General features: G+C 42.5%; 3 protein-coding genes and 1 long non-coding RNA gene across 10 annotated transcripts in view; 3 read left to right on the top strand and 1 right to left on the bottom strand.

The window, feature by feature from the left end:
* The window catches only part of TPK1 (thiamin pyrophosphokinase 1), a 512,817-nt gene extending 506,899 nt beyond the window's left edge, over positions 1 to 5,918 (top strand). For 3 of the 4 annotated variants that reach the window (XM_075062601.1, XM_075062602.1, XM_075062599.1), the window contains one exon: positions 3,691 to 5,023. In XM_075062601.1, the coding sequence (XP_074918702.1) occupies positions 3,691 to 3,821 (131 nt within the window). In that variant the 3' untranslated portion in view covers positions 3,822 to 5,023. Of the gene's footprint in view, positions 1 to 3,690 lie in introns of all 4 variants that reach the window. The other variant, XM_075062600.1, reaches the window with a different exon arrangement.
* Positions 5,245 to 10,307, bottom strand: SEC61G (SEC61 translocon subunit gamma). Its single transcript, XM_032793486.2, has 4 exons — positions 10,212 to 10,307; positions 7,701 to 7,800; positions 7,043 to 7,145; positions 5,245 to 5,397 (listed from the first exon to the last, which is right to left on the bottom strand). Exons 2-4 carry the CDS (start codon positions 7,792 to 7,794, stop codon positions 5,388 to 5,390), a joined length of 207 nt encoding a protein of 68 aa, XP_032649377.1. The 5' UTR covers positions 7,795 to 7,800; positions 10,212 to 10,307; the 3' UTR covers positions 5,245 to 5,387.
* Positions 10,308 to 10,389: 82 nt separating this feature from the next.
* LOC116832638 (uncharacterized) lies at positions 10,390 to 22,843 on the top strand. Of its 4 annotated transcripts, XR_012655253.1 has the most exons (5): positions 11,196 to 11,380; positions 13,461 to 13,592; positions 14,555 to 14,615; positions 20,171 to 20,575; positions 22,207 to 22,843. It is a non-coding gene; the product is annotated as an uncharacterized LOC116832638 (long non-coding RNA). The 4 variants fall into 4 exon arrangements; XR_004375501.2 differs by lacking the exons at positions 11,196 to 11,380; positions 22,207 to 22,843 and adding an exon at positions 10,390 to 10,474 and having other exon boundaries at positions 20,171 to 21,566; XR_012655251.1 differs by lacking the exon at positions 22,207 to 22,843 and having other exon boundaries at positions 20,171 to 21,566.
* Positions 22,844 to 40,197: 17,354 nt separating this feature from the next.
* LOC116832644 (uncharacterized) lies at positions 40,198 to 44,589 on the top strand. The gene is made up of 4 exons (XM_032793490.1): positions 40,198 to 40,471; positions 40,643 to 42,792; positions 43,720 to 43,944; positions 44,101 to 44,589. The coding sequence occupies exons 1-4, from the start codon at positions 40,198 to 40,200 to the stop codon at positions 44,587 to 44,589; spliced, it is 3,138 nt and encodes a 1,045-aa protein (XP_032649381.1).
* The last annotated feature ends 26,919 nt before the right edge of the window (positions 44,590 to 71,508 follow it).

Below are 71,508 nucleotides of genomic sequence, written 5' to 3'. Positions count from 1 at the left end.
CTAGAATGGAATCGACATGAGCAAGCACTTGAAGAAAAAATGGTTACCTACCTTTCATACCTGTTCTTCAAGATGTGTTGCTTATGTCCATTCTATTACACACCCTTCTGCCCCTCTGTCGGAGTTGCCAGCAAGAAGGAACCGAGGCTGTAGGGTCAGTGGCGCTTGATATACCGGCACATGAGTGCGGCACTCCAAGGGGCACCACTGCCAACCCTACGGATACTGCTAAGGCAAAAATCTCAGGTGACCACACATGTCGACACATGCACACCTAGAACGGAATGGACTTGAGCAACACATCTCGAAGAACAACAGGAAAGGTAGGTAACCAGTTTTAGGTGAGTATGATCTTCACCCAACACAGTAGCTGTTTCCTGTTGAATTAATGTATTCTTGCCTGGCAGGGTGGGAGAGTAAAAAACGCAGACCCCTCTGTGATCCAAAAGGTTTCCAAGACCTTTAGCGACTTAGGAAAGAATTTTGAAGGGGCTATGTGAATTGAACACTACCATAATGAATGCTGACAGAGGAGAGAAGCCTCTCAACAGTCCCAGGTCAGCAACTAAAGTGAGGGTAGGGCCTATAGAAGCAGCAACTGAAGGTTTGACCTGAGGAAAGATTACTTTAAAATAAGTATATTATAAAGTTAGGCCTAGTTCTTGTCTGTCCTACTTCTTGAGGCTATGCAGAGAGATTGCTTTGCCCGAGATTATGGCAACTCCTCTAGTTTGTGATTTAAGATGAGAGAGAGAGTCCCACATAGTGACTTGTGGGAGGCAAGGAGCCCGTCAATACACGTCAACGGCCCAGCCCCCATTCATGTCTGCAACAGGAATTTCTTTGGGCCTGGGGCTGCAGATAAAGCAGCCCACTACTTAGTTGATTGATGTAACTTTCAATGCTTTGTGCTCCCAGAAAGCAAAGACTTTTTCATTTACATTGGGCCACTTAATTGCAAATCCAGAGGGATCCAGCTTCAGATCCACCAGAACTGATGCATTTTTGCTGCATAAATTGACGGGATGTAGAGACCACAGACAGGGTCTTGCTGGTCTCTACACACCCCTGAGCTCTGTTTCCGAAGGTCTCCCTATACCCTGTCATGTAGATCCTGCTATCATATTGTGGATTATGTGCTTATTTTACCCATCAGCTAGTAATAATGTAACTGATGGCTAAAATAAGCACATCTTGTAAATATTTTCCTCTAATGTGGCCTGCAAAGGCCTTACCCTAGTGATACTGCTTAGCAGAAATTGGGGATAATTTTGGAGTTCGTGCTTTTGCTAAGCAGAAATTGGTACAGGACTTACTGATCTTAAAATACACACATGGATGGATATTATAATCTTTATATATAGAACCCTGCAAATCTGTGGACCATTTTTGAGGATAGTGCAGTGGATGCAGATACAACAGCACAGGGCTCTATGGATCTGGAGTGGAGACAGAGATGCATTCACACGGGGCCAAGCCAAGCCCCAAACCACTTTGGAGGCACTTTGCCTCTTCCCAGCGCCCGCTGGGCGGCTTATAAAGCGCAGCCGATTCCCCAGCCTCCATTTGCAGCAGCCGCAGCCACTTCCCCTCTGCTGGGGCTATGAAGCCAGGCAACATGTCAAGGAAAAGGAAATCCAATTTCTGACAGAGCCCAGAGTGCTTTAAATAGGATAAAAAGTCTGCCAACCAGGCTGGGAGCAGCAAGAAGGGAAGGGGGAGAAAGGAGGAAAGTCAATAGCTGTCAGGAGATGGAGAGTCCATGAAGTGCCAAGGAGCCAGGCTGACGGCTTGGGAAGCGGAGGGATGAAGGTCAGTGAGCCCGGGGAGTAGGAAGCAGGAATGGGTGAGAAGTTCTGGGAGTCCATCCCTATCCTCTCAGGCCAGGTACCTGCAGGGAGGGCAGGCCCATGTGTGCGGTGGGGGCTCTGAGCCTGGGCCCCATCCTGTCCCCTGAGGGAGCAGGCCCAGTACCTGGCAGGTACCTGTTGAGCAGCAGCAGCTGGGCTCCAGTGCCATGTCTCATGGCAGTGCCTGTCCCATGGTGTCTGGCTTGGGCAGCCTGGGGGGTGCAGTGTGCTCGGGTCTGGCGGCCAGCAGCTAGAGCTGGGCATCAGGTCAGAATTGGGGCTGTCCAGCAGCTTATCCCCCTCCTCCACACCACCTCTTCCCCCCAGTCCCTGCCCTTATGTTGCCTCTTCCTGGCAAGGCACCCACCCTCCCCCCCACCACACTACCTTCTGCCCCTCTAGATGGCTTGCTGCCGCAGGTGCGGATAGAGGTAAAAGCTAGCAGATCGCGGGTTGATCCTGGCAGATGTGAACCCACATTTATATAATGTAAGAAGTCGCTTCTCTCCCTGGAAAACTGCTGCCAGTTTGGCAGTGGAAGGTGACCTAGAACAAAAATGGCCCATAGCCTTTGCCCCTCCTTCATCGGTCTGTGCATGGAACAAGCTCACTTCCTGAGCACCTCAGCTACAAGAGAAATTGCTTAGAATAGTGGTTCCCAAACTTTGGTATGTGGAGCCTTGCTGATGTATCTCAGTTCCAGCTGTAGTTACATTAAAATAATCATTCTAATAGAAACAAGCTTTAATGACTAGGGATCCAACATATGTGGTGTACATCATCTTGCATGGGAAATATGTGGCAAGGGTACAAGTACACTTTTTCTAATTGGAGATATACCTATCTCCCCCCTTGAACTGGAAGGGACCTTGAAAGGTCAATTCCAGCCTCCTGCTTTCACTAGCAGGACCAAGTACTGATTTTTGCCCCAGATCCCTAAGTGGCCCCTTCAAGGATTGAACTCACAACCCTGGGTTTAACAGGCTAATGCTGAAACCACTGAGCTATCCCTCCCCCCACTCCAACCTTTAAATTGGTGCAAAGGAATATGATGATTTTCTCCTCTTTTAATCATTCTGGCCTTTAAAGATCCCATGGTACTTCATGCAAGTGTAAAGGAATCAACCCTGCTATCTTGGCCAAATTCCAACTTGAGTGAGTAATTACGATTTGCAGGAATTTCAGGTGGCTGCTACATTCAGTTCCCTTCCTAAACTATTGCTGTGCATTGTTAAACAGCTGCTTTCTTCTACCTCTGGGTTTTCTTCATTCCAAAAGGAGATGTGCCTATATTTTGTTTATGAATCACTCTGGGCCAAAGAAGTACTTGATTCATGTAAGTTGTTTCCTTCAGCTGCCTTTCAAAAGCACCAGTATTTTTAAAAATGTGAACTGATAACTGAGCCAGAGCTGAACTCTTAACTTAACCTACAGTGGAAAATGAAGGATTCTCTCTCACCTATTATTATTTTCAATTAGTTTATGCAGAAAAAATAAATTTCAAACACATACATGCTACTGTCAGTTGCTGGCCTGTGCTTTAAAGTTGGTTGTATTTTATTTTGTTATTCTGTAGTAGAGATGATGGATTTAGTTTTTAAATTTATGCAGAATTACCTTTGAGATGGCACATATTGATTCAAGAATGGTTTGGATATAAACATTTAGGGGACAGAGGGATATATAAAATATATTGTCCTCACTGCAGTCAACATGAAATTTAAACCACCTTAACCAGAAATAAATGTCACTTTATTTGCTTATTTGGCAGTTTGCTTTTTAAATGCCTTTGTAAAGAGATTTCCCTGGTTTTTACTTAAATTATTTTTATTGTTTACAGCTAACCATGTCCTAAAGTTTGGAAAGCTTGTCAGCACTTCAAATACCTATGACGACTCTGGAGTTGTGACCATAGAAACAGATAAACCGCTGCTGTGGACAATGGGTATCAAAAATAAGCAAAATGCTTAAGATGATAACTGCCTTTCTTTCAGCTGACCAAAGATTTCAACATATTGGAAAATTTCACTCATTAACAGAAACAGAATTACCGTGCCAGCAGTAAAAAAAATAAAAAATTTTTTGCAGGAGCAGAGGGAAGGGAAAGATAATAGAGATCAATTGGTCAAGTGAAAAATCTTTAAGAAGATAGCAACAAAACAGAATACCGCTGCAGTGAAGTTTAGAATAGAAGACTGAGGCCACGTCTAGACTACGCGCCATATCGGCACGTTAAAATCGATTGCTCGGGGATCGATATATCGCGTCTAATCTAGACGGGATATATCGATCCCTGAGCGCGCTTATATCGATTCCGGAACTCCACCAACCCCAACGGAGTTCCAGAATCAACATGGCGAGCCGCGGACATCGATCCCGCGCAGTGAGGATGGGTGAGTAAATCGATTTTAGATATTCGACTTCAGCTACGTTATTCAAGTAGCTGAAATTGCGTATCTAAAATCGATTTTATCCCGTAGTGTAGACCAGCCCTGAGTATTTCTTTTAGTGCTGCTCTCTGTGCTGCCATTTTACTTCTACTTTCCAGCATCAAGTACTGTTTACAAACTTCTAATTAACAGAAGATAAGCAGCATTAAACTAATACAGTGATAGTGTGCAAGCTTTTATAGATTAAGTTTAGATTTGTCACAACTGTATGAGCTTTGTACACAGAAGTTCATGCAAGTTCTTTAAACAACTGGATAAAGTTGCATTTTAATTAGTTATCACAACAGTCTGTTCAAATTTTACAAAACTGCTATATTTTCTTGTAAAGAGCTTATTAGCGTAAGGTGGTACAGAATGCATACGTCATTGAACAGATGCTAAACACAATGATATATAACAAATTTAGTGCTAATGTTGGTGTCAAGGTGCACCATCTTGAAAAGCACTGTAGACACATCAGTGGAATCCAAAACTGTTTGGTAAGAAAGGACAAGGGCCCGCAGCTGATAGTGTGATCTGTAAGTATGTATTTCAGTTGTTGCCTCTTAAAGAGATGATGTTTAGAACAAGATCTGGGAAAACTACCCTACTTTTTGTAAGTAAAACCAAAGGTTACTTCAGCTTGCTTTATGCTTCTGACAGCACTTTATATAGGCACATTCCTTTTTGTAAGGGTCTCCCCTACCCCAGTTACAAGACACAATATAGGCAAATGGCAGTAGGTTAGTGTTTAATATGAATGGATTTAGAATTAGGTTTTAGTACCACCTAATGCTGGGCCAAAATATGTAAAGAATTATTCTACTGCTGAAAGCAACAAAGAAAGAAAGGCAGTTCATTCACTTTACCTCATCTCATACAATAAGCAGCACACAGTGACAAGTTATTTACTGAACCTAGAGAGTTCAACGAGTCAGTAAAACAAAATGAGACTAACTCAGATGTCAAGTTTGTTTTAAATCTTAACCTGGTTTATAGCAGTAGGTAAACAAGATACAGATTTATGAAACATTAGTAAACAAACCCCCATCCCACGCCCACTGTCCATCACTCCAAACTTCAGGTAACAGATCTTCTTGGTGAGTGTTCAACCACCACTGTAGAACAAGAGAGTTTGATCAGTTTCAAGTAAGACTACTATCTTAAATTACATCATCCCATTCTAACTGGAACTAAATCCCCACTATGCCTTAAAAACAGCAGACATTACACAGTTCCTTAGTCTCATTTTTGCTCTGAGAGAGTTTTCTTAATTTGAGGATTATAACACTTATTCCCAAAGGGGCAGGAAACATGTCAGAGGATTACAGTCACCTCTTTTCTTTGATTAGATGGGAGAGGGGTCCTGGAACTTTTGTTGTAATATGCATCCCTACTAGGGAAATGGTTGAGAATAACTTTGCCAAAATGACTGCTTTTTTAACCAATTAAGAAGTCTTAATTGAAGTGTTTGGAACCTTCACTATCCGTGATATTTGTAGTGCTACTTACCAGACTGATTTAAGCTTCAATGTTCATATGCAAAAGCTTACTACATAAATTGTGGTATCTTGTACAAAAGTTATGTAATATTGGAAACACTGCTTTATGTTAATAAACGTATTTTTAGTACTATTATTTATTAGCTTTGTTGGGTGATTTCTTCCAATACAATCGCAAAACATTAACTTCTCAAAACTATATGCCTCATTTATACTACATTCTCTGCAAGTGTTCAAGTCACTTGGTGAAATTTCTAATTAAAAATTAAGTGGAAAGTTGAGAATGCAAAATCCAAACAAACTACTGTACTGCCTAAACCTGCAGCAAGTAATTACTCCTGGGGCAATTGTGCACCAAAAAAATTCTGCGTATTGATACTGTTTTATTTGACAAATAAAGCACTCCAGTTTCAATTATTTTGGTAATTTATTTCAAAAAACCTGTCGATAATACATACAACTAAAAAGGATTCTCCCAGGAGTTAAAGAAACCCTCTAATGACCCAGTTCCCACTGAGAAGTGTTGGAGTGGGTTGTGTGGGGTCCCCATATCCCAGACACCTGCGCTCCCCTCCGGAACACATACACCCCTCCTCCCACCTGCATGCACCACCAATTTCTTTACTGTCCCGCCAGGGGACATGGTGTGGTGCGACCCTGCTCTTCCTCACCCTATGCCAGAGCTGAGTTTCCCAGGCCCTCTCCTGTCCCCAGGAGAATGAGGCTCAAGCTGGGCAGCCACAATGTGCAGCCTCTATCCCCACTGGGCTGGGCACACCACTCACTGTAAACTGTGCTCTGCTAAGTCCAGCAGCCCCTAGTGGCGGCCAGCACCTTTGTGGCCCAATTCCACAGGGGAAATATGGAATTCTGCACAAATTCTGCATTGCAAAGTGGTACAGAATTCCCCCAGGAGTATTTAAACATTGTGGGCCACCTTCTCTCATCTACAAGTGCAATGAATAGCAGTAAAATTTTGCAGTATATTATTTAGTAAACAAAAGATGAAGCGCTAATATCTGAAAGCAAAACTGATTTACTGAAAACTCCTGAACGTTTGCAAGATATAGATGAAGTTGCTGAAGTGCTCACTATACTGTACTATAGTGATGGGGGCCCCATAAGTACTTGGATAAATGAATACCAAAGCGGCCTTATGATTGTGTTCATTGAAATACTAAGCTTAGTTATCAATACAACTCTGAACACTTTGTTATTCATGTTCTGATACTGGCATTACCATTTTATCAGATTTACTTACACAATGATGTTGTTGATAGGGATATGGATCAATTTCACAAAGAAACCAATAAATCCCATTATCGCAAAACCTATTGCTGTTGCCATGGCAATCTTCTGGAATTCTGCAATTTAAGAAGTTACAGGTTTTAGTCCTATAAATTTAAATCTACCACTTAAAATGCAATAGATTAGGTTACTACAATGACCATGGAGAGATTTGTGCCTTTGAATGTTAAGATAAAAGGCACTTTAGAAGGGTCCATAGAAACCATTATCAAAAGGATTCTAAAATTAAGCAATTTACATTTGAGAACACTTCAGCTGTGTAGATTGCTTCAGAAACTCACTACCATACTGCTATCACAAGTTTGACTTCAGCCAGATGTATACCAGAAAAAAGAAAAAAACCCAACCTTTCAAATTGGTTGTTATACACAGAATTAAGTGCATCTCATGATTTTTCAGACAAAACTGTGCAAAACAGGTTGTTTGCTACACAAGTGCAAAATTGAGAATCAGTCAACATGAAAAATGAATAGACATCAGTATGCCTATAAACACATGAACTTCCTGTTTTTTGTGTTTCAGACAATATCATAAGACAGAAAATTAAAGTGAAATAAGCATTATGGCCCTAGGATATTTTTCCCTTTAATCTTCCTTCTTGCATACTTTACCTTTTCTGTCTGGCTTAGTGCATCTTTTAACAAGCCTGATGGAATCTTTTACAAATTGACGGCTGGGCTCAACAAATTGCATTACTTGATCCATGACTGCCTGCAAGAGTAAGTGTCAATTTTAAATACACAGATTGTTTCAAGAATCATTTTGAAAAATCATTTCACATCTTACATAAAGAGGCAAATCCTCCCTTTGCCCTTCTGCTGGTCTTATTTAATGTACATTAAAGTGTTAACATTTTCACATTCAGTATTTAATCACACACAATGTCAGGATTCTAGGTTTTTTTAAGTCTACAAAAATGTTAAAAATCCATATTTTGTTGCAATGTATTTTGTACCCAGGAGATGGAGCCACACCCCTTAGCACAGTCAAGTAATCAATTCAAAGAACCATGAACTCTGACTTCCAATTTTTACATCCTTTGAGTCTTACTGATGTTCCCATTCTCCTGGATAGTGTTCCTCTATTTTTGTCTTCTATATTTACCATTTTATACATTCTGAATCTAACTGGCGTACTGATATACTATCACATTATAGTTTTCATCTATAAGTTGCCTGAACAGTCTTCCAGGAGGTGTGTTTTTGTTTTAACTACAACCAGAACAACAAATAGTAAACATTTGAGTGTGTCATGATCTAAATTAGGGCTGTCACATGATTAAAAAACAGCAGAGAATCCTGTGGCACCTTATAGACTAACAGACGTTTTGGAGCGTGAGCTTTCGTGGGTGAATACCCACTTCGTCAGATGCAGGTAGTGGAAATTTCCAGGGGTAGGTATATATATGCTAGCAAGCAAGCTAGAGATAACGAGGTTAGTCACAAATTTTAATTAATGCATTTTTTTTAAAAGAGCATCAGCAGCATAGAAGCATGTCCTCTGAAATGGTGGCCAAAGCATGAAGGAGCATATGAATGTTTAGCATACATGACAGGTAAATACCTTGCAATGCCGGCTCCAAAAGTGCCATGCAAATGCCTGTTCTCACTTTCAGGTGACATAAATAAGAAGCAGGAGGCAGTATCCCCGTAAATGTAAACAAACTTATTTGTCTTAACAATTGACTGAACAAGAAGTAGGACTGAAGGGATTTGTAGGTTCTAAAGTTTTACATTGTTTGGTTTTTGAATGAGTTATGTAACACAAAAATCTACATTTGTAAGTTACACTTTCACGATAAATAGATTGCACTAAATACTTGTATGAGATGAATTGAAAAATACTATTTCTTTTTATCTTTTACAGTACAAATATTTAATAAAAATATAAAGTGAGCACTGTAACACTTTGTATTCTGTGTTGTATTAGAAAAATATATTTAAAAAATAGAAAAACACTGAAATTTATTAAATATTTGGATTTGTATTGTTTAACAGTGTTATTAATTGCAATTAATTTCTGAGTTAATTGCATGCGTTAACTGCAATTAATCAAAATCTTAGATAGCAAAGGAGGTTTTAGTACCTACAAAGGGCAAGATCCAACTGCCATGTGATACCTTTCAAATATCTTGAAGCAGTGAAGAGTCCTGTGGCACCTTATAGACTAAGGAACAGACATATTGGAGCATGAGCTTTCCTGGGTGAATACCCACTTCGTCAGATGCATTCACCCACGAAAGCTGATGCTCCAATACATCTGTTGGTCTATAAGATGCCACAGGATTCTCTGCTGCTTTTACAGATCCAGACTAACACGGCTACCCCCTGATACTAACTATCTTCAAGTTATCAGTTAAAACCTATTCCTTTGCAAAATTTTAACTTGCTAGATGGGTGTAATGAGTTACAAATCTACTACGTTTTACAGCTTTGTTTGCACATCTGCTTGAATGAAATACAAATCAGACGTTTCTTTAGTAAGGCAAACCATCCTACAATAGCAGGGGGCAGGCAGGCAGTTCGGCGACACACTGCTGTCAGCTGCAATTATTAAGCATGCAGGGATGTGAAACTAGTGCCCTTTTCCTCGTGGAATCAGATCGCCCAACATTTGATCTATTCACACTAGCTTTTCTGATTTGCATTACCACACCCCCTAGGAGCCGTGGTCAGGGAGCAGGACCCTGCTGTGATTCACTGCTGGCTTGTCCCTGAAGAAGAGGAATGACTCGTCAAGCTCCCTCCATGGGGAGGGGATCCTAGTGGAGCTGGCAGAGGGAATGGGGGAGGGGCTGGTTTATAGCCGGGATTTCGCGGACCAGCCGTAGCCGAAGCTTTCGCCGGACTCACGTTCTCGTTTCCTTTGACACCCACTCCACGTACGGGGCGGAGCGGCCTCGGGCCCGGGAGGGGAGACGGGCTGGCTGTGCGCGGGCTCCAGGCCGGCCCCAGCCCTCGGACACGAGCTCAGCGAGCCCCGGGCCCGCCAGCCCGTTACAGCCCCAGGGGCGCACCCCGGGCCTGGGGGAATTGACGGCGCCCCCCGCTCACCACCCCCCTCAGAACTACCGGCGGCCAGAGCCCAGCGCGCTGCTCCGGGGGCCCCGCTACCGCTCTCACCTGAGGCTCCGGGGCCGAACAAACCGCTCGCGCTAAGGACACGTAGCAACTGCACAAGCCGCGCCGAGGAACCGGAACGAGAAACTGCGCTGGAACTTCCGACGCGACGCCCCCGCCCCCCCGGCCGTCGTCGCCTGCTCCCGGCCGGGATGTTGACAGGCCCGGCCCCTCTGTGACGCATGCGCTCTGAGGCGATGCGGCAGGCCACGCCCATTCCCTGGCGGGTGGGGAGAGGATGGGTGTTGCAAGCCGCGCGTGCGCAGGTGCAGAGAGTTAGGTGTTTAAGAAGGGCAAGGTGGGGGTGGAATGCTGGGGTGGACACGTCACGTACGTTTGTCGTTGCTGTGTGCAGGTTCCAGTGCGCTGCAGGGCCCCGGCGCTCTGTGGTGCCCCGCTCCCCAATGGGTCCCTATCGTGGGAGGGGCTTAGGGGTAGTAACAGCCCCCGCGCTTGTTTCTACTCAGCGGTTGCGTTGCCATAATGCTGCGTCCCATAGTAGTAGCAACACTGTGGTGAGCCACTATGTTAATTGTATTGCAGGAGGGACTGAGCCCCGTGCAGATATGACGCTCCATCCACCATGCAAGGTGCTGTACAACTGCAAAACAAAATGATGGGCTCTGCTTCCTTCTCTGCATAGGAACCCAATGCACTCGTGCAGGCATTACCCAGCTGGGGAGCCCCTGGGCTGGAGTTTCCCATGGTGGGCTCTTCCCAACAGACAATACAGTGAGGGGGGAGTTATATAGACAGCTCAGCATTGTGGAGGTGGGGGAATGGGCAGGCAGCCAGTGGGACAATGGCTGTTATTTTCCTTGTTTTGATGTGTAAGGGATTTCTGCTATTTTCAGATAACATGCAAACCCAGGGGCAATTTTTTTTTTTTTATTATTTGTTGGCAACAGAAAATCGCATGCCCCAATAGAGCTCAAATGTTCACATCCGGGTACCTGAACTTAGGCTTCAAAATTTGTATTAGGCACCTTCACAGAAATGGACAGAATTTTCAAAAGTGCTGCGCATCCCTGGCTTCCATTGGCTTCAGTGTGATTTTGGGGGAGAAGGTGGGGGAGGGCTCAGCACTGCTAAAATGAGACCTCTTTTATTCGGCTGTCCAAATATGTATTCAGGAGCCTGACTTCAGACACCTAGGAGACAAAAGCCCACAGGTAAGTCAAACACATGGCAACCTGAGAGAAGGGTTAGACTGGGGGGTGGTGGGGCTGGAGAAAGAATGGGCACTTATAGCAGGGACAGAGGGGAGACAAGAGGAAACACAATGGGGAAATGAAATCATCTTATGTGTGTATACTGAAGCAAGAAATATGGGGAATAAACAGGAAGAACTAGAAGTGCTAGTGAATAAACACAACTATGACATAGTTGGCATCACAGAGGTCATCCAGATCTAGCTCAGTTTGAGCATTGGCCTACTAAACCCACGGCTGTGAGTTCAGTTCTTGAGAGGGCCATTTAGGGAACTGGGGTAAAAATCTGGGGATTAGTCCCCCTTTGAGGAGGGGGTTGGGCTAGATGATCTCCTGAGGTCCCTTCCAACCCTGATATTCCCTAACCTCTGTTCATTGGTGGATGACAGGAGAGAGATCACTTAGAGACTTGATGGGATAATACCCAACTGGAATATTGGTTTAGAAAGGTACAGCTTGCTGAGGAAGTACAGACAGGGAAGAGTTGATGCCTTGAATATCAAAGATGTATACACACTAGGACTGAGGTTGAGATGGAAATGGGATACAAACTTGTTGAAAGTCTCTGGGCAAAAAACAACAGTGATATCCTGCAAGTTCTTGGAATGCATTAAAGACCATTTTTTATTTCAGAAAGTGGAGAAAGCTACTAGGAGAGAGGCTGTTTTAGATTTGATTTTGACAAATAGGGAGGAACTGGATGAGCATTTAAAAGTGGAAGGCAGCTGAGGTGAAAGTTAGCATGAGATGACAAGAGTTCATGACTCTTAAGGAATAGTAGGAGGGAAAACAGCAGCATAAAGATAACGGATTGCAAGAAGACAGATTTTAGCAAAATCAGGGGGTTGGTAGGTACAATCCCATGGGAAGCAAGACTGAGGGGAAAAACAGTTCAAGAGAAGGTTTTTCAAAGAGACATTATTAAAGGCACAAGACCAAACTATCCCATTGCATGAAAGAGAGGAAGTACTGTATAGCAAAAGGTCATCTTGGCTTAACCAGGAGATCTTCAATGATCTGAAACTCAAGAGTCCTACAAAAAGTGGAAACTAGGTCAAATTATGAAGGATGAATACAAACATCCTGGAATATAAACAGCACAGGCATGTAGGGACAAAATTAGAAGGGCCAAAGCACAAAATGAAATTAAACTAGCTAGAGACAAAGGGGAGCAAGAAAACATCCTACAAATACATTAGAAGCAGGAGGAAGGACAGGGAAGTCCCATTACTCAATGATGGGGGAAAGACAATAACAGAAAATGTGGAAATGGAAGAAGTGCTAAATAACTTTTTTGTTTCAGTTTTCACCAAGGAATTTAGTAGTAATTGGACATGTAACATACTGAATGCCAGTAAAAATGTGTAGGATCTGAGATTAAAATAGGGAAAGAACAAGTTAAAAATTATGTTAGACAAATTGGATGTCTTCAAGTTCGCAGCGCCTGATGAAATACATCCTAGAATACTCAAGGCGCTGTCTGAGGAGATATGAGCCACTAGCGATAATCGTTGAAAACTCATGGAAGACGGGAGAGATTCCAGAAGACTTGAAGAGGGCAAATATAGTGCCAATCTATAAAAAATGGGAATAAAGGCAACCCGAGGAATTACAGATCAGTCAGCTTAATTTCAGTGCCTGGAAAGATAATGGAACAAATAATCAATTTGCAAATACCTAGAAGATAATAAGGTGATAAGTAACAGTCAACATGTCAGGCCAACCTGTTACTGGATGTTGTGTAGTAACAGATTAGATGGGCTCATAACAGTTCTAATTTAGTTGCTTAGCAGGACTGCACCCGCCCTCCCGCCCGCCCCTATAGACAGAAGCTTGAGGGATAAAAGATCCTATCATCTGGTGTTGTTTAAAATAGGGACATAATGATAAGGGTGCAAAGCAGGTAAGTAATTTATTGAAGGGTAAGATACAGTAATGGGAGAGAGGGAAGCAATGTATATAAAACAGAACAAACTGAATATATAACACAATTACCTTAACAGACTACAGGCCTATTAATAACAATTAATGTTACTTTCAGATGGATGACACCGAGACACAAAACAGACGGCTTGCCAACTCAGTCTGCCTCAGCTTCAGCGGGATGGATCTGGAGCTTCTACTGTGATGTTGGAATCTCACAGGAGGAACTCAGATCAGACATGATACTCAGGTAAACTCTGACACCTTGGAGATGTTGATCTTGCCTCTCGAAGACCGCACAGATAGAATGGACACGGGCTGCACTGGGTTTCTATGTATCCTTCTTCTCTGGGCAGATTAGTTAGGGTCAGGTAGTACTTTTTCACCTTTTGGGTTGCTAGGTAGATTAAGTCTGTGCTGCAACCAATCAGGCAATTACGCCTCAGAAAGGGTGCCAAACTAACTGGGAAAGAATGACGCAAATATGGAGTTCCAACTACAACTTACGAAATTCAAGATGGCCGATTTCAGTAAAATCACAAAATAACATATACAAACAGTTCTAATAGTACATGAAACAAATACAGCTTACAATCCTAATAGCTTTCTTTGACAGGGTAACAAGACTTGTGGATAGCAGGGAAGCGGTAGATGTGGTATATATTGACTTTAGTAAGACATTTGCCCTCTGAGGATTGGACAAGAAGCAATAGGCTTAAATTGCAGCAACGGAGGTTTAGGTTGGACATTAGGAAAAACATCCTAACTGTCAAGGTAGTTAAGCACTGGAATAATTTCCTAAGGTGGTCATGGATCTCCATCCTTTGAGATTTTTTAAAAACAAGTTAGACAAATGCCTATCAGGAATGGGCTAGTAACTAGACTCTAGTTATTACTTAGTCCTGCCTGAAATGCAAGGGACTGGACTAGATGTCCTGTCAAGGTCCCTTCCAGTCTTAAACTTCTATGATTCATAAGTATTGCCAACCCCAGACATTCAAAATTCAGTAATTGGGACTACCAAAATCATAGCTAAAAATTCATGAGATTTTAAGAAAACTATATGGAACCTTTTCTTATTGCCTTCTGGTTTTTGAGCTTTAGAGAACTGTGCTCACTTTTCTACTTTCCATCCTTTTCCTTCCTTCCCCTTCATTGCACAAAAACATGCTCCCTCCACCGCTCTTCCTAACCTCCTGTGCTTTCCTACAGTCTTGTTTCACCACTGCACTGATGCAAAGGAGATGGAAGAAGTACAGAGGACAGCAGACAGGTTGGTAGCTAGATGCATGTGGTGATGGTGTGGCTAAGTTGTCTATAAGCTTGCCCCTCAGAACACTGCCCGGAGTCAGACGGGGTCTAGTGTCTGACTCCCTATGGGCAAAGATGGGTGACTCAAAGTCTCATCTGGATGATGGAGATCACAGAGAGCTTTGGGGAGAAATTGTCCTTGAGGTGCATATTTCTTCAGTCTTTATGCTGGAAATTTGCACCGAAAAAATTGTCTAGAGTTGTGGAGGATTTGGGGGGCGTTTGTAAACTTAGATAAAATACTGGGTTTTTAAAACCAGTCAGGCCCTGGGAAGTGGGTCATTCTTGATTTTCAGGGACATGTAGCTACACTACTCAAGAATCCATTTAGTTTCAGAGTAGGAGTGGATGGCATGCTTGTAGCAGAGGAACAAAATGTCGTCTGCAGTGATATGTTTGCAGTCCATGTTCATGCCATAAATAAATCTGTTTTCGAAGTCTTTGATTTTACCCTTGAACATCTGAAATCATTATGTGCAATTATGGGTTATACCATGTCCCCTTCTAAAATCAAGGTCCTAAGTTCTTACAGGGCAGAATAGATGAACAGTGATTTGCTGCAAGTCACTTAACTTCTTTAATTTCTGTAAAATGGAAATGGTAAAACCGATGATAGTGATGTATGGATGGAAAGCACATAAAGCTGTTAAGGGTTCTGAATACTTATTATCTTTGTTTCTGCACTCTCAGCTTTGTAGAATACTATCTCTTTGGTATTGAGAAGTTCCATAAATTCAGACCTGGATCCTGCAATGTGTTCAGTGCATTCTCTTGGAACTGCATTCACCTCCCATTGATTCAGTGTTGTGGGTTCTCTGCACCTCAAAATGGGAGGTCTCAGGTTTTGTATTACAAAGACCATTTTGGTTTGGAAAACATTTTTGGACTGGCACAATAATTTAGTTTTATTTTATGAGGACTTGTCTTGTGAGATTTTATCTGCTTAGCTCACTGATTCACTCTTTTATAGGTTTGATTCTGCTGTTGTTTCACAGCCTGGAAACATTGTAAAATGAAATGTATTATTGGCCACCTATATTTCTTTTTCTTTGTTCAACTTACCTGTACAGACAGAAAAAACAAAAATCTTAATATACCTCATCCCAGTTACCTAGGTCTCCAGGCTGAATTTCTATACCATGTCTTACTTGGAGCAAGAGCTATTGAGGTGCTGATCAGGAAAGCAGCTTGTATTTAGGAAGGGCACACAAGCACCTGCTTAAGGCTCCTTTAAATTAATGAGGCTTATGCATGTACATAACTTTAAGCACATGCTTAAATGCCCTTCATGAACAGAGATTCTCTCCTGAATCAGGACCCTTGTGTGGAATGCAGCAATCTGCCTTTTGAATGGGGTAGATCTCTGTCAGCTTGCATTGGCTATCTATTCAGGTCCAGGTCAGGGGAAGCAATGCGGTCCAGTGGACAGAGCACTAGATTTGGAGTTAGAAAGTCTGGATTCTCTATGTGTGCACCAAGTGCTTTCTCTCTTCCTTCCATCCACTTTCATGAATATTTCCAGTGACAGTCCCTTATCCTTGACCAGTCCATGAATTAAGCTTTAAGGTCTTCAGGGCAATGATCTTATCTGTTTATATATTTATAAAGAGCCAGCTGCAAATCTTACAGCAAGTTTGAAAAATTCTACAGGCCTTGGACAAGCACTTTTTTTGTGATTAAAATATTACTACTCCATCCCAATCTCTCTTCATTTTACTTGTCGTCATGATGGGGATGGGTAAGTAAGTTTTTTTGCCTGTACTTATAAATTTTCATGAGTTTTACAATGCTGTATTTGTGGCAGTAGATAAGTAATAAATAATAACTCTCAGCAGACAGAAAAAATTATTGTCCTACAGTGTAATATGCTAATGTAGATTACGTTCTGGATATTCATTGTTTATAAGCGGCAGCCCTGTCTTATATTTTGTGTCTCTTCCTACATTTTTACGATGAGAAAATGCTTTCTGGAGTATTTTTATTTTAGCTTTCTGTTGGCAGTGTCTGTTTCTTGCTGGATTTTTGAACCCCTGCCTTGTTTTAATTAATGGTATTTTAGGCTTCTGTGCAGAACCCAGCTATATGGTGATGGGATTATGTTAAAAAACAAACACAAGAGAATAAACCTACACTTCTTACCCTCCTGCCCTCCAACCTCTTCCCTTCAGCATCCCCTCTCCCTACACTGTCTTTCTGTTTAGCTAATCTCCACCTAACTAAACTCTACCAGAAACAAATCATGGAACTAACATTTGCAACCATTATATTGTTTTTTAGGCTTGTATGTTATATGCCTTGCCCCTATCCATTATCCATCTTGTCTGTTTAGATAGTAAGCTCTTTGTGGCAGGGACTGGTTGCTATTCTGTGTTTGTGCAGTGCCTAGCAGAATAGTGTCCCATTCTTGGTTGCTTCCTAGGTATTACAGAAATAAACATTATTATTATTGATAATAAATAGAACAGTGTGGTTCTACCATCTTATATATTTTTGGCAATGCTTTTAAAGCGTCAGAGAGACTGCATTTGAAAGCAAGTTGTATAAATATCTCAACACCATGTCTAGTATATTTGACAATGTACAGAGCTTTGGTGGGGCTAGAATAGGTCTTGCAAAGATGTTATAAACTGTAGGGAGTTAAACCCATGCACACAACAACTGTAATACTTAGCAGTGTCCTTTAAAAAAGAGTTGAGGGATTTTTTTTGAGAAGGCAGGAGTGGATGAGTTCAGCTGAATGGGGCAGATTGTCAGAACTGAAAAGTGAAGCCATCAAATTATCCATAGTATGAGCCGTAGCACAGACTTCCCATTGCTGCTCCACTGATTTGCCTCATCCTTGATTGGGATCAAAGGATAATCAGTTTTCACCTCCATCCAGGCCTCATGTTCTATGCTGAAACTTGTAGCAAGGATGACGCTGTCAGCTGAGATGGTTTTTAGATGTGGGTGCTTATCCACTAGAATTAGACTAAGAGCACAAAACTCATTTAACATAGGCTACCAGACAGATATTAAATTATCAGTGTTTTGATCTGTGCAATACTTGGTGGCGTAACTGTTAACACTTTTGTTTTTCATGGATTGCACCTTTAAATCTCTAAGGCCTCTGCTGTCTGCAGAGACAGGTCAATATTTTGCATTCAGTCAGTTCAGACTGTCACAGAGGAGACACCAGGCTGGTAGCAAGGGGGATGCAATAGAGGGCACCTCCTCATCCCCTCCTCACTGCTTTTCCTGCTGCCCCTTGGGTACTTAGCAGACTCGTGTAAGCCAGGAGAGATTAAAATATCCTCTGTCTCCCCAGCCCAGCTTGTCAAGGGCTGCCTGCTGCATCCCAGGGGCTGCAAGGGAAGAGAAAGAGCAGCTCTTTTCTGCTCACAGGGGAATTAGGTTAGGTATTCCACTCACTCTCCTGAATCCCTACTACAGGACAGCTGCCCTCCCATTGCAGGTATCCAGTGCAGCCCACAGGATGCTACTGAGAATCACTTAGCCTGGAAAAAAGCCAGCAGATAAATTGTAGAAGGCAAAGTGTGAATTTGCTGGAGTGGGGGCCGAGGCACAGTCTAAAATGGCTGGATGTGTATGTGTATGTGGGAGGGCACAGGCTCTTTTTACTGAAAGAGAGACAGGTTTTGTTGCTTGCGTAGCCTGAGAGGGATGAGAGACTGGATCAACTGACTGAGGGAGGAAAGGGGAGGCAGAGGCTTGGTGGGGACAGACTCAGGAGGATCAGGACATCAGGTGGGGATACTAAAGGAAGAGGGTCAGTTAGCTGAGGCAAATGCTCAATTGACTGGAAGAACTGGGGAAGGGTGAAGAATCAGTTGAATGGGGTTGACGTAGGGTTGCCAGAACGTCCAGTCAAAAAGGGATCCTGGCGGCTCTGGTCAGTACAGCTGACCTGGCCGTTAAGTGTCCAGTTGGCCACAGTGTCCAGTTCCATGTGGCTCCCGGAAGCGGCGACATGTCCCCTTTGGCTCCTAGGCACAGGTGTGGCCACAGAGGCTCTGTACACTGCCCCAAGCACCAGCTCCGCAGCTCCCATTGGCCGGGAACCGTGGCCAATGGGAGATGCAGGGCAGTGCTGTGGACGGGAGCAGTGCGCAGAGCCCCCTGGCCCTGCTGCCCCTTCGCCTAGGAGTGAGGGGGACATGTTGCTGCTTCCAGGAGGTAAGAGCCATTTGGAGCCCTCATCCCACACCCCAACCCTTTGCCCCAGCCCTGAGCACCTCCCGCACTCCAAACCCTTCATCCCTAGCTCTGTTGGGTCGCAGGCATCAACAAGTATCTTCAACTGGGTCGCCAGAAAAAAAGTTTGAAAACTACTGCTATGGAAGATCCTAAGATAGATAGGGCCTTTATTTCTTAATTTTATAATATCATAAATATCTGTAATTTATTTTATCCTGGGAAATCTTTGGAATATCTTTGCTTCTGAGGGTTTAAAAATTATTTTTCATTCCACTAAGGGATCTTAATGTGATTATAAGTCTTTGTTTATTTGCTGAGCATCTCTACATGATTTACAATGAGAAGAATGATGATTTTCTCTCTGCAATGGCTGTGGAAGTGTGCGTGTGAAGGAAGGGCATACTAAGGGATTAATGTGAGGAAAAATGATAGCTAAGATTCTTTGTTCTGAAGAAAGTGATTAAGTGTCTGTGCTCTATTTCCCTGCATCAGCTTCATTAATTTAAGAAGTGCCGCTAGATCAGCCTTCAGCACTGTGGGCACAAAAGAAATTTCGCTAGTCTGAAGCAGTCAACAAGCCCCATCTTTTGATTTGCACTGCTTAAAATTCAGTGAAGATGACATGAATAATGTAATGTATGGCAGTGGAGAAGGTGCAGGATGCCGTTAGAATAGATTTTTATCCGTGAATTTATTGTATGCATTTTTAAAGTTGACCTTTTAATCCAAAATTTTTATTCGATAACATTGAGAAGAACTGAAGAACATGGTCATTTTGAATATTTGTATCTCCATTGGCATTAAAAATATGATTTTGACAGAAACAAGGATTGTATAAAAAAATGACAACGAAACTCAAAGGGTGTGAAGAATCCAGAATAAAGTTTTGAAAGGGCAAATAGAAGATAAAGAAGTTAACTTAGAAATAGATGCCTCAGTGAGACAGAGGACATATTTATGTATGAGAGGTGATTAAAGAGAAACTATTTCATTAACGTTTTCCCTGATAAAATACTTGCAATATTTTATTTCAGCTTGATGCTAATACAGCTGAAGGCTAAGATTGTATTTCCAGTATAGTGTATTTCTTTATTTTCAGCCACATGTAAGTTAATAGTTAGTGGGCTGACTTTTTATATTAAATATAATTTTATTTATGTATTCAGCATCATCTAGGAGTGTCAACAAAGATTAAAAGATTACAAAATAATGCTGGGCAACAGTTGGCCACAAAACCAGAGTGTTCCTCCTTTTGACTCTTTTCCTCGCTGAAACTAGATAATAGTAATTTTGTTCAATTCTCTCTGTGGTCCTCTTCAGCGTCTGCATGCAAACACTAGGAGAACTGGTCAGATGACATGGACTCCAGTGCCAGCAATATGCAGGTGACACATCTCTACCTATCCTACACAGAGCCGGCCTTCAATACGGGCCAACAGGGCAAAAGCCCAGGGCACCATTGTAAGCGGGGCGTCTCCAGAGCAGGAGTGCCTATCCCCCCGCTGCTGCTCCTGGCCCCTGCATTGGAGCCGCCCCTGGCCAGCTGTTCCCTGGGGGATTCCTGTCAGCTGGGCAGAGTGGGGGGAGAGGGCACTGGTGTCAGGGTGTCCCCCTCCCCCCGCCCATGTACCCAATCTCCGCAGAGTGGGGGAAGAGCGGGGTCAAGGCTCAGGAGTGAGATGGAGCTGTTGGGGGCTGCTGCTGTCTGAACAAGTCTTCAGACTGGTGAGTGCCACTCTGCTTAAAGGGACAGCACTCTGTCTCTCTCACACACTCTCTGTCTCTGTCTGTCTCTCTCTCACACACACACACATACACAGACACACACTGTCTCTTTTGCACTCAACCCTCAAAACATACGTGTGGTGGTGGTGGTGGTGTTACTTCTTGGTACTTCCTGCAGTGCACATATATTCTCTGTAATTTTATTCTTTCAAGTGCAGTTATTTCAGTGTTTTGACTGGTCTATGCATTTCATAATTTTGTTTGTTTCTTATGCTTACATTTAATTCCTTGAGTAGTGAGTTCTAAAATGCTTAACCTGTTCTGGCTGGAGTAATTATCATTATTACTTTTATTATCATGTTGTGCTTTGTCATTCATTATTTAAAGTGGTACAATCAAATAATAGTATCCTTCTAGAATGTAACTTTAGCTTGTACTAACCTTAGCAGTGGCAGTTTTAAAACCATTAGCTAAACACATAACTTTAGACGCTGGGCAGATGAAGGTTGCTTATTTTTAAATTGTATTTTTAGTTATATCTGTAAAATAACTTAAAATGTTCACGAAAATAAACGAAGTTCCAACTAGGATACCAATAGCAATGATGGAGTCAAATGTTAGTGAGTCATGTACATGATTGTGATCAGTAAACATAAATGCCAAAGAAACTAGAAAAATTAATTCCCTTCCTTAATAAAAGAGAAAAAACACTTAATTAAGTATGTTAAAATTAAGTATGTTTTTAGTGGAGTGAAAAACAATTGACTAAAATAGCAGTGTAACAGAGTGTGTCTGCTAGAGAAAGTTAGCAGATTTTATTTATTTTTTATTTATCTCTACTAAAGATAGAGTACCAAGTATCAAGTGTGTGTTTCTGATATTTGTGTTAAAGCTCCAGAATTGATACCTCAAGGCTTGGGATTGGGAATATCTTGCTGTATTATCTTCTGATTGTTATAAACTTACATATAAACTTTAAATGTGGCTTTAATTGCTGTGTTTATATATTTTTTCTTTCTGTATATAACAATTAGATGACGTGCTCCTGTCAGCTAATTCCTGTGTTGTTATCTGCAAAAACCCTAGAGTTTTCAGCTGCCTAAGAGTCTCTGGAATCATACTTGATGTTTCCTCCCACCCTCCAAAATGTTAAATGGCACCCCAGTGACCCAGGGATGGCCAGAGGGCTGCAGGAGGGCCGTGGGCGCTGGCAAGATGCAGCCCTATGTGATACCACGATGCCCGCCTTGAGCCTCATGCCGAGAACCAGACACCACAAGCAACAGCAGCAGCACAGAAGTAAGGATGGCAATGCCATGCCACCCTTACTTCTGTGCTGCTGCTAGCAGTGGCATTGCCTTCAGAGCTGCATACCCAGCCAGCACCCTCTGGTATCAGGCTGCCCTACCAGTGCTTACTTTGTGCCAGGGCTGAGCACTGGCATCTCTTTCAATACAGATTAAATACTGGGGGAGACAGTAGGGCCCAGAGGTGATGTGGTTGAGGGGAAGCCCAGGGATCCCGTGGGGACGAATGGTGATGGGGGAGAGGTGTGTCAAAATACAAGTTACCATTTTCCCTAAGGCCAGGCCCTGATCCTACGTCTTATACAGCCACATTACTACCGCCAGGATGGCTTGGTGCATGGAAGAAATCAGCTCATGGATGAAGAACAGCTGGCGGAAGCTGAGCTTAAACACAACAGATGCAGGTGGGCAGAGGAAAGCATTTTAAAGAGTTTGAAGCCAGGGTGCAATCTCCTTTGGTTGAAGCTACTACCCCACAATTGGTCAGTTCAGTCCTTAGTTTAGTACTTTTGGATTCCTCGCTGACACTAAGCTCTCACATAGCAGTATCCACAAGTAGTGTTTTCTACCATCTCCTGTTAGCAAGGAGCAAGCCTGCCAACAGTAATTCCGGGCCCCAGGGCAGAACAGTCAATGGGCCCACACACACACACAAGCTGTGCCCATGCGGACAAGGTCTGCCTGACAATTTGGGCTGTGCTGCGCCTGCATTGGCTGGTGGCCAGTGAGCTGCCGGCTGCTCTTCCAGTACAGCCAGGACTTCCACATGCCTGCCCGATAGGGTTGCCAACTGTCTCAGTTGCACAAACCCAAAGATCCTTGCCCTGCCCGGCCCTTCCCTGAGGCCACACCCCCGTCCTGCCTCTTCTCTGAGGCCCCACCCCCTGCTCACTCCATCCCCCCTCCCTCTGTCACTCACTCTCTCCTACCCTCACTCACTTTCACCAGGCTGGGACAGGGGGTTGGGGTGCAGGGTACAGGCTCTGGGAGGGAGTTTGGGTGCCGGAGGGGGTGCAGGCTCTGGGAGGAAGTTGGCGTGCAGGATGCAAGCTCTAGGCTGTGGCAGAGGTTTGGGGTATAGGAGGGGCCTAGGGGGTCGGTACTTACCTTGGGCAGCTCCTGAAAGCGACCGGTACTCTTCTCTTGCAGCAGCTCCTAGACAGGGGCTCCTGGGGGTCTCCGCGTACAGCTGCCCGCAGGCACCGCCCTCACAGTTCCCATCAGTGCTGGGGGCAGGAGCAGCACACGGAGACCACCTGCCCCCCTACCTCCCTGAAGGGCTGTAGGACCTTTCCCACCGCTTCTGGGATCGGTGTGGGGCGAGGGCAGGCAGGAAGCCTTATAAATCACCTGGGTCCCTGGGCAGTTGCCCCCTTTGCCCACCTCCCCCGTCGGGCAGCCTGGCTAGTCGACCCCATCCCATCCCATCCAGCTGGATCAAGACGTGGCCTCAGTTATTCACAGTATTTGTCACTTCTTGTCTGAATGCGATATACCCTGGCATGAAGCCTTCAAGGCTAAGGAAATTCCAGCTAGTACAGAATGCTGCGGCATGTCTCTTCATCAACATGGGCTACCGTCAACACATCAAACCTGTCCTCCGCTCCCTATCCTGGCTTCCCATGGAATTTCAAATCAAGTTCAAGGTCTTGATCCTTACCTCAGGAGGCTCCATGGCCTGTCCCAGGATATCTAAGAGACCGCCTAATGCTCTGGAATGAAAACGGTGTTTGACAACTTTGCCCCTCTGACACAGTGGAACCCCCCACAATAAGAGTAAAGTTCGTTCCTGTGGGATAGAACTTCTCAGGAAGACTGTACAAGGAGCTTCGTCCAAGATAGTACAAGGAGCTCCCTCAAAAAGAAACTGGAACTGACCTTGCAATCTTTGCTCATGCCAGGGTCTGTCTATCATTACAGCTTGTCAGATAATAGTCATTAAATAATTTATTTGAAGAATTTTCCAATATTTTCCAATAAATGATTTTGCAAATATTTTTTCCAATTTAGAGAGCTGGGTAAAAATAATAAATCAGTTCTGAATATTTGTGAGTTTCACAACATCTTTGGAATAAAAATTTTTCAAGTAATATTTGTCATTAGTCACCCACCTCTAGTATTCATATGGCACACAATCACTAGGAACTAGAATAAAATTAAGGAATGCAAATGATTGAATCAAAGACAGCTGCCATTTATTGCCTGCCACCTCTCTCCCCTACACATACAGTTGCCCTAATCTGCTCGCCAATGGCCCAGGAGTCTGCTGGGCTCATTCCCTCTCCCTGCTGGTTCAACAGCTCCAAGATGTTCTAAAGGTGGCCCATAATGAATGAAGGAACTAAATTTCAACATTCTCGTTCAAAGGGTACTTGGATATTTGAAGTTCCATAAGAAAGATGTTTTGGTGACCTTCCATGGAAAGATCAATGTCAGGGCATAGTTAATCCACCTCTGTGAGAGGCAGTAGCTATGTCAATGGGAGAGGCTCTCTTGCTGATATAGTGCTGTCTACAAGGAGGTTAGGTCAGTATAACTCCATTGCTTAGGTTTGTTGATTCTTTACACCCTTGAGAGACATAGTTATACCGATATAGGTCTGTAGTGTAGACTAGACCTCAGGAATTGTTTTTGCTGTGCTTTAATGGCCCTTGGCATTACAAATTCCAGATGTTCTAAAATCATGAGTCAGGCCCCCAAAATCATAAGAGTGAATTAAAAATCATGAGATTTTTAAACAATACACTTCGGGTTCTTTTTCTTCTTCGGCTGCTTCCTGAGGCTTTAGTGGCCCCTGGGTCACATTTTCAAGATTTCTTTGCAATCACAAGGACTAGAAACTTACTTTTTAAAAAATTGAAAGCTGTGATTCTCACTAAATCAAATGTCTCCAGCAGCTGAGTCTTTAAATAACACACCAAATATCACAAACCCCGTAATCAAATAGCAAGAGTTGGCAACACTAGTAATGAATGAGTGTGTAAAACATATAATGGAAACATGGAAATTAACTGTCAGTAAGTCACCCTTTCTGTATTGTACTACATATTTCTTAGGCTAGTCTACACTTAAAAAGTTTTACCAGACTAGCTATATCAGTTATGGGAGTGATTTTATTTTTTTACCAACATAGGTATGCAGTAAAAGTTCTAGAATAGGTGCAGTTATATTGGTATAATTGTACTTGTACCAATATAGCTTATGCAAGACAGGAGAACTGGCATAAGTTATAATAGTAAGAGCACTTTTATTCTGACATAACTGTCTACACTAGAAGGTTTTACTGGTATAGCTATACCAATATAACTATACTGGCAAAACCCTTCTAGTGTAGACAGGACCTTAGACTCTTTCATGTCCATTTAAAGATAAGAAACTTACAACACCATACCACCTTACACATCACCTCTGATTATGGCGCATTGTGTGACTAACCTTGAGTTAGTCACGTGAACACTTTACCAAACAACATATTAAATAGTTGGTACTGGGAAACCTATTTTCTATGTTTCTGTTTTTTTTATATTTTAAGGCTAGACACTGTCTTTATTTTGTTTCTTGGCCAGCACTGTTCATATTGTGAGTAATTGACAAATAAAAACTCTGACAGCAATTCTAAAGAGAATTTTTTTTTCTGAATGTAATCTTTTTAATGTTTAAAATATATTTTTAAAATATCGTAAACTAAGTAACATTGCTCCAAGGAATTATTTTTAATGCGCTATATAAGAACATGTAAATGGGTGTTGCCCACATGTATTTCCATTTTTCCAGTTCTCTCGGGGCTGGGTTAAAAAAAAATGCCTTTCGTACAGCTTATAAATTGTTTACTTTATGTACTAAGTATAATATATTGTGCTTTATAAATAAAACTGTTCAACAACCCCATCATATTATTGCTATAAAAATGTTATTGCTTGTACTGCTATTAGTTAGCTTAAAATTATGTTGTTGTTGTAAAAAACATAATAATCATACCTTTCATGTCCGTGCTAATCATGCACTGTCATTACATCCAGTAAAAACCCCTAAAGTTAAAACATCTAATATAAAATCTAAAATCCACGGCTTAATGCAAATAAAAATTTAAAAATATCTGTTGTACTAAAAGTACAAAAGGGGGGGGGGAGTGTGGAAGTAGGGAAAGAACTGACAGGGATTTGTAGGGGATCTTAATGCATGACAGTCTGTTAGCAAGAGTCAGACTAGCTGTTAGCAAGAGTCAGGCTAGCTATAACCCTAGTAACACGAGATTTGTAAAAGTGAGGATTGTGTGAGGCGAGTAAAAAAGAACTATATAAAAAGCTGTTATAACCTTGTAAAAATATATATATAAATAATATAAAATGTAAACTGGCATCTCTTTGAAAATAAAAAAAAATCAAAATAACCTATATATAAACAAAATACAGCTGTTGCTTATTATTGTCTATAACAAAAATATCAGTGTTTGCTGTAATTGTTTACCTATTAAAAAACCTGTCTAGAAAAAATAAACCCTATGTTCTAGTGCACTCTGTCCCTGCTGTAGCTGCTAAAGAAAATAAAGTATCTAACTTTGCTGTACCCAACCAAAAAGTAAAAACTAAGTTTTTCTCCAACAATCTTTTTAACTTTTTGTTAAAAAAATTCAAACATATTGATCCAGCCTGAAGTGAGTAATATGAAAATCTTAAGTAATAGTAAGGTTGGGAAGGATAGAAGGTGTTTTACAATTATCTGAGCCACCTGGTCTTCCTTCAGTTATAAGGTAATGAAGTACATGGTTTTTGCTGAAGTTTCCTACCCACAAGACTTATTCTGCAGTCTGATAAGATCATCTCTGTTTGGGTTCTTTTCAGAAATGACTTTTGTGACTTACATATGTCCGTGGCAGGATTTCTTAGAGCAAAAAAAGAAGTATGGTGGGGGAGAGGGATATCTCAGTGGTTTGAGCATTGGCCTGCTAAATGCAGGGTGGTGAGTTTAGTTCTCAAGGGGGCCATTTGGAGATTGATCCTGCTTTGAGCAGTGGGTTGGGCTAAATGACCTCCTGAGGTCTCTTCCAACCCTAATAATCTCTGATTCTTTTGTGCACTCCCCAAAAGGGCTTTTCTATGTATGCTGTTCAGTTTGAAAAACACGTTTCTGAAGGGATCAGTTTGTAACATTTTGTGGCACTAATTTGTTTTTGTAAATGTAACTTTTATGTTCAATGTTACTGTTGTTAGTGTGGAAATCTGCTCTTTAATTATAGCACTTCCTGCATAACACTATTCAACAGGCCTCTAACATCACAAGATTGTCCTAATTACATCAGTAATTTTATTTGATTTAGATTTCTTTTATATGTCAAGTTTAGAAAAGGAGCACTTATCTAAAAGCATTCATTTTTGCATGGGAATATTAATTGAAATAGGCAAGTAAGATGGCAAGAATTCCTCAGTGCTGCTATATGCTGGTCATTTTCCTTTCTAATGCTCAGGAAACAGGTCTGACTGTTCCATAGTGCCTCCACTTTACCTAGGTATAGTGAAATTACAGATCATGAGATTTCATTGATAGCTAATCAGGTGAATAAAAACCGACTCTGTACTCGTTGTTTTGTAAGAATTGGTTTGTCATGACAGTGAGATGTAACACCCATCAAAGGGTTAAGTTGGAAACAACAGCTGTGACAGGTTGCAAGACACTGTCACCTGTTCTTAGCATATATTCGGCTAGAGGATTTGTTCTGATGGTAGAACACTGGAGCACCACTGGACAGCACACAACTGTTTGAAGGGATACTACCCCAGTCCTTTATGCTAAAGCTTTTTGGTTTGTTTTATTGGTTACGTGGATTTTATGCGCTAGCCAGCTGGATGGTTGTTTTGGATAGAGCATTGTAGAAACTCCAAGCATTTTTTTCTCCAACTTGAACAGTTCAGTCTTATAAACTCAGTTACCTTGTTTTTCCCAGCTTGCCTCTAGACTTGAGTGAATCACTATTTATCCAAAGTCAGCAGAGACCAACCAGAAACAAAACACAATGTCATGATAGTTTAGGAGCAAGGTGGCAGGTTACTAAGCAACAATGTTGGGGCTATATTGTGACTGTAAAACCCACAGCTCGGCCAGGAGGCAGAGGGTTGGGGAGGAGCAGCCCACCAGCAGTGGTTCACAGAGACTTCTCTCTGTAGCAGTGATAGGCAGAAGTGGTCTCCAGAGAAGCTGGGAGAGCACGCTAAGAAGTGGTACAGCATGCATCCTCTCCAACTTAACCACAACCTCACCCCATTCATGATGTCCAGTGGCACTGTCTCCCCCTTGGTGCTTGGACTGAGGGAATGTCAACACTTGGATTTTGGCTTCTCCCTTTGTGCTCTTTCCACATCTCCTCATATGTGCACATGGAGGAGAAGATAGAATCTGTCCATAGTACATTCCCTGGGCGTGAAAATAACTATATACAGTGAAATCTTGGCCTATTTTAGATCAATGGAGTTTTGCCACTGATATCAGTGGAGCCAGGATTTCATCCATGGAATGCCAACTTAATGTATGCACTTCAAAATGCATGGTATTGTAAAATACCATGGGACAAAACAATCTATTTTATTATAATGAGGTACAAGTTTAAAGAAAGAAGCGAAATCTTGACAGAGACTAAACTGATTTTTTGACCCTGAGCTGCAATTTAACTGTGGGTTGTATCAGGGAGCCCAAGGAGGCTCCTTGTATACAGGGTATGCACTTTTTTCTTGTTTGTAAAATAAACGTAAATCGCTTTATCAGTTTTTTTGGTTATCTATCTATCGGTCTATTGTACTTATATGCCCTCCCATTAACATAGTAGCTGAGCATCTCACAATCTTTAAATATATCTATGAATTGTGAGCCAAATTCACCAGAAGTTCTAGGTGCAAAGGAAAGGACTTATTGAATGAATCTCTATAGTAAGACATGGGACCACTAAGCGCTGAGGATGGGGTGGAGATTAAAGATAATCTGGGGATGGACCTAAACAAATACTTTGCCTCAGTTTTTAATGAGGAGCTTTGTGGTAGTGGCAGGGTGGCTAATGGAAATGAGGATATGGAAGTAGAAATTACCCCATCTGAGGTGAAGGTTAAACTCAAACATCTTACTGGGACCAAACGGCGGGGTCCTGGATAATCTTCATCCAAGAATGTTAAAGGAACCGGCACATGAAATTGCAAGCCCAGTAGTAAGGACTTTTAATGAATTTGCAAACTTGGGCATCAGACCCAATAACTGGAGAATTGCTTATATAGTACCCATTTTTAAGAAAGGGAAAAAAGTAATCTGGGAAACTATAAACCAGTTAGTTTGACCTCAATTGTGTGCCAGTTCTTAGAACAAATTTTGAAAGAGGAAGTAGTTAAGGTAGATCATGCCAGATCAACCTGATCTCCTTCTTTGAGATGATAAATGATTTTTTAAACAAAATAAATGCAGTAGATCTACTCTACCTGGTATTTGACACAGTTCCACATGGGAAATTCTCAGTAAAATTAGAGAAGATGGGGATTAATATGAGAATTGAAAGGTGGATAAGGAACTGGTTAAAGAGGAAACTACAATTGGTCATATCAAAAGGTGAACGGTCAGGCAGCAGGGAGGTTACTAGTGCAGTTCCTCAAGTCCCAAGACCTATCCCTATCTATATCAACATTTTTATGAATGACCTTGGCACAAAAAGTGGGAGTGTGTTAAAATTTGTGTATGACAAAGTAGGGCAGTATTGCCAAAACAGAGGAGAACTGGCATATAATAGAAGAAGATCTGGAGGACCTTGAAAACTGGAGTAATAGAAATGGGATAAAATTGAATAGTGCAAAGTGCAAGGTCATGCACTTAGGGACTAACAACAAAAATTTTTGCTATGAGCTGGGGACATATCAGCTGGAGGAGGAGGAGGAGCAGAAAGACCTGTCTCTATTGGTTGATCACAGGATGACTATGAGCCAGCAATGTGAGGCAGCCATGAAAAAGGCTAATGCGGTCCTAGGATGCATCAGATGAGGTATTTCCAGTAGAGAGAGGGAAATGTTCATACCATTATACAAGGCACTGGTGAGACCTCATCCGGAATACTGTGTGCAATTTTGGTCTCCCATGTTTAAGAAAGATGAATTCAAACTGGAACAGGTGCAGAGAAGGGCTGGAGGAGAAATGGAAAAGGAATGGAAAACCTACCTTATGAGAGGAGACTCAGAGCTTGGCTTGTTTAGCCTAACCAAGAATGCTGTGGGGAGATATGATTGTTCTCTATAAATACATCAGAAGCATATGTACTAGGGAGGAGGAGGATTTATTTAAGTTAAGCACCAATGTTAACATGAGATGAGGACAAATGAATATAAACTGGCCATCAACAAGTTTAGGCTTGAAATTAGATGAAGGTTTCTAATACTCAGAAGATTGAGGTTCCGGAACAGCCTTCCAAGGGAGCAGTGGGTGGAAAAAAAAAACTAACTGGTTTCAAGACTGAGATTGATAAGTTTATGGAGGGGATGGTATGAGGAGACTGCCTACAATGGCATGTAGCCAATCTGTCACGGCAAGTTGCAAATATCTCCAACAGGTGGTGATAAGACAGTAGATGGGGAGCTTTCTGAGTTACCACAGAGAATTCTTTCCCAGGTGTCTGGCTGGTGGGGTTTCCCCCATGTGCTTAGTGTCCGTTTGATCACTGTACTTGGGGTTGGGAAGGAATTTTCTCCTGGGTCAGATTGGTAAAACCCTGGGAGGTTTTCACCTTCTTGTACATCATGGGGAATGGGTCACTTGTAGATTAAAACTAGCGTAAGTGATGGATTCTCTGTAATTTGAAAAGTCTTTAAATCATGATTTGAGGACTTCAGTAACTTGGCCAGGGGTTTTGGGTCTATTACAGGAGTGGGTGGGCGAGATTCTGTGGCCTGCAATGTGCAGGAGGTTAGACTAGATCAGGAATCGGCAACCTTTGGCACGCGGCCCATCAGAGAAATCTGCTGGCAGACCGGGATGGTTTGTTTACTGCAGCGTCCACAGGTTCGGCTGATCGCAGCTCTCGCTGTTCCAGGTTTGCGGGAAGCAGCACGGGCCGAGGGATGTGCTGGCTGCCACTTCCTTCAGCCCCCATTGGTCTGGAACAGCGAACCGCAGCCAGTGGGAGCTGTGGTCGGCCAAACCTCCGGACACTGCAGATAAACAAACTGTCCTGGCCGGCTAGCGGATTTCCCTGATGGGCCACATGCCAAAGATTGCTGATCCTTGGACTAGATGATCATGATAATTCCTTCTGATTGTAAAGTCTGAGTCTATGATTGACTTGATTACAATCTATAAGTACCTACATGTGGAGCAAATATTTAATAATGGGCTCTTCAATCTATTGAATCCCACTCTGCATAATTAATGTCATCCAAAGCTTTTATTTCAACTTTACGTGCAGTGTTGATCACAGTGAGCTCAGGTTTGAAGTCAAACAAGTGTACGTCTGGAGTGAGTCATGTCTGCAATCCTCTTTAGCATTGCCATCGACTGGGTAATGCAGCGAACTACAGAAGACATGCCAAGAGGCATTAAATGGACACCCTTCTCATCCCTTGAAGACCTGGACTTCACAGATGATCTTGCTCTCCTATCACATACCCAACACCATATACAAGAAAAAACAACTTGACTCAACACATTCAGCCAAAAAATTGGACTGAAAATCAACCGCAATAAGACCAATATAATGACCTTTAATATTGCCTCACCAGCACCAGTACAGATAGAAGATCATGTTCTCACCAATGTAGAAACATTCACATATGTGTGCAGCACCATCAGGCAGGATGATGGAACAAGCCAGGAACACCTTCCGGAGTTTAAATACAGTCTGGAAATCATCAAAATACAACACCAGAACCAAACTCAAGATTTATCAGAGCTGCATACTTTCAACACTACTTTAGAGTGCAGAATGCTGGGGAATGAGAAAGAATGACATGTCCAAACTGTCTTCATTCCATACAACCTGCCTCAGAAAAATCCTCTGTATCTTTTGGCCCAGAACAATCTCAAATCAAGATCTCTTTACATGGTGCAGCCAAAAGGACATGAGCACCATCATTGCCAGCAGACGTTGGAAATGGAATGTCCATGTGCTTTGGATAAGTAGCAATAATTCCGTCACCTGAGTAGCAATAAGATGGACACCTGAAGGCAGGCGAAAACGAGGCCTCCCGAAAACAACGAAGAGCTGTGGAAGCAGAGCTGAAAAACCTGAGACACAGCTGGGGAACCATTGAAAGACTTGCCAGAAACAGACAGGAGTGGAGGAGCTTTGTCGCTGCCCTAAATGCCAAAGGCGTAATGGGAACACGATGATGATGATCTTCAATCTATCAGGGAAAGGTGTAATATGATCCAATGGCTGGAAATTGAAGCTAGACAAATTCAGTCTGGAAATAAGGCTTACATTTTTAACAGTGAGAGTAGTTAATAATTGGAACAAACGACCAATGGTTGTGATGGATTATATATCACTGGCAATTTTAAAATCAATATTGGGGGTTTTTTTCCTAAAAGATCTGCTTCAGGAATTATTTTGGGGAAACTTCTAACTTCTGTGTTATATAGGAGGTCAGACTAGATAATCACAGTGGTTCCTTCTGGCCTTGGAATCTATGAATCAAAACTTGCCTTAAGGAATATGGAAGTTAAGAACTCTCACATGGGAGAGGAAATGATTGTTCTGAAAACCTTGACAATATCATTTTAATACTGTGAAAATAGTGTGGGTGATGGCTTCAGAAACAGAAATCCTGTCTTCCCAGAGGAGGTCTGAAGTAGCTCCCACTTCTCCACGCTGTCCCACTGTGCTTCATCAAGAACTGGACAGGCCACCACCATAGGGATAGGGCAATTTGTCCTTTATGCCCATTCATTCTTTGGCCTCTCTTTTGAGAGTGACAAGAGTGCCAGTGGCTGCGACTTGTGGGATTCATTTTTGTAATATGGGCAGCAGTCTCGTGGAGAAATGGACTGTCACCACCAGCTCACTCCACTACAAACATCAACTAATAGGCACCAGCTAATAGTTTATGGTTGCCACCGATTTGGGCTGGATTCACATCACTGATACGGGGATTAAAGGTGTCACCCACCTTCTCTTTGATCCATCTGATTCCATTTTAGTGTATGTGATGCTGGCAAACCAGGTGCCAGCTCTTGCCAAGACTGCAGGCATTAGCTAAAAACTAACACACTCATAGCTGGAGACCAGACCAGTTCACCTGTATGTTAGTTTTTCTCAAAATACATAGTAGTCTTATAAGAATGTGTTTAGTGTTCAGACTTTGAAATGCTTATAAATTGCTGCACCGATTAATCTCACTTGCAATGTCTGTATTCCATGCTGTAAGAAAATATATAAGTTTTGCTTTATAACTTTGAAAATGTGCACTCTGAACTTGTGAGCCCAGGCACGGGCATTGTTCCCCTGCCCTTGCTTATCCAGAAAGACTATCAAAATCAGGTGGACCATCAAGGAACATCACAATCCAAGGGATTGGTTAATGGCCAAGTCACACCTTAGAAATGCTATGTGCAAGGAAGCTCATCCTGTGGACTTGGAAGATAAATGAAGGAAATAAAACTAAATCACAGGAAAATTTTCCATCTTTTTCAGTGTTCAAACTTTGACAGGGTTTGAAACACCAAATTGAAGTCAGAGATCTCCAGGGGCTGCTCCTGGGTCCACCCTGAAAGACACTTTAAATTAACAGATCACTACAACTCTTAGGATTTAGATGATAAACCCATTTGTATGTATATGTTTGTTTGCTTTAGCCTGTAAATAACTCTTATTTCTTTTTCCTAGTTAATAAACCTTTAGGTGGTTTATTAGAGGATTGGCTACAGGTGTTGTCATTGGTATAAGATCATTCTAGGGTACCAATTGACCTGTGATAAGTGACTGGTCTCTTGGGACTGGGAGCAGCCTGAATATGTACTGTGTAATTTTTGGTGTAAGTGACAATTTATCACAAAGTCCAGTTTGTCTGGAGGGCCCAAGGGGACCGTCTGTGACTCCACAGTAAGACTGTCATAGTGATCCAGAAGTTCACATTCATTAACTGGCTTGGTGAAATCTAATTATAGAACTTACCACCAGTGTGGTGTCTGCACTGAGATAGGCACTCACAACCATAGAATCATAGAATATCAGGGTTGGAAGGGACCTCAGGGGTTCATCTAGTCCAACCCCCTGCTCAAAGCAGGACCAATCCCCAGACAGATTTTTACTCCAGTTCCCTAAATGGTCCCCTCAAGGATTGAAGTCACAACCCTGGGTTTAGCAGGCCAATGCTCAAACCACTGAGCTACCATGAGTCACTCCTGATGGCATGATAGTGTATTTTTAATAAACTTGTAATATCCACAAAAGCTTTTGAAAATCATGGTCTGTCTGGTTAAATGTGTGTATTGTGGCAGGGAGGGGGAAGAAATCAAGAATTTTAGCTTTGATAGTGTGAATCTCAGTTTTACATGCAATGTATTTTACTCCCAAGCAGAACAGTCAACCTGTTACCAGTTTTACACCAGGTATTGTAGCAATAGCTATCAAGTTATGAATATGGAAGTGGCTAAGCAAATGAGATAATGTAACTATGTAATGTTAGCATGGGAGTGACTAGGCTGGTACCTGTGTAAAGCATCTGGGCATGAGGAGTGTGAATTTGATATTTCCAAAACCTTGGGGAGCCTGAGACTGACCTGGGTGCTAATGCAGTTAAGAGTCCTCTCCAGCTAGCCTGCCTTTTGGGTGAGTATTAAACACAAGAAGTAGTAGTGCAGAAATGATGGAGGAGATTGAGCAATCTAACATATGAATCTCTTGAAAACCTTTAATAATACAAACGCACATTCAAACATGCATCTGAAAACTGAAAGTTCTATTGTTTTTATAGATATGAAATTCTATAACAACACAATGGATTTATATCACATTTGATTTTAAAATATTCTTGATTACTTCTGGTTTCTAACCTTTTATGCCATTGTCAAGAGAAAAACAAAATTTTATTTACATCTGAGCTTACAATCTCATTGCAATACCAGCAGACACATTATACTGCAATAACAGGTGTTGGTGACATATTATAGAGCATAAATAACAGGCAGCTGTGAATTGTGCTGCTATAATTCCATCAAGGGGTCCTTATTACCGTTCGTCAAAATAAAATAGTGAAGCTTGAATCATTTATTTAGTTGCCAGGATTTTCAGAATTGCTGAGCACTCACCGCTTTTGTTAATGTCATCTGCAGTTGTGTGTGATCAACATCTGAAAATTCCAAAGTCCAGAATAGAATAACAGCCTCAGAATTCAATATGTGCCTGATTTTTATTTTATATATACATGGATCCTTATGTAAACAAATATTTACGCTGCTCCTTAATCGTCTGAGTGGAAAGCAGCACCTGATAGGATAAGCCTTGTGACAGGCAATTCTGACAAATAATTCCGGAATTTTTCATCACACCTGTGATCGCATGGATTACAATGTATTTAACTCTGTCGACCACAGGTTGATAATATTGTAATAAAAATGCAACCATAATAACTCAGACTATGATCTTGTCAGATCGTATAAACTGAACTGGAGTCAGGCAGAGTCAGTGGAAGAATATGAGACCTCTAGGAAAGCGTTTGTGACTTAGTAGATGGCATTCTTCTGTCTGGGTCTTTACTGAACCATTGCCCAGCATAGTGTTAGAGGAGGAATAATACTGCTGGAAGTGCTAACTTCTGGATCAAATACAAAACAGAGGTTCTGACCACTTGTGATCATTCAAGATTGCCCAGCTACTACAGTAATGTGTGCATTACTAAGGCCCTAGACAGATTAGATTCTGCTCACCACAGACACCGACTTTCATTTTTCCAGGTAGGTGCTCCACTCCCAACTCTTCCTTGAGACTCTGCCACCACTCTCCGCCTTCCCCCACCCTCCCTCCACCTCTTCCCTCCCACCCACTGATGAACAGCTGATTGGCAGGTGTCTGGTGGGTGCTAAGCATCCACTATTTTTTTCCTTGGGTGCTCCAGCCCCACAGCACCCATAGAGTTGGTGGCTATGCTACTCACTACAAGATTTTTATGCCACTCCATGGTTTTGGGGGGCACCCGGTACCAATTTGGCCTGTGATGCAAGGTGGAGCAGCTATAGGGCTGTTGTAATTTATACCCAGTTGCCTATGACCACAAGGGGCCATTCTCACAGCCAGGCATTTCTAAGGCATGGCAGCACTCCAGCCAAGCCACTTTCCCCCAGCCATGCTCTGCACTCTGAGGGATGAAAACTCTGGTGGTGTAGTGCTATTATTCAGCTGGCAGCCATCTGGGGCTTCCATTTATAGATGGGAAATTCCCACATAGTTGGTTAGGCTGGCATAGCCTCTTAGCAAAGTCAACTTGGAGGACCAGAGTAGTGCAATGGAGCTGTAGCATAGTGGAGAATCTCACCTGTTTCGTTTTATATATGCAAAGAGCTAAAGGTATATTTTGTAAACAGCATCATCTCCCCAGGTTTCTTAAGGCCACTTCAAAATCAGCGCCTGGATAAAGAACCATATAGTAGCCAGACTGATAGATTTTCAATCTGTCTGCCTAGAAAATTTTTTATCATATTTGATTAAGAAAAACAGTAAAGAAAAAAAATCAATATTTAAGGGTGTCCATTGAAGATCTGTTTAACTTACTATTGCTTTAAACTATTAAATGGTAACATGAAATGAATTTTTATTTTCAGACATGTTTCCTTCTGCATTTTTCATGCAACCATTTTAAGAAAAATATATTTAGAGAATGTATTGTACATGTAGATCAGTGACTCTCAACCTGTGGGTCAGGACCCCATTTTAATGGGGTTTCCAGGGCTGGCTTAGACTTGCTGGGGCCCAGGGCCAAAGCCCAAGCCGCAGCCCCACCACCCAAGGCCAAAGCCCATGGGCTTCCGCCATGGGTGTCAGGGCTCAGATTACAGGCCCCCTGCCTGGGGCTGAAGCCTTTGGGTTTTGGTTTTGTGCCCCCTGCCTGGGACAGTGGGACTTGGATGGGCTCAGGCTTCAGTCCTCCCCTCCCGCGGTCATGTAATAATTTTTGTTGTCAGAAGGGGGTTGCAGTGCAGTGAAGTTTGAGAACCCCTGATGTAGCTAATATAAATGTTTGAGACATTTAAAGTAATCACCTTCTTCCACTAGGTGGCACCATTAGACTTACTACAGTAAAAGTCACCCTCTAATTTGTGTTTTAGTTTTTCAGCTCTTCTTTCCAGTCATTTCCCTTTTTTGAGTTTAAAAAAATGGATTGGTAAGCTGAGGAGGGTGAAATCACTAGACATTTTTTCTCAGTACCAGAGCTGTGCAGAATTAGCATGTTTATCACAGCATATTAGCATATTCAGAATAACTGATTTTATTACGGATCTGCCGCTCTGATAGTTTAGAATAGTAAATTTTTCTATTGTTCCTGTGCTAATTCTTGATTCCGAGCTATACTGAGCATTTCTTTTTTGATTGGTTTTTATCTTAAGTATATTGACTCTGCATAGATGATCTGGCAGAAGTGAATTATAAGAAACAATTTAAGTGAAGAGAGGTTGCTTGGTGAGGAGGTTTTGAGTGGAAGCTCCGTGTAAAAGGCCATCATTTGCTGAAGGGAGGATTGAGGGAAACCTGGGAAACCTGGAAAAAGGTTGGGGGAAATCTGGAAAAAGACAAGGTCTGAGATACACGCTGGAGATGTGTGGATGTAGTGCTATAAATGCAAGACCAAGAAGTATGAACTTAATACATAGTGCAGTGTGCGGTGTTGTAGCCATGTCGGTCCCAGGATATTAGAGAGGCAGGGTGGATGAAGTAACATTCCATTGGACCAGCTTCAAATGGTGTGAGAGAGCTTTTGAGCTACACAGAGCTTGTCTTCAAGTCTGGGAAAGAAGAACTTGTGTAGCTCAAAAGCTTCTCTCTCTCTTATCAATACAAGGAGGTGAGGTGGATATCCAGAAGGTCAGCGGGGAGGAGAAGGAGGTGGTAGTTGAGAAATGGGATGCTGAGAGCATGGACAAGAGTTTAAGCCATTGAGATGGATAGGAAAGGACAGATTTTTTTGTATGTTGTGGAGGAAGAAGTGGTAGGATTTTGTCTTGGCCTGGCCATGGGACATGAAGGGACTTGGAGAAATGATCTTACAGTTGAGAAATGTCCTTTCTCTAGCACCTCACCATGCCAGTCCAGACTGATGGAACTTGGAGAGCAGAACTCAATTCTAGAAATGACACAAAGTCAATACCTAAGAAAGTCTGACATCTAATGGACTATACGATGGAGGGCCAACCTACTGAAGCTGTCCTGCAGTGGCTCAAAAGCGTGAGTACCAACCTCAGGGCAAACTGTTAAGAGCAGGGCACAAACCCCAAATCGGCTTTGAGCTCTGTACTTAGATTTCATCAACCAAGTACCAAGTGTAAACTCCTCACGCACTATAACAGCCTAATCACGGAGTCACAGATGGTCCCTTTGGGTACTCCGATGTATCTTGTCACCTAAGCAACCTTGCCTTTGTGACAGATGGTCCCTTACCCCAAAAATCACAACGATATTCAGGCTACTCCTGGACCCAAAGGACCAGTCACTTACCCCAGGTCAGTGGCATCAAAGCAACGCTTGTAGCCAATCCCATAATAAACTATCTAAAGATTTATTAACTAGGAAAAGGAAATATGAGAGTTATTGACAAGGGTAAAAGCAGGTAAACATACACACACAAATGAGTTACTGTCTTAGGCTCCAAAAGGTAATAGAAACTTCTATAATAAGCAAGCCCTATATGTCCCTTAGGGCTAATCCAGGCTAAACACTTGAGATCTCTTGCTTTTGCCTAGAAAACCTTGCACTCAAGAGTCTTCTTGTTAGAAGTTTTTATCCCATCCCCCCATCCCTTGTTTGAGCAGCCAGTTCAGCTGATGGGAGGAATTCACTCACATATTCTCTTCATTGGAGGAGCACGGGGGTGGGAAGAGCAATCAACAAAGTAGTTTATCCTTACATGTTCCTAAATAGTTCATCTGGCGTCTATGAGCCTTCTCTATTAGGCAAGACCTAACACCTTCTGTTGAAAGCTAGCGTTTCATACTAATTCATGTCTCCTTCCTGTCTAGTGATTTACACAATTACAGAGAATCACAACGCAAATGCTCTAATATTACCTTACAATATGGGTGCTATAAGTGAGATTAATGCATGCAGCAACTTACAAACATTCAATAAAGTCTAAATGCTAAGCACATTTTATAACTCTAATATCTATTCATCAATGCTAATATATAGCTGAGTCAGACTAATTCTAGCTATATATTTGTCAGTATCCAAGTGAGGCATGGGGACTTTGGCATAAGGTGGCACCTGACTTGCCAGCATCCCAGGCGATGGAGATCCACAGAGGCTGACTCATCAACCCTGAATTGATGAAAAAAGGTTATGTAAAGATGCTTACATCGCAGTGACATGCAGAAAACACTTTAGGATCCCTTTGAAGTGAAACTGAGGTGTTTTCTGTGACTCTGGTGGAGTTTCCAGTTTGTCTGGATGCAGCTAGGTCATTCTTCCTGAAATATTTGCTTCAAAATGCTTATGAAGAGCAATTTTTAGAACTTTGGCGTAAACGAGTTCTCCCAATGTTTGGAAAATGTCCCTCACATTCACCCCAAGATTTTCATTCCCATTCCCCACTTCAAAGTACTCAAGTTGAACATTGTGCTATAGTATCAACATAGTGTATTTTCACTAATGGAATATAAACATATCAGCAAAGCACAGCTTAATAGAAGATAGGTAGCCAGATTCTGCCTGTGGTTGTGAAAAAGAATTTTTGTTCAACTGAGAAGACAAATGACTAAATTCCCCAGTCTTCTACCCACTTTTGTTTGCAGCATACACACCCCGGTAGACAAAACATATTATAGTCTGAGGAGGTACATTTTTGTGGGAACTCCTTCTTAAAATATTGGCAGCACATGACTTTAAGAACACATCTCAGGATTCTGATGATGACATGATTTATGACATCACAAAAACCATTGCAGTTTATGAAGTCAGTAGGACCCTGAGGATGACTTTTAGCCTTGTGAGAGGATTCAGGACAATGGGAGAAGGAAGAAAGATGTTTGCCATGAGGCCTCAAGTTAACATAGTAACCAAATCCTTGTCTAGAGTGAGTCATTTTCCTGCTTTTCCTTCCTTCCGCCTCCATTGAGACCAAACTGTGTCCCATACTCTCTCCTGGGATGGGCACCATGAATCCTAGGACAGTTCACAGTGAGATCCAGAACTTGGCAAAATTGAATCAGGGCTTTATAAATTCTGAAGATCGCCGCTTCCTTCGGGAATCAGTAGCGAGTATGGAAAATCCCATGTCTCCCACTTCAAGCCATACAGATGCAGGTGAGATGGTCAGAGAGGCAGATAAGCTCCTGAAAGAGGCTGGGAACAAAGAGAATGATTTGGAAACTGATGCAGAGGAGGTGATTGAACCAGACCAAGATGATCACCGAGAGATGATAAACCAAAACTTGCAGCTAACAGATGAGATGACAAAGCAGGCCAATGAAAAGAATAGGGAGGCCTTTGATGTCCTGTCCAAAGGTGAACTTCAGAAAGCAATTGACTTGTTCTCAGATGCCATCAAGCTGAATCCATACCTTGTCAACTCATATACTAACAGAGCCAATGTCTTTGTGCACCTGCAGGAACCAAACGTTGCCATTAGTGACTGTAACAGAGCCATAGAGCTCAACCCTAACTTAGCACAGCCCTACAAGGTGCGAGGAAAAGCACTCCAGCTCCTGGGGCTCTTGGAAGAAGCAGCTTGTGACCTGGCCTTGGCTTGCAAACTGGATTGTGATGAAGATGCCAGTAATGTGGTAAAAGAAGTACAGGTGAGAACCCAGAAGAACTCTGAACACAAAACAAAGAATGAGCAAAAATGTAAGCACAGGGAGACACTGGAGAGAGTGAAAAGGGCTCTGGCAACAGGAAGCACTGATAAGACAGCCCCATGGGATCAGGAAGAAGTGCAGAGGGAGAAGGAGTCCAGTGAGGAGCCCGAGAGTGAGGAGAGTGAGTTGGAGATCGATAACGAAGGGGTGATTGAACCTGATGAGGATGAGCTCCAAGAGATGGGAGACGAGACTCTGAAGGTAACAGACGAAATGATGAAGCAGGCCATTGAAAAGAAGAGGGAGGCTTTTGATGCAGTGGCTAAAGGAGAACTTCAGAGAGCTGTTGATTTGTTCACGGATGCCATCAAACTGAACCCACGGCTTACGATTTTATATGCCAACCGAGCCAGTGTCTATGTGCAGTTGCAGAAGCCAAATGCTGCCATTAGAGACTGTGACAGAGCCATAAATATCAACCCTGACTCCGCACAGCCCTACAAGTGGCGAGGGAAAGCACTCCAGCTCCTGGGTTACTGGCAGGAGGCTGCCGAGGACCTGTCCTTGGCCTGTCAGCTGGATTATGATGAAGAGATCAATGCCATGCTGAATGAGGTGCAGCCAAGGGCCCAGAAAATCACCCACCACTGGAGGAAGTTTGAGCAAAAGTGCAAGAAAGATGAATTTAAGGAGATGGTAGAGAGGATAAAGAAAGTCTTGGAGGATCAGGAAAGTGCTCAGAAAGCCCTGGAAGAACAGGAGATAGATGAGAAAGCAGCCCTAGAGGAACAGGAGAAATCCATGAAGGAACCTGAGACAACTGAGCAGATAGTGCTGAAAGAACAGGAGGACAATCAACAGGAGCCAATGGAGGAACAAGAGAGAGCTCAGAAGAAGGCATTGAAGGAACAAGAGTCAGTTCAGCCGATGGATCTGGAGGAACAGTTGATAGCTTTGCAGACTGAGCTGGAAGAACAGTTGAAAACTCAGCAGATGGAGCTGGAGGAAGAGGAGAGAGCTCTGCAGAAGTTGCTGGAGGAACAGGAGAGGACCCAGAAGAAGGTGCTGGAAAAACAGGAGAGAACCCAGATGAAGGCTCTGGAAGAACTGGAAAGAGCTCAACAGCTGGCTCTGAAGGAACTGGAAAGAGCTCAGAAGAAGGTCTTAGAGGAACAGGAAAAATCTCAGAAGGCAGCCCTGGAAGAACAGGAAAGAGCTCAGAAGAAATCCCAGAGGGAAAAGGAGAGAGCTGAGAAAGCCCTGGAGGAACTGGCAAGAGCTCATAAGATGGCCTTGAAGGAACTGGAGATTGCTCAGAAAAAAGGCCTGGAGGAACATGAAAGAGCCCAGCAGAAGGCCTTAACAGAACAAAAGAAAGCTCATATGGCTATGGAAGAACTGGAGAAAGCTCATAAGAAGCAAGAGAGAGCACAGAAGGCTGCCCTAGAGGAGCAGAGGAGAGCTCAGAAAGCCCTAGAGGTACTGGAAAGAGAACAGAGAAAGGCCATGGAGGAGCAGAAGAGAGCTCAAAAGAAGGCCATGGAGGAACAGGAAAAAGCCCAGAAAGCCCTGGAGGAACTGGCCAGAGTTCAGCAGCAGACTCTAGAGGAAAAAGAGAGAGCTCAGAAGAAGACCAGAGAGGAACAGGAGAGAGCCCAGAAAGCCCTGGAAGAATTGGTGAGAGCTCAGAAAGAGGCTCTAGATGAACAAGAGAGAGTTCAGAAGAAGGCTACAGAGGAACAGAAGAGGGCTAAAAAGGCCTTGGAGGAACTGGAGAGAGCTCAGAAAAAGGCCTTGGAGGAACTGGAGAGAGCTCAGAAAAAGGCACTGGAGGAACAAGAGAGAGCTCGAAAGAAAGCCCTGGTGGAACAGGAGAGGGCTCAAAAAGGCCTGGAGGAACTGGAGAAAGCTCAGAAAAAGGCCCTGGAGGAACAAGAGAGAGCTCGAAAGAAAGCCCTGGTGGAACAGGAGAGGGCTCAAAAAGGCCTGGAGGAACTGGAGAAAGCTCAGAAAAAGGCCCTGGAGGAACAAGAGAGAGCTCGAAAGAAAGCCCTGGTGGAACAGGAGAGGGCTCAAAAAGGCCTGGAGGAACTGGAGAAAGCTCAGAAAAAGGCCCTGGAGGAACAAGAGAGAGCTCGAAAGAAAGCCCTGGTGGAACAGGAGAGGGCTCAAAAAGGCCTGGAGGAACTGGAGAAAGCTCAGAAAAAGGCCCTGGAGGAACAAGAGAGAGCTCGAAAGAAAGCCCTGGTGGAACAGGAGAGGGCTCAAAAAGGCCTGGAGGAACTGGAGAAAGCTCAGAAAAAGGCCCTGGAGGAACAAGAGAGAGCTCGAAAGAAAGCCCTGGTGGAACAGGAGAGGGCTCAAAAAGGCCTGGAGGAACTGGAGAAAGCTCAGAAAAAGGCCCTGGAGGAACAAGAGAGAGCTCGAAAGAAAGCCCTGGTGGAACAGGAGAGGGCTCAAAAAGGCCTGGAGGAACTGGAGAAAGCTCAGAAAAAGGCCCTGGAGGAACAAGAGAGAGCTCGAAAGAAAGCCCTGGTGGAACAGGAGAGGGCTCAAAAAGGCCTGGAGGAACTGGAGAAAGCTCAGAAAAAGGCCCTGGAGGAACAAGAGAGAGCTCGAAAGAAAGCCCTGGTGGAACAGGAGAGGGCTCAAAAAGGCCTGGAGGAACTGGAGAAAGCTCAGAAAAAGGCCCTGGAGGAACAAGAGAGAGCTCGAAAGAAAGCCCTGGTGGAACAGGAGAGGGCTCAAAAAGGCCTGGAGGAACTGGAGAAAGCTCAGAAAAAGGCCCTGGAGGAACAAGAGAGAGCTCGAAAGAAAGCCCTGGTGGAACAGGAGAGGGCTCAAAAAGGCCTGGAGGAACTGGAGAAAGCTCAGAAAAAGGCCCTGGAGGAACAAGAGAGAGCTCGAAAGAAAGCCCTGGTGGAACAGGAGAGGGCTCAAAAAGGCCTGGAGGAACTGGAGAAAGCTCAGAAAAAGGCCCTGGAGGAACAAGAGAGAGCTCGAAAGAAAGCCCTGGAGGAACAGGAGAGGGCTCAAAAAGGCCTGGAGGAACTGGAGAAAGCTCAGAAAAAGGCATTGGAGGAACTGGAGAGAGCTCAGAAAGAGGTACTGCAGGAACAAGAGAAAGCTCAGAAGAAAGCCCTGGAGGAACAAGAGAAAGCTCAAAAGAAAGCTCTAGAGGAACAGAAGAGAGCTCAAAAAGCTCTGGAGAAATTGGAGAGAGCTCAGAAAAACTCCCTAGAGGAGCTGGAGAGAGTTCAGAAAGGGGTCGTGGAGGAACAAGAGAAAGCTCAGAAGAAAGCCCTGGAGGAACAGAAGAGGGCTCAGAAAGCTCTGGAGAAACTGGAGAGAGCTCAGAAAAACTCCCTAGAGTCGCTGGAGAGAGTTCAGAAAGGGGTCTTGGATGAGCCAGAAAATGCTCAGAAGGTGGCCCTGGAGGAACATGAGAAAGCTCAGAAAAAGGTTCCAGAGGAAGAGGAGGAAGCTCAGAAAGAGGCCCCAGAAGAACATGAAGGAACTCATAAAATGTTGTGGGAAGACCTGGAAAGAGCACAGAAAAAAGACTTAGAGGAATTGGAGAAAGCTCATAAAAAGGTATGTGTAGAACAGGAAAGAGATCAGGAAATAGACGTAGAGGAACAGGAAACAGCCACAGAGGAACAACTGAGAGCTCAAAAAGAGCCAGAGCATGCAACAAGTTCATTAAGACCTCTCGCAAAATCCATTTGGGACTATTTTGAATCAGGCTAGACTTAGAATTCTGAGCCATTGTCTGAGTTTGTCCTGGAACCCAGCAAACATTAACATACCCAGGAATCAACGCATGCTCACTGCAGTGTGTAAATTTGGAGGTCATGTACAACTGCTGTTTTCATTAAAACACAAATCTGAACAGAATTTTTCCATTATTTTTTATTTCTCCATCTAAACAGTTTTTAAAGGATTAAAGCACTTCTCAGGCAGTGTTTTGACACATGCACAGGTATACATAGACTATGTGGAATGCTCGTCTCCAGTTGAATATGAGTGCCTCAGGTACTCAGTCATTGGGCTGTAGAGTAGGTTAAAGAACCCAAAGACACTTTCTTCATCAGCCTAAGTATTGCTACACTAAGAGAGAAACTGCAGATGGCGCTTGCACATTTCTATTTCTCTGCCAATGTCCATTTGATCCACCTGGTACTTTCTCAAAGACTGGTCCGTGAAGGGGAGGAGGGTTTGGAATCTTCCTTTCCTGATTATTCTTCCTGTAAAAGGGGATGAGGGAAAGAAGACATTGAACACCCTGCCAACAGAAAATCTGTGGGAGGGTTTTGAGCTGACCATGACCAGCTGGGTGAGGAGCCTCCAGATAAATGGGTGATGGAGGAAATTATTACTGAAGAGGGAGGCTAGGGTCTTCATGTGGAGCTTTGAAGGGAAGAGGAAATTTATGGGTGAGAGCATGACTAAAGGGTGCATTGCTTGTGATGTATAGGCCACATGATCAAGATAAATGCTTAAGTTGCTTGAGTTCATGAAAGGGGCCATGAGTCTGCAAGCAGCTCTGGGTAGGGAGAGCCCCTTTGATGTCAGCTGATTGCTTTGCAGGCACAAGGGCCCACTCATGTGGAGCAGCTTGCAGCATCAGGGACTTGGTTTAGACATAACCATTTTTTTAAATCAAATCTAAATTTGGGTGTGTAAAATCCAGTATTTCCAACTTCAGGAGTTTCCAACATCAGTCTGGCATCAAAAATCATGAGATTGGCTTAAAAATCATGAGGTTTTTTTTTTTAAATCACATCTTTATTCTTTTTATGTGCGTTCTGATTTCTGAGCCTTTAGAGTCTATTTGGTTCACGATTTCAAGCTCTTTGCTGCTACCATGCATGCTAGAAACTTTTCTTTTTTTTTAATGAACATAATTACTTGACTCCAGGAGCTCAGATTTTAAATACAATCACCAAATATTGTGACACTTGGCAACTTTGAAAATTCTGATGAATTATACATGGCTGAGCCCAAGGCAAATAAAGCAGAGGTTTAGAATCTACAAGGGGAAAAAAGAATCTATGGCAAAAATGTTGCAGCTGCTAATTGCTTGTGGAGGGAGAATCCTTCGGACGATGCTTATTACAGCTAGAGGAACTAAAGAGGAGGTAGTCCCAAACTAGCTTTGGAGGAAAAGTAGTGTAATAAACAGATAGTAGGAGTTAATAGAACAGAAGTACTTTATATCGCTTTTGACTGTAAAAGGTTAAGTTCAGTAAGCCTGGCTGTCACCTGACCAGAGAACCAATCAGGGGACAGGATACTTTCAAATCTTGAGGGAGGGAAGTATCTGTGTGTGTTGTTAGAATTTGGTTGTTGTTCACTCTGGGGGCTCAGAGGGACCAGATGTGCAACCAGGTGTCTCTCCAATCTCCCTGATACAGGTTCTTATAGATTCCAAATAGTAAGTACTAGGTAGATGGCGAGTTAGGTTTATGTTTGTTTTCTTTCATGCCAAAATGTGTATTGGCGAGGATTCCAAATGTTGTATTGGCTAAAGAGTTTCAAATTTTATTTTGCTGAAAAGATTTAATTGACGTGTATACTAAGCTGGGATGTTATCCAGTGTCTATAGCCTGAAAGACCCTGTACTAATCCATCTAATTACAAAGATAAGATTTACTTGTTGTCCTCTTTAATATAATGTTTTATTTCTTGTTTAGAATCCTGATTTTTTTGTATTCTGGGTGTGAACCCCAGGAGACGGGTCTGGATTCAACCAGGGATAATTGGTGGGGAGAGGAGAAGGGGAGAGAGATGCTAATTTCTCTCTGGTCAGGATTATTTTCTCTCTCAGGCTGAGTATGGGAGGGATGAGAGAATGAGCGGAAGGTGACTTTCCTCGTCTGTTTATTCAAGATTAAGATCACAGTAATCTCCAAGTTAACCCAGGAAGGAAACCTGGAAGGCATACGGGGGAAGGGTTTACTTTCCTTACACATGTTAAGATCCAGAGTCTGGTCTTGGCCCCAGAACCAAGTTTTGGTGGACCAGGTTGACCAGCAACTTAATTCCTGGTTGATGGCAGCGCTACAGGTTCTAAGCTGGTAATTGAGCTTAGAGGAATTCATGCTGGTACCCCATCTTTTGAACGCTAAGGTTCAGAGTGGGGAATTATACCATGACAAGTAGAATTAGAGGCTCTTAGGCCGGGCCAAAGTTTCTGAAGCTATCTGATTGCTGCCTGAAGAAGTTGGAGTGTATTTGGGCTGAAGCTTTGTGAAGGAGCACCCACCCCACAGAAGCTCTGGAAGGATTAAGGGGCCAATAAAATCCCCAGGCTGCACCTGGTGGAGGATCCAGAGAGCGTGGGAACAGGAAAGGTCTGTATAAAGCTAAGAGTAGCTGGGGGCTGGCTGCAAAGAAGGGGTCTGCAGTCGATCCCTGGGAAAAGGGAGGTGTGTTTGAGACGGCGGGGTTCAGTAATCTATATTTACTCTCTGTGAGGAGGGAGTTTGAGCTAGTACACCCAGAGTGGGTGGAACCAAAAGCTGTAGGAAGGAGTCCAGGGAAGGAGCAACAGGTTCTAAGTGAAACCACAGTAGCCAGGTACAGGGTTCCTAGGCTGGAACCTGGAGTAGTGGCCAGGCCTGGGTTCCTCTCCCTGCACTGGGGAAGCGGTATCACCAGGTAATGCCCAATAAGACTGCCTGAGACCAGTCATGCGGAAGGACTTTGGTACCCCGCAAGGGGGATACGTGGTGAGGGACCTGGCTAGAGGACTAAGTCACGAAAAGGAGGCAGCGGCTCCTGGAGCAAGAGAGGGGCCACAAACAGCAAAAGAGAGAGTGTGGCAGAGTGCAACTGCAGGAAGGGGTGTTGGCTGTGCAGAGCTAAATCTCCAGAACAACCAGGAGGGGGCACCACCTGCTGTGACTACAGTAGAGTGTCCCACCACAAGCGTCTAATGCCTGATGTGACTGGGTAAAAGAAACTCCTGGTAATTTTACTTTGGGACTTGGCCCGAGGAATTCATACCTGAATACTTTCCCTTTCCATTATGGATGATAGAAGATCTTTTTTGAGCATGTCTTAACCTTACAGATGTACCTACATCTACTTTTTTTTTTTGTCTTTAACTATTCTGCAGGTTACCTCTTTCAATAGAGTCCTGCAGAAGTGGTGGGTAGATGTGCAGTCCTCAGTGGGTGAAAATGTATTGTCCTTTGACGCCTGCCTCCCTTTGCAACGGTGCCTGACTCTTGTGAGATGTTGAGTGCACTCCACTCCTGCTGATGTCCATGAAAGTGGAAGATGCTCAGCAGAGAGTACACTGCAATATATTTTTAAAAGTACACTTGACAACAGTTTTAGGACACAAATATGTCCTGGCAGTTCAGTGAACATAAACACATCTGCACATCAGCACAGTGCTAAAGTCGGAGAGAGTGAGAGAGAGAATGGAACAGTGAATGAGCTACAATGAAACTGACTAGTCTAACTTCAATGTTCTGGCTGAGTCAGTGAAGAAGTAAACATTCACCATGAATAAATAGTAACAAGCAAATTGGTTATGAAATTCTTCTGCCTTTTATTCAGAAAGCTTTTCTCCTCATATATATAGATATTTTAATATAAACAGACAACAGCATACAAAATTACAGACAAAATTAATTGGAAGAAGTCTATTGTAAATTCTCTGGGGCAGGGAATGTACCATCCTGTATATACAGCCACAGACAATGTCTAGCATCTTGTGAGCACTAATTATTAGAGTTGACCAACATTTTTACATTTAAACAGTTTTTAATGGAAAATTGGGGGTTTTGACTCGATGAAATTTTTCATGAAAATTATCTGCTTTCCACAGAAAATTTCAAAACTTAATATAAACCCCCCAAAACATTTTTGATTTATTCCACCGAAAATGTGGTCTTTTCCCCAACAGTGTGTATGTGTAACACATTTCATTTTAGTCAAAACTTTCCATGAGGGAAAACGTCATTTTCCAGCTAGTTCTAATAAACATATATTGTCGTGGCGGTTTCTTTAAAAAACAAAACAATCATTCATTCTAAGCAAACAACAGTGGATGGGCAAACTTTGAAGAAAAACATTTGAAGTTTCAGTTTAGTTCTAAATATGTCATTATTTGGAGAAAAAATAGAAAGCAACAAAATAACAAGGGTATGGTATTATGTAGGAGTGCAGCAATTAACAGCATTCAGCTAACATCTTATTTATTTGTTTTTAATAATGTTAATATTATTGAAATGTGCAAAATGAAAACTGAGGATGAAGCATAGAAGAAAGGAATGGATAAGAAGGGTAAGAAGGAGAAAAAGGTATCAACATGTTATCATAAAGTGGCTTCTCTGACATGAAAATATTTTGCACATTTCCCAGTGCAAGTCTAGATTGACTCATTGACTCTTACTGGAAGATGTTTCCTCCTCCCTCTCACTATGATGGTAGATGATAAATCTGATTTCCACTCTGAGACTGGGGGAGGGTGTGTCTCTGTCCAGTGTATGAGTAAAACTCACTCTTGTACGAAACAGAGCCATCTTCATTGAGGCTAAAGAGGAACAGTTTAACAGAAGGGATATTGGTATAGTTTAGTGCTTTTGAGGAACAGATGCAGATAATAATCCAGGTGTTTGGTTCTCATGGACCAAAGGCTGTGATAATGGGGGCTTGTCTACACATGAACATTTGTGAATTTAAAGCAGAATAACTAATCCAGAATAACTCCATGTGTCGACAAACTATGAGGCATGTGCGTGGCTGCATCTCCAGCAATTTGTGGCCTGTGGTCTGTTTAGTATCCAGTAGAACTTGTTAAATATTTTGTTTTAGGTCAGGCACAGGATGGTATTTATGATTTTTTTTTAAAAATTTGGTCTGGTATACTATGCCTTCTAGTGAATTATGACCTCGTCAGAACTGAGATTGATTTTTCTTTTTCTTAACTATCATATGAGAGAGAAGTTTTCATCACTACTTACTCCCAAACTGTTGTTGGGATAATTTTTCACTTACCTGTGCATTTGGTTCCAAACTGCGTATACAAAACTGTGCACTGCTATGACAACTGAATGTGAAAATGGATTCTTCAGCATGCACAGCCATGGCAAATGCATATATTTGTTTATGCTCATTTGCTCACCTTTAAATATTGACTAATGTAGAGAGCTGTGCATGTGAAACAACTCCTTGAATTTTGACACTAGGTGGCACCACAGTACATCTGTGTATCACAGTAGCAAAGTTACAGTGAGATATGGAGAAATAAAATTGCTTCAGACCGTCTTGATAATTGTTATAAATTTCTCTCATTAAAAAAGCAGGTTTTTATTAGCTCAGCTTTTCAGTGTACAGAGTTTGGATAATCTTTTTTGGAGGGGAGGGGGATGTGGTCAGTATAGCTATTCAGGGCCTGTAGAAAGAGCCAGTCATGAAGAAAGGCTACAAAACCTTTAAATGGAAAAAAAAAAATATTGGGTCTGACATGATCATAAGCAAAATTCTGGATCTCTGCCCTTCTGCTTTTTTAATCAGACTATATTGACACAGGCTCTCTCTTATTACATAAGACTTCCTAATGGTCAGTGAGCCGCAAACCTTCCTTAATAACCTATTGGCACATCACTTTGATTAGTATCCAATACTGTCTTTGATATGTACAGTGTCTTTATGTCCATAGCGAAGGTTAGAAGGGGTTGGAGAAAACTCTAGGTAGAAATTGTACAAGGAAGGAGAAAGAAACTAAGTAGTTTTAGGAATAATACTGTAATGGGAGCCATTAGTTTGTAGTTACTGACTCAATCATGTTTTGGGTATTAACCCTTTGAAGCCGTGCTCCATGAGAGCTGACTTCATAAGGGACAGTTAAGACAGCATATGGTAAATGTTCTGGAGTCAGGAATTTAAGATCAGTCTCTTACAAGCACTCTTGTGTGTGTCACACCTCTATTATAAATATTGCTTTTCTTTTTCTGATATAGTTCCTCCTTCAGTGTTAGAAAAAAAAAGCAACTCTTTCTGTGATTTATGTACTGTCGTCACATGACAGTATTCTCCTTTCATCGCTCATGGCCCCAAAACAATCCCTGAAAATGTTTTGATCAAATCTTAATTTCTCCTCCCAGATCCCTGCTGTTACTTCTATGTTAGATCAAATCTTCCTTCATTGGTCCTGTTCTTTTCCTGTGGGGATGTCTTTCGAAAAAATATGACCTTGTTCAACAAGATGTTGTCGAACTAGATACAGGAATGACTGGGGTCTAACAGTCCCTGATCAGAAGAGACTGAATCACAGTTATCACGAAAACACAATTGATATTCCTGTGTGGAGAGGACAGTGTCCCTTCCTGTAGAAGCAGGATTTCTTTAATGTTCATGCATCATGGATCTTGCCAGACTAGTCAGTGTTTATTTCCAGGAAGTGGCCTATGTTATCCCACCACAGTCTGCATGACCATACAGCAAGAGAACTCCATGGCCTTATTGAGAAGTAAACACTGGGAAGGGAGTCACCCCCAGCAGAATTAGGTTCCAAACCCTCTGTTATTTTACAAATGTTGGTAACATTAATCACACAGGTACTTGCTTTATTGTAGTGAAATACTCTGGTCTCACCCTTTCCCTCCTCACCTCTCCCCTGCATCCAAGAGTCCTGACTGGTTGCTGCAGTCAGTGTTGTCCAGGAGCAGACTATGGTAACTCTCTTGTCAACAGGGGCAGCAGTTCTCCGAAAAGGTGGATTTTCCATAGTGAGGCAGCTCCTGGCTCTGAACTCAGAGTCAAATAGGATTAGTTACATGCAAATGTCTCAGCTAGTCACTGTCTGTCTAGATACCCATAACATTGTCCCACCAATAGGTAGAACTTATCCCGGCCCTGAGTCTGTTGAACTGAACTACAAGGAGGGCATTGTAGCCGAACATAAACTGCATATGCTCCTCCTTTTCAGGTAACACCTGAGTGCTCTGGGTGCTGTTACCATATCTGACCCACTCTGTGCCCAGGCTGCTTAGCAACAGAAAGCAGAACCTAAGCAGATCAAGCATCCTGTAGTGTCAGTACAATCTAAGATGGAAAATGGCCATAGTGACCCCTGAGGCAGGGGATTATCCCTTGATCCTAGGCAGAACGGTGGGTGGGCTCTGTAAAAACTCCCTGTAGATCCTGGCAGGGGCGACTGGTCCTAAGGGTCTGTGGGACTGCTGCCCAGAATTCACTCATGGTTAGGCAGAGTGCAAGGTGTAGAGGTTAAAAACATTTTTGTGATGGCAGAAAAGTAGCTGTGTGGACAGACCACACTATTTAATTTTTAACCACTTAAGCTGACTGTGCCCTTAACTGCTTACAAAATCACAGTTGGAGCTGCAGTGTGTACTTGGCCTTAGGCTGTTAACCTGACCTTGCTGAAAACAGTTCATTCAATTTGTGAACTTGATTCCTTCACACTCCATTACACCCTGTGAAGTGTAGTCACCAAAATGTAGTTAGGACCAAATCCATGCTAATTTTATTGTTGTCCAGAGTATACCTTCTGAAAGGAAGACTGAAATGGAGTAGGAAAGAGGGCAGGTTGGCCAGAAGCATGGGCTTTCACTGCACAATCAGGTGGAGGGAGGGAGGGAAAAATTCAAATTATGTGTGAAGGAGAAGAGGGAGGTACAAATAAGAGGTGTCACGGAAGGGAGCATGAATGTGTAGGAGGCCAGAGAGAGTTGTGGGACAAAGAGGGAGGGAAAGTGAGTTGGAGAAGGGTTGGGAGACGGGAAATGGGCATTACTGAGAAAGTAAGGAAGAAAGACAGGAAACAAAGAAGAGAACAAACGGGAGGGGGGGGAAGAGAGTGACATTAAAGGGAGAAGGGGAAGAGGAGGAATAAAGACATAAAGCCCAAAAGATGTGTTTTTGTCCTCACATTATATTTTTAAGAGCAAGTTGGGGAAAATGGGTTAATAATTTTGTGAATATTTCAGTTATTTCTGTTGTGCGGGGTTTGAAGTGGATCCACTTTTCATTTTTGCCGACATTCTAGCCAACACTTCTGTTGACCTGTTTGAATAAGAAAACATGGTTTTCATTCCACAAAAGATTTCAGGGGGGGGAATATTGAAGAAAATGTGGATAAATATCAATGATTTGTCATGAAAAGTTTAGCTTTTGAGAGGAGCTAGTTTTTGAGGAGAACTGCTAACATGAATAACTTCATCTCTACTGTATTTACCTGTGGGAAAAGACGATGTGGAAGGATCTCCTAATTACTTGATTTGTAAAATATTTTAACACATTACTACCTGGATTAGGTGTACCCTCAATACTTGTAAACCGGCAGATGCATTCATCACTGTCCCAATGATTGGTATCCTAGTTGCAGAGGGAGGAGAGATCAATTTTTGGTTTCTTGGCTGAGTGATAGTTAATATCAAGAGTGCTGGTGGTTTTTGATGTGGCTATGGAAACTAATGAGTGGGAAATATAGGCCAATACTACCAGCATAGGAATTGGAGTGGTAATGGCATTACTGAAGTGAGTTGGATTTGAACTGGTGAACAGGACTGATGGGGGGTGGGATCAGTTGTACTGGTGCCAAGAGCTAAAGATCCCCACCCCTAAAAATATAGGTAAGATCTGTGTAAGTAAAGGGAAATGGGAAGGGGTGAGGCCCCAGCAACATGATTCACCAGGCCCCAAAATTTCTCTTGATGGGGTTGCTGGCAACTCTACTATTTCCAACCTCCCCTAGCCCATCAAGTTGCCAAATACAAATAGTCTTTGTATATATCCCGAAATATTGTAGCCTACTACAATAGCAAACATGAATCTGTAGTATTGTTTACTTCTGAAATGCTTGTCTGTCTGAACTTCAGAGATTCTGCCTCTGATTAAGTGAGCCTAAATTTGAAAAGCTCTCTCTTAAGGTAGCATTTTACTCTGTGTTGAGACCAGCTGTAATTTAATCCACCAGGTTCAGATGCTTCCAACCTCAGAACTATAATGGGCAATAGAATTTCAGTATATTATATAGATTAGTTGAGAAGACTTTCATAGAAAGTCTTTATACTGCAACCAGCTGTTTCCTTTCTCTAACAAGACTATAAAACAGGGTTAGATTAAACTATTCAGTTATCAAAATCCAACTGTATATTCAGTTTCAGCATAACTTTGAATGAATCCATCATGTTTGTTTACTTGGCCTCCAATAAGTGGTCCAAAGTAGCATTTTTTTGAGTCAATGCTTTGTGGGGTGTTTAAAAGGTAGAGCTCCAGGAATTATTTTTAATGTGTACTTTCCAAAAAATTAAAACAGGGTCCTTCACCCACAACACCCTTTCTATGCACGAAATAACAGAAATTGGGTTGAGTGGAAGGAATCCCTCTCTCCTTATTATTGTTACCATAGGCCTAAATACCTTTGGGGATCTAGGGCATAGGGCCTAGAAGCCCTAGTTACAAACCAGTTATGCCTCCCTCATAAAACCCTAATCCAATACCTTGGTGCCACTTTACTGCAGAGAACCTGGTCACTTAATCCCCATTCCTTGTGCCTTGTTCCTCTTCCACAGGCAGCTGTGCAGAGAAACACAGTGAACCAGGGGTCCACAATGGGAGGAAGTAAGAAGTCCTCTCTCTAGTCTGCCCCGACTGCCCCCTCCCCATAGCAGTGGAATCATAGACGTTTCAGGCTGTCATTGCAGAGAAAGGAGTGAGTACTTTGTCAGCATTGTATATGTGTTTGCAAATGTCTGTATAGCGTCATGGCAGAACATATAGCCCACACTGTGGCATATAGGTCCATTTAGTACCGCAGTCTCACAGATTCTCTGGATAGTCATAACACCAATTTATGATAACAGATTAATCTCAGAACACTTCACACACCCTACATACTAATACAGATTACTTTGCAGTCACTTCTGTTGTAGAAGACATCATTTGTTAACAGCACGTGGCAACGCTGTCAGAGGTTCTGGGACAGTTTTTATAGTGGGCATGGCTGAAAGCCATTGAACAAAATTGTAAATCCTGTATATGATGGAAACCTCTTCAAATCAGGGGGTGTTGCCGCACCCCCAGTACCCTTGGTTCCAGCACCTATGAACGCTGTATAACAGTTACGACAGAAAGTGAAAAACACCATATTCCACTGAAACTAGATGGGAAATGTTAGGTAAGTGGAATATAATAATGACTCAAAATAGAACTGGGCCAGGACACCAGGGTTAGGGCTCCAGTTACAAATGCAATGGGGTTTTTATTCATTGCAATAATCCAGGCAAGATATTTTCAACTAGACATCAGGAAAAAATTGCTCGTTGATAAGAGAAATTGAGTAGCAGAACTGATAACAAGCAAAATGGCCACGGCGCTATCCCTACAGATATTAAACAGGTTAGATAAGATGGTAGAAGTTGTGATGTATTGAGTATAATGTGGTCTGATAGGATGACCCAACTGGTTTCTTCCTGGCCCCATTATCTGGCATTCTATTATGGACCAATGCTTTTGCCACATCAGCTGATTTCCTTATCTTGCATGACAGTTTGTCATTATGTACTGTTATTTGGCTGTTCACGTACAGCAAACATGTCATGGACAAGGACAACCTGTTATACAAAACTCTTTATCTATTAGCTGTTATTGAATCTCATGTGTTCCCTTTAATGTGAATATTGCAAAAGCAAAATGCCTTTCAGCAGTACTTGGGGCTTTTTTTATTTTATCTAAATGTTAAGACTGATATTTAACTTGCTAAATTGAACACAACCATTTGGAAAATATAGAACTCTATAGTACATGCTTGCTTCAGTCACTATCTTTTAAATAAGGTAGACAAGCTTCTAGTAAGAGGAGTGTCTAAAAAAGTGTATTCCTAGCAAATTGGACTCAGTGGTAGAAACAGTTGTATGAAATATAATCCCTAGATCAATGAAAGTAAGTGATTGACATTTAGAAATACTTTCACATGAACTTTAAAGGAGCAAAACAGTTATACCAAAAATCAAAGTAAATTAAGTGTTTTGTTTTACCCAGAGAAATCCATCAGTTCCCAAAAGTTAAACAAGAGTTTGCTTTCTCACGGTCCATCTGCTCCTGTTATTTGATTCTTTAGCAAGGTTTTGTCTCAGGGTGCATTTCAGTATTGAATACTGTATGCAAATCCAACACTCTTTAATGCAAAATTTGTAACATTACTACCCTTTTCATGGCAACTGATCATTACAAATGCAAGATTACGACCTTGCTGCAGGATCTGCCAGAAAACAAAATTGAGGTAAAAATAAGGAAAAACTTCATACCGTCAGGACAGGCAAGACAGACCAGAAATCAGACCTAAATCCATAAATAGTAGTGATCCCTTATGAAGACACCAATGGTCTTGTATCTGATCTCATTTACATCAGTGTAAATAAGGAGCAATTTACCAACTTCAGTAGAATTACATCACTGTTATACTGAGAATCAGGCCCACATTTCCAACTGTTCTGTGCCACAGGAAATGTATCTTCTCTCTGTAAACCATGAAAAACCTGATAAAGTACATTCCATTCTGTATAAACATTCTCCCAAACTTTTAATTTTTTGCTTCAAATCAGTGTTTGCGGAAGGTGCTAGATTTAGATCTCAAGTACTTTATTTATCCACAGAACAAATACAGTACTACAGGAGAAATGCAAACTTGTCCACACTGCCCTGACAACATGCCTGAACTCTGATCTGGAATGGCCAGTTTTAGTTTCTGTAGCATAGTCAATCCTTGTTCTCTCTGCTGAACCTGCCCCAACAAAAGGACCAATCAGTACCGATTGAGATGGTGGATTTAGTGATATGGACACTTGTCCTTCAGGAATTAGATGGAGACTCTTCATTAATTTCCCAAAGGCTGCCAAACATAGGGCCAGATTCTGATACCGTTACTTGCACTGAAATCACAAATCTCAGCAATATGAGGTGCTGACTGGAAAAACAGGACAACAAGCTTTCTTCAAAAACATTGTTAAAAATAACCAAATATAGTCAAATAACTCCTGGAAGGAGAATTGCTAACTGTCTACAGATGTTCACTTGCTCTCTGTGTGAAAAGTACTAATTTTGGAAACCACTAAGAGGATGCACATTTTTTATGTTTAACTTGACTTGATGTCTCCAGACAGGGAAAGGAAGCTAGAAGATTATAGAACCTTGCCTGAGGACAAATGAATTCAAGTTGTGGAGAACTCAGAGAAAAGCGAGTTACCACAGCAGTCCAAAAAAAAGAACAGATCCAAAATGTTCCACTGACATCAAAAAGAACCAGGAAGTGTGAAGAGAGAAATGCCAGAACACCACTGATGCTGGGACTTGCTTTTGCCACTTGTTTGAACAATATACTTATAGCTTAAAATGACACCTTGTTTGTAATACTTAATACAGCATAACACTTGGAGCTCAAGTTTGCATCCCTTTCTATTTTTGTAAATACTGAAGAGAGATGAGATAATACAGTAGAACCTCAGAGTTATGGACACCTTGGGAATGGAGATTGTTTCTAACTCTGAAATGTTTGTAACTCTGAACAAAATGTTTTTTTTTTCAAAAGTTTACAACTGAACATTGACTTAGTGCAGCTTTGAAACTTTACTATGCAGAAGAAGAATGCTGCTTTTAACCATCCATCTTAATTTAATTGAAACAAGCACAGACACAGTTTCTTTACCTTGTCAAATCTTTTTTTAAACCTTCTCTTTGTTTTTTTAGTAGTTTGTTTAACACAGTACTGTACTGTACAGTATTTGCTTTTCTATTTGTCTCTGCTGCCTGATTGCATACTTTCTGTTCCAAATGAGGTGTGTGGTTGACCAGTTAGTTTGTTACTCTGAGGTTCTGCTGTATATTTTCTATGCCATAATTAACCTCTTTTTACCAATGTCACAACCTCTAAAATCTCAAAAAGACATTACCTTACCCCTCTTAATGGCTGAAAAATATGTGGCTATTGGATGCTTGTTACCAAAAACAGGACATGCCAAACTAGAGTTAACAGAAATAAGCTATCTGGGAGAAGGATACAGCTTGAGATGTAGCAGCCCACACTCAGGCCTGGTCTACACTACATGTGTAAACCGAATTTAGCAGCGTTAAACCGATTTAACCCTGCACCCGTCCACACAATGAGACCCTTTATATCGATATAAAGGGCTCTTTAAACCAGTACTCTCCCCGACGAGAGGAGTATCGCTGAAATGTATTGCCATGTCGGATTAGGGTTAGTGTGGCCCAAATCGACGGTATTGGCCTCCGGGCGGTAATCCACCACAGTGCACCACTAACCGCTCTGGAAAGCAATCTGAACTCGGATGCACTGGCCAGGTAGACAGGAAGAGCCCCGCGAACTTTTGAATTTCATTTCCTGTTTGGCCAGCATGGAGAGCTCACCAGCACAGGTGACCACACAGAGCTCATCAGCACAGGTAACAATGCAGTCTCCTGAGAATTGAAAAAGAGCTCCAGCATGGACCGCACGGGAGGTACTGGATCTGATCGCTATATGGGGAGAGAGGATTCCATGTTAACAGAACTCTGTTCCAAAAGACAAAATGAAAAAACACTTGAAAAAAATTTCCAAGACCATGATGGAGAAAGGCTACACCAGGGACTCAGTGCAGTGCAGAGTGAAAGTTAAGGAGCTCAGACAAGCCTACCATAAAACCAAAGAAGCAAACGGAAGGTCCGGATCAGGGCCAAAACGTGCCGCTTCTACACTGAGCTGCATGCAATTCTAGGGGGGTCCGCCACCAGTTCCCCACCCCTGTCTGTGGATTCCAGGTGGGGGTGGTAATCTCAGCCATGGCTGAGGATTCTGTGGACGGGGAGGATGAGGAGGAGAAGAGGAGGACGAGCTTGCAGAGAGCACACAGCACTCCATTCTCCCAACAGCCAGGAGCTTTTCTCGCCCAGATGGAATTAACCTCCCAGCCCTCCCAAGCCACTAGCCAGATAATGAGCCATGGAAGCCGACCTCTGTGAGTGTACTTTGTAAATATAAAACATGGTTTAAAGCACAAGCGTTTTTTAATGATTAATTTTCCCTGAGGACTTGGGATGCATTGCGGCCAATACAGTTATTGGAAAAGTCTGTTAACATGTCTGGGGATCCAGGGAAATCCTGGAAATCTAGCGGAAATCCTCCAGAGACATCTCCATGAAGCTCTCCTGGAGGTACTCCAAAAGCCTTTGCAGAAGGTTTCTGGGCTGGGCAGCCTTATCCGTCCTCCATGGTAGGACACTTGACCACGCCGTGCATGTAGCAAATAATCTGGTGTCATTGCATGACAAAGCCTAGTCTGCGTATGGTCCTGGTGATTGCTGGCATTCAAGCAACATCTGTTCTTTATCTCGCTGTGTTATCCTCAGGAGAGTGATATCGTTCATGGTAACCTGGTTGAAATTCAGGAATTTAATTAAGGGGACAAAGATGGCCATGCCTACCACTCTCCCCGACGAGAGGAGTATCGCTGAAATGTATTGCCATGTCGGATTAGGGTTAGTGTGGCCCAAATCGACGGTATTGGCCTCCGGGCGGTATCACCACAGTGCACCACTACCCCGCTACCAGCCACAAGGTGTGTGTGTGGGGGAAGCGGGATGTTTAGCAATGATCTTCCATGATACTAGCCACACGGTGGGGGGAGGGGTAAAGTGATCATCCCAGAGAATTGGATGGGGGGTGGTTTCTGCTGCTGCATGTTAACAGGAAAGAAGCAGCACTGAACGGGATTTGCTTGGTATTTGGGAAAGGAGGGCACTGTGTATATGAAGACTGCAAAAGCCAAAAGATAATGGCTTACCATGGCCGCATGCAAGCTGAATTCTGCTGCCTGGACCTGCATCTGTGAGATCTCTAACACCAGAGCCACAGGCGCTCAATATTAAGATGCAAAATGCAACCTTGTAGTGAAATCACATGTGCTATGTAAGGTGAATAGTGTTGTTCGCCATGAAACAGTATAACCATTGTTCTGTAAAATGTATCTTTTTAAATACTTCTCTCCCTTTTTTCCCTCCCTCATGCAGCTGCAAATTTTTCAAGCCTCCCTACTCCATCCTGAAGGCTATCTCAGATAAGGCGGTGGAAAAAAAAGACGTGAGACAAAATGTTCTTGGAAACATGGAAGTAACCCGCAATGAAAGAGCTCATCTGAATGAGTGGAAGGATGTGGCATCAAATTACAGGAAAGATGCCAGTGAACGCGAGGACAGGAGGTACCAATGTGAGGATAGGAGGGACGAACGTGAGGAGAGGAGAGACGCTCGAGATGAGAGGTGGCGGCAGGAAGATCAGAGGTGTAGGCAGGAAGATCAGCGGTGGCGGGATGCAACGCTGGGGCTGCTGCATGATCAAACTGACATGCTCCAGCGTCTAGTGGAACTTCAGGAACAGCAGCAGGGTCACAGAGTGCCGCTGCAGCCCCTGTGTAACCACCCTGACCCCTCACCATGTTTCATATCCTCCTCACCCAGACATGTAAGAACGCGAAGGGGAAGGCTTCGTGCACCCGCTCACACCACCCCCGTGGACAGCCCAAATAAAAGACTGTCATTACTCTGCAATTTTTTTAGTGCCTTTTCCTTCCCTCCTATCCTCCTCCCAAACCACACCCGGACTACCTTGTCAGTTCTCTCCCTCTTTTTATAATGACTTAATAAAGAATACATGATTTTTTAAACGATAGTGACTTTATTTCCTTAAGCAAGCTTTAATCAAAGGGGGAGGGTGGGTTGCTTACAGGGATTGAATCAATCCAGGGGGGTGGTTCATCAAGGGGAAACAAACACAGCAGTCACACCGTACCCTGGCCCATGATGAAACTTGTTTTCAAAGCTTCTCTGATGTGCATCGCTTCCTGGTGTGCTCTTCTAATTGCCCTGGTGTCTGGCTGCGCGTAATCAGCAGCCAGGTGATTTGCCTCAGCCTCCACCCCGCCATAAAGGCTCCCTAAACTCTCCAGAGACTGTTGAGCACAAGACGAGGCAACAGCAATAACAGATGGGTATCATGTTGCTGAGGCTGAGCGAGTCAAGTATGTCGCCGCCTCCTGTAAAAGGCTCTAAATCCACACTACCTACCATCTGTCAACTGCTCAGGCCTGTTTGTTAACCTCAGCTCCTGACCACTGTCCGGGCTGCCTGTGTAGGTTAATCGAGCCATCGGCAATCAAAGGGGTAGGCTGGGTCCCCCAGGAAACTAGCATTTCAACATCACCCGAACCGTTATTTCTGTCTGGAAGTAATGTCCCTGCGTCTGCAGCTGTTCAAACAGAGCCTAGGCCCTGAAAGACGGCAGATCGTGACCCTTCCGGCCACATCGCTCAGGTGAATGATGCGAGAAATTCCCCTTGTGGATCCACCAGTGCTCTGCAGCACCATTGAAACATGTACCTCTGCGTATGTACGGTGCCCTACTGTGGCCCGCGCTGCCAATACAGGCATGGTTCCATCTATCCTCTCCCCCCCCACCCACCGCCAGTTAGGTAAACCCATTGCAACAAAGCCATCCACTATGACGCGTGCTCGTTTTCCTCAGAGTCACAACCTTGGTACAGCAGCCTTAATGATTGTTTGGGCTACTTATCACAGCAGCCTCCAGCAGAGTTTTCCCACTCCCAAACGATTCCCACTACCAGTAGCTGTTGGGGATGGCTAAGCTTCCCAGAGTGGTAATTGCACTTGCCTTCTCAAGCTGTGAGGGCTGCTCTGAATCTTGGTATTTCGGGTTTCAGGGCAGGGAAAGCACAGTCACAAAAGTTCTCATGAAAGTGCCGCTTACGCATGCGAAAGGTTCGCGTCACTGCGATTTGTCCCAAACTCTGCAAAACTATGGCGTCCACCAGTCTGTGTTTTGTTTCCTGTGGCCAAAATCGCGTTCATGGCTAGAACCTGTCCCATACAGCAGGATCTCCAAAGCACAGGGCCCGCGGTTTGAGAGAATTCTGTGTCCATGTTCTCATCACGCCGCATCGCCGCCTGGCCGTAGCCCGCCCCTTCTGCCACTGGCTTGGCAGGTCCTCGGTCAGACATAGACTGCAGAAATGCGCGAGTGTTACAACGTCCACGATGCGGTCTGATCTGATCAGCGGGTCCATGCTTGCTGTCAGGCGTTGCACCAGTTCACAACCAGAAAAAAAGGTGCGAAACAGTTGTCTGCTGCTTTCACGGAGGGAGGGGTGAGGCTGTACCCAGAACTACCCACGACAATGTTTTTTGCCCCATCAGGCACTGGGATCTCAACCCAGAATTCCAAGGGGCCGGGGAGACTGCGGGAACTATGGGAAAGCTACGGGATGGCTACCCACAGTGCAATGCTCCGGAAATCGACGCTAGCCTCGGTACATGGATGCACACTGCCAAATTAATGTGCTTAATGTGGCCGCGTGCACTCGACGTTATACAGTCTGTTTTACAAAACTGGTTTATGTAAAATCGGAATAATCCCATAGTGTAGACGTACCCTCAGGTTTCAGCACCATTTCAGCACCATACAGACGTACCCTCAGTAGTTCTGCACCATTTCTGCCTTTAGCAACCGATAGGCTAGTTCAGGGGTAGGCAACTTATGGCACACATGCCGAAGGCGGCACATGAGCTGATTTTCAGTGGTATTCACGCTGCCCGGGTTCTGGCCACCGGTCCGGGGGGGCTCTGCATTTTAATTTAATTTTAAATGAAGTTTCTTAAACATTTAAAAAACCTTATTTACTTTACATACAACAATAATTTAGTTATATGTTATAGACTTATAGAAAGAGACCTTCTAAAAACGTTAAAATGTATTACCGGCATGCGAAACCTTAAATTAGAGTGAATAAATGAAGACTCAGCACATCACTTCTGAAAGGTTGCCAACCCCTGGGCTAGTTGCTTGTTTGTCTTTCTTCAGCCACATCATAGATTCTGGAACACAGGTTTCTGATTTTCCTCTTTTTCATTGTTTGTCTTTGTACACTTCCATGCCTTTCGCTTCCTAGAAACGTTTTTTATAAGTTTCTTTGAATTGTGACCACATATGCTTTGAGCAGAAATCAATTGTTTCATTAGCAATGAAACAAACACAAGTTCCAAAAACTCTTCTAAGCCGTTTTTCAACTGTCCTACATTGTTTGTGTCCTACATTCCCACAACGTGTATAACTGCACCCACAGCAAAGCAGCTTTCCAGGCTACTGCTACGTGCAGCCAAGAAGTGAACAAGAATGATACAGACTACAGTTGACATTAGGCAGAACAATTCAGGCACAAGTTCTACTGAATGTCCTAAAGAGATCATGCCATTAGGGGGAGGGGGGTTCTATGTAACAGTGAAGTTAATTTAAAAAAAATGATGGAAAACTATGACTGTGATTTGTTTGCTTCTAATCAGGGTTTCCTTTTTCACTCTAAGTAACTAGCCAGTCCTCCAGCCTCTTAAAACAAGTCAAAATTTGTTTTACTTCCTTATATTCTGTGGTCCTGATTCTCCACTGCTTTGCATCTACTATAATCATTGTCACCTGCATGTAATGTCAGTAAAATGTTACCAACTCAGAATTCTCCATTCACACTGGTAGTTGCATTTTTGCACCCATTTTGGATAAGTTTAAATGACAGCAGAAGCTGCAAGGTAGCAAAGAATCAGAGCCTGTAACTCAGCCCATTGATATAGTTTGCTGATCTTTCTTTACAACAACAGTATAACTTTGCTTTTAAGTTCACTACCTCTTTTGCTACGTTGAGTTCTGATTCTCCAAAGAGTTTACGTTTTTGGAAGGACCTTTGGAAAGATTTTGAACGCTGCTGACAGTCCACCACTGAGCCTTCAGTCGCCCCCAAACCATCACACCCAACTTGTTAAAGTGCAGTTCTGCTCTGACAAGCAACTGTAGAAATTGCATCATAAAGTTCAATGTTTCTCAGTAACTTCTACATCAAATCTGTTTAGATGACAGGTAAAAGAATAATTTTTTTCCCATCAATGTGAGCCTGGGATTTGAAAATCAATTTGGGTTCTATCTGGCTCACACCAGCAATATAAATTAAATATAAATTCAGTAATTGTAACTTGGCTACCAATTTTGTTGAAGACAGCGTGAAGCAGAGTAGCTCACTCTCTCATGGCTGTACTGGCTCTTCAGTGCTGATAGCAGTAAAAAAGCAGAAGACCAGTAAAGCAGGCAATTATATTTTTGATTTTATACATAGGGACCTAGTGTATACAGTCACAAGTTTACCACTTTCATAGACACTCTTCAGAGCAGAATCCCACTTACTGTGGTGTTTGTCCAATATTGCCTGCATTAAGTGCAAATTAGAATGGCCACTAGAGGTATTCAAACAGTGTTATCCCCATTTTACAGATGAGGAAATTGAGACATAGATTAAGGAAGTTGGAATCAGAGTTAAAATTAGACATTTGTGGTGGTTTGTTTTCTTTTCCTATTTGCTCTCCAATTAGGCATAGGTTCAAGGGTGAGAAATGCTAAACACTCATTCCCTCCTCCCAGGAAGTGAAAGACTGTCTGGAATGTGAATTTTTTTCTCCTGTATGGCAATGTAAGGCAATACCTCTAGCCCGTAAAGTCCACCAAAGTGGTGGTGTTTAAAAACCTGTAACAAATTTTAGAACTCCATTTTGGATCCATTCATGAATTCCCTCAGGATGCATTAAATTAAGAATCTGAAAAAAATTCACCAGCTCTGTAAAAGAGTTCTCCTAGTTTTATCTCTCAGACAGTGGGAATCCCTGGCCACACCCAGTTATTTCCAGTAGGTGGCCTATGTTAAGGCTCCAGTTTCTTAGTCCTTCAAGGGGATCCCACCCTTTGTGGTGGGACTTGTGTCTTTTCTGATAGGGGGAATCAAAAGGAAAATAAATGTGCCAATGCACCCAAGAATAACTTCTTCCTGGAGTCAGCTAAAAGGGGAAAGGGCCAGCAGTACCTTTTGACACTGGGGCTGTCTGTGTAGGGTGTTCTAGGAGTCCTTCTTGCTGAGCTACAGAATTGGGCTCACTCTGTCAGGCTTACAGAGGGTTGCAGATCTCCTGGATGCGTATACCTCCTGTGGTTTCAGGAATCGCTCCAAGCCATTCCCTGCTCAGGGAGATCTCTCTTCCCAGCTAACTACAATTTCCTCCATTTTAAAGGTCTCCGCCCTACCAAACATGATAGTCCCACCTATCCAGACCTGTCAAGCTGTTAACACAGGGCCTCTCTGATGCCTTCCTCATTCATCTGAGGTCTATAAATCCTTTTCACAAGCTCATTGAGATGGTCCAAGGGTTAGGATGTTAACCCAGTACTTTAGAGAGACAAAAGTTCAGTTCCCTGCTCTGCTACAGGCTTTGTTTGTGATTGTGGTCAAGTAACTGAGCCCCAGATAGTCAAAAGTACTTAGGCACCTGCTACCTATTGATTTCAAGGGGAATTAGGAGCCTAGGTACCTTTGAGTATCTGGCTTTTAGTGTCTCTGTGCCCCAGTTCCCCATCTGTAAAATGGGGGATAATAGTGCTTACCTTACTTACACTCACAGGAGTGTTGTGAGGATAAATACATTAGAAATTGTGAAGCACTCAGATACTATAGTAATGATGGCCATGTAAATACCCCAGTAAGTTTTAAAGTACAGTGCAACTTCTATTCTGCTATCATTTACTCACAACTTCCTGGTATCTGAAACAGGATCATCCCCCTCCTCCCCGACCCTGTGACTATTAATTACACTGAAAATACCCTCAAGTATCCAAATGTATTCAACCTCCTTTCCTCTTCACCCATGTGATCCAGGGAATTTAGGATGCACTATATTCTCTGAAAAAGCATACTCTTGAGGCCAGATTTTGCTCACAGACATGTATGTATAGCTCCCATTCACTTTCATTTTGCGCCTGTAGTGGAGGAAAGAATTTTGTCCTTAAAATATTTTGTTTTAATTGATGCAGGTTTATAAGCAATGTTTTTTAAATTAAAAAAGCTTGCTACTGCTAATCATAATTAGGAAAGCTGCAACTAGATGGCAATGTTCCTTCAAAGGAAAGTTTAAAAACTAATTCAGTTCTGAAACTTGAATCCAGCAATTTGAACATTATTTAGCAGAGGAGAGTATGTCAAGATCATATCTGGTACAACCAGATAGAAATCCTGAAGTTTACTGGAGCCTTAAAACAGTAAATTTGCATTTTTAAACCTAACCTGTTCCACCTGTCTCCAGCTAGTCACTATTTAGCCTATGTCCCTCTAAATACCCAAGCCTCACAGAAACACATTTGCCAGTTTTGCTTGACTTAGCCCTTTCCAAGACTCTCTGTCCTGTCCCAATGTGTCCTAACAGACTGTGTCAATATAGATACTACAATACCAGCTCCTCTTTCATGCTAGCAAGACTAGTAAGCATTGGATAAGTATTTTCTGTCAGAGCTAATTTGTCTTCATCAATCACTATTTACAGATGTTTTTGTTTGGTTTTTGCCCCCCTGAGCCATGTGGAAACTGACTTTCAAGCCCTTCTTGCAGGTTGGCATAGTGGTTAACGCACACAGCCTCTTCGTAGGAGTATCAGTGAGTTTGGGTATGTGAGACGCTGAAAAACCCACATCCTGTCTAGTGGACTCCTGAGAAGAAAATGTGAAATCTTCAGCAGACCTAGGCTTATTGCCCATCTTTAATTTTAATCTTTGCAGTGTCTCTCTCCCTTTTATATAACCAATGTTATCTAAACAAAAATACCCCAAGGCATCTACAACAGCAGTAGACTCAAAAGCAGTATGTCACTGCTTGCTATTCGATCACTTCTCTAAAATGTCTTGTATCAGTATAATCAGTTACTGTATTAAAATGCATTTTTCTGTATTTGAACATTTATATGTGTATATACAATGTGTGTCATATTTAATCTTTACAATCCCACACAGTTGTGGGAGTATATAATCTTCTTTATGGATCAGACAAACTTTACGGCATTTGCTTAGGGGTTTATGGAGTTCCGATATATTGTGAAAATAACATTTGTGTGGCATTTCAAATACGTTCACTTCACTGCTTGCTAAATCAGGAAATCAAGAGTGACAGAAAAATAAATAACAAAAAAATTAACAGAACTGTGTTTCTCATGGTCCCACCATCTCCCCTACCATGAGGCTACCACCCACTCCTCCCTGCTTTTAGAGATAAAAATGTCACATCTGCAGGACAACAAAGGCCAGTAGATTGCGGGGGGAGGTCTTAAGTATCTTTTCCTCTTCTGTTGACTCTGTACATTCTGATAAAATGGAAACTACAGAGAATAAATCCTACTTGAGACTAAATCAGACCTTGGCTCTTATCGAGCCTTGGTTATGCTGCAGGGGGACCCCAGCACACACCCAGTCCCAGCTTCCACACCCAAAAGCTGTGTCTTGTACTGTCCAGACCTCTCTTGGACATTACATATATATTGATTCCTTTAAGGGAATAATATGCACACAACTTTTTCCCCCATATGGAGTTACACAGACACTTCAGCTTGAACACACTGGATTAGATAAAACAGTAAAACAAATTTATTAACTACACAAAGATAGGTTTTAAGTGAGTACAAGTAAGGAGACATAAAAGTTAGATATGGTTGCTAGAAAAATAAAGATAATACGTTTACTGATGCCTAATTTAACAAATTGCATTAGATTCAAAGCAAAGTTTTCTCACTACAGGCTGTCAGCCGTATTACTGACCAATACTGCTTAGGTCAGGACCCCACCCTCAGAGTCCAGTGCCTGTTTCCTTTGTCTCTTCAGGTGCAGTGAATATGATGGGCAGAGGGAGAAGGAGGGGGTCGTTTCTGGTGTTTGTCCCTCCTTTTTATAGTATCATCCCTCTACTGAAAAACATTTCCAGTTGCGAACCTATGTGGAAGGATGTTCCTTGCTGTTTTTTTCACCTGTTTGAACTTCCTTTGTCTTCCCTTCCTGCTTGATGACTTTGTTTACTGCTTAAATGCAAATTAAACAGAATACATGTTCCTTTATTTAGGAAAGAACTGTTTGCACAATTCTGTGTGGGCAGGACTGTGGGGTTTGGAAGATGTGTTAATAACACCATACAGGGAAATCTTATAACTTCATATACACTATTGCCACACATATTTTATCAAGATAATACTGACCAGCAAATTATGAGTTTTCAAACGATAACTTAGAAGACATATCTTATACAAACATAATTACAATCATGTGTAGGGTGCAAACAGGGGTATATTCTGTCACATCAAGATGAATGCCAGTTGAGGGGGACAGAGCTGACTTTGACTAGTGTGAAAGTAGAATTAATTATATTGTAAAAATAAGAATGGATTAAAGAAATGTTGTCTGCACCTTTAAGCAAAATTGTTGGAATGTTGCAATCCAGGTGTCAGGAACACAGACATTAGCATAGAACAATTGCACCGTTTAAGGGCAATTGGAAAAGTATTAGCCTTAGATCGATACCAGTCAGTAAGGACGTGGAATATGCATGCTGTGTCACAGGTGGTTTTTCCTGTCTGTTGCTTTCTTTGTCCCTTTGTCTAAACTCCTGCCCTTTCATCTGTATAAATAAGATAGTTTGTGTCTTGTATGGTGCTCACATTATCTGGGTGTATTAGCAGAGCGCTGTGCTAATAAAACAGAGTGGTCTGACAAACTGAGAGTCCTGAGTCTAACTTTGACACTAGCTATATTGAGGTAAAAACTACCTGTGCTCTATCTCCACTGAGATTTTACACTGAGGCAGCTATACTGAAGTAAAAAAAAACACATCTTTTTAGTGAAGAGCAATCTAAGTTGCCCCTTGGGACCAGTCTCTCACCTTGAACTGCAGAGAGTGACAAATGGCCAGTATCCAGGATCTCATGGCTTGCGTGATACTGGACCATATTCCTGACACTGGTCAAAGATTAAATATCCTTCACCCTGAACAGTATAATTTTGAGGGAATAAATTCCAGATTTGGGGGAAAGAAGGAAACCTATTGCTAAATGTTGCCTTTTTAAAATGATTTATTTATTAAATGGCAGCTGTTCGAAGCCACTCAGAGTTTGGAATGTTAGAAATAATCCTGGTTGAGATGCATTAGTGAGCAGAATGGAGGTGAGACAATCAAAGATGCATGATAATCTGCATTTATCACCTACCTATGCTGTATGTGTGTATACATAAAATTACGAAATTACGTTATATTATATATTTATTATATATCAGCATTAAGTAGAGTGCAATAGGATTAAGCTGCATACCTTAAAGAAAGCTCCAGTTATGCTTTTCCTGGTGATTCACAATGATGAAAGATATCCTTCAATCTTCCTAAAATTATGTAAATAAATACTGGTACAAGTTTTGTCAATTAGCTTGACCAAAGGGATTTTACTCTTTAATCAAGTGTGGGTATGACTCACTTAAGAATGTCTTTTGATACCGATAAAAGAAAACGCAGAAGACTGAAGGGGATCTGCAATGCTTAGTCTACAATTATTTAGGTAACAAAGCCCTAAGTGTCTAATGAAGTCTTCTAGGGGAAAAAAGACCTTGACCCAACTGTTTCCCAACCATCTTCTCTTTTTTTAACATCTTAAAATATTAATTTTCTTGTGACTAGACAGGTCAGAGAATTTATAATGGGATATGGCACCTTTCAACTTCTGGCTAAAAGTCTGAATTTCACCTTAGCAGTGACCAAAAATTGTTACCCTTTCTTAGTGGCTGCAGTGAAATGGCCTATGGCATATGCAGTGGCTTATGTGAAATGTGTTTTGCAGTTCAGACACAAAGTTCCTAATGGAGAGGTGTCTACATCAGAAAAAACATCACTGCAGTTTACAATTTTGACCACCTACCTGGAGAGACTACTAATTGGGTAAGTACTGGAGACAATCCAGTCACATTAATGTTGGCCCCTTCAGAACACAGTTTAGGTATACATGTGGGATGAGTGGTGAACTTTACACTGATGCTTTATACCTGTTCTGTGGAGAGCAGATTTCAATTTCCAGGGCTGTCTTTTTGTTACATTTCATGAGAATTAGAACTCATTTTACGAACAGTAATTGTTCAAACTCATGCATTTCCTTTCTCATCCTGAGGTCCACCAGTCCTCAGAATGCTTTTCTTGTCTCAATGGTAGGTGGAGGTAGAAATGTATTTGTGAAATGTAAAACCCTGTGCACTTAAAAACTCACCAGTTCTGCATCTAACCAGATTCTTCCTGCAGAGAACCTAGAAAATTATCTCTTTCAAAGGGTCTTTCTCAACAAATGTAAGTAAAGATTTTTAATATATTCCACAACTTTAATTAGCTGACAAGAAAAGCAGAAAACAAAAAAATGCCTCAAACACCAGTCCCCTTTAGCCATGTGTTCACTGGAGCCCACTTCAGACAGCTGGGCTCAACTCCATTTAAAGAAGAGTCCCCAAGTACAAAAGCTCTTGGTAATTAGATTTAATGGAAGCATAGAGGCCAAATGGGGAGAGAAAGGAGGCAGAGAAAATTGCAGATAAGAGAGGGGGAAAATTGGAGGACTTGTGGGGAGGAAGAAAAGGAGACTGAAAGGCCAGGGATTGGAGATGAGCCACCCTTCAGTCAGCCATGGCCCAAGGGGAATAGGACCAAGGGGTATAGGACCAGTATGAATTCACATTCCTTCTCTGCCTCCTTCCCATTTATTTCCCAGAAAGTGTAACCTTGTCCATGTCAGAGCACATGCAGCCCCTTCTCATTCACTCTCCAGCGACTCTGGGCCTTTCATAACTAGAGCACAACTACGGCCACTTCCCAGTTCACTTCTTTGCAGCCGAAACCATTTAATAACTGGGTGCAGCCACTCACCCACTTGTAAACCTAGCAGTCCAAGAGTGCATGCACTGCCTTCTCCCCAGAAGTGTAACCCTTTCATTACCATATCCCATGGTTGGCTTCTCTAGTCACCCCACAGCGAGTGTAACCTTTTCATAGAATGCATGATGCAGTTTTCAATGCAGCTGCATAATGCAACTGTCCCCCTATAAATGTAGATGGGCCTAAAAGTCACATTAGCACCATAATTTCTTTCAGTTGAAAAGTGCCCCATACAGTGTCACCGAAAGCTGCCAATGAGTGCGTGTCATGTCAAGCAGCAGGAGTGCACATCTTTTTTATATCTGAAGAATAACAACTGAATACAATGAAGAGTAATTAAATGGGATTTCTCATTTTTCAGAACCAATTTCCCTTCTTCTCAGTAATGGTTTCTTTTGTTACTTGTCTTCTGCTTACTCTGTCATTCTAGGATTTGTGTCCTGAAGAAATCAGAGCAAAACTTTCAGCTTTGGGAAACTTTCCTCTCTATTTGAAACAAATGCCCCTGTACTATAATGGAGCATCATCCAGGTGGTTAAAGAGATTTCAGTGATTGTGATTTCATCCAGGGGATTTTTTTTTCTTTTTCAACTTTATATTTGATAGGAATTGTAAAACAAAACAGTGGTATTGTTCCAAGTTTAAAGTAAAAAATTCTGCAGCAAGAAGCCTTCCTGGTAAGGCTGAAGATTTTCAATTGTTTTTTTTCCACTTCATATTTTGTAGCTCCTGCTGTAGCCCAGTTGCCATTCTCCAAAGACCTACCTTCTGTGGTGAAAGTCTAAGCTCCCTTCTAGGAGCCTTGTTCTAAATATTACAGGAGTCC

This window comes from Chelonoidis abingdonii, chromosome 2 (genome assembly GCF_003597395.2).
Source record: "Chelonoidis abingdonii isolate Lonesome George chromosome 2, CheloAbing_2.0, whole genome shotgun sequence".
NCBI classification, from domain to species: Eukaryota; Metazoa; Chordata; order Testudines; family Testudinidae; genus Chelonoidis; species Chelonoidis abingdonii.
Note: the sequence above shows the minus strand (reverse complement) of the source record. Positions and strands in the feature narration are given on the sequence as shown.

Excerpts from the sequence above, each read along its gene's own strand:
- LOC116832644 (XM_032793490.1), top strand. The coding sequence starts at position 40,198 with ATGAATCCTAGGACAGTTCACAGTGAGATCCAGAACTTGGCAAAATTG. Across the intron at positions 42,793-43,719 it reads AAGAGAGAGCTCGAAAGAAA|GCCCTGGAGGAACAAGAGAG; the intron begins GCCCTGGTGGAA and ends GCTCAGAAAAAG. Across the intron at positions 43,945-44,100 it reads TGGAGAGAGCTCAGAAAGAG|AAAGGGGTCGTGGAGGAACA; the intron begins GTACTGCAGGAA and ends GAGAGAGTTCAG.
- SEC61G (XM_032793486.2), bottom strand. The coding sequence starts at position 7,794 with ATGGATCAAGTAATGCAATTTGTTGAGCCCAGCCGTCAATTTGTAAAA. Across the intron at positions 7,146-7,700 it reads CACTAAGCCAGACAGAAAAG|AATTCCAGAAGATTGCCATG; the intron begins GTAAAGTATGCA and ends CTTAAATTGCAG.